At 47.0% G+C, this 71,325-nt stretch overlaps 4 protein-coding genes across 4 annotated transcripts in view; 2 read left to right on the plus strand and 2 right to left on the minus strand.

The window, feature by feature from the left end:
* Positions 1-9,176: 9,176 nt before the first annotated feature.
* Positions 9,177-9,543, minus strand: LOC128729139 (uncharacterized). Its single transcript, XM_053822791.1, has 2 exons — positions 9,528-9,543; positions 9,177-9,458 (listed from the first exon to the last, which is right to left on the minus strand). Exons 1-2 carry the CDS (start codon positions 9,541-9,543, stop codon positions 9,259-9,261), a joined length of 216 nt encoding a protein of 71 aa, XP_053678766.1. The 3' UTR covers positions 9,177-9,258.
* An 11,951-nt stretch (positions 9,544-21,494) lies between these two features.
* Positions 21,495-32,718, plus strand: LOC128728602 (cadherin-86C). Its single transcript, XM_053822230.1, has 13 exons — positions 21,495-21,756; positions 21,830-22,074; positions 23,234-23,317; positions 23,395-23,520; positions 23,597-23,746; positions 23,814-23,928; positions 24,009-24,201; positions 24,272-25,646; positions 25,719-25,849; positions 27,044-27,134; positions 28,979-29,247; positions 29,947-30,250; positions 30,343-32,718. The coding sequence occupies exons 1-13, from the start codon at positions 21,495-21,497 to the stop codon at positions 32,716-32,718; spliced, it is 5,721 nt and encodes a 1,906-aa protein (XP_053678205.1).
* Positions 32,719-34,754: 2,036 nt separating this feature from the next.
* Positions 34,755-35,531, minus strand: LOC128729193 (uncharacterized). The gene is made up of 2 exons (XM_053822849.1): positions 35,234-35,531; positions 34,755-35,145 (listed from the first exon to the last, which is right to left on the minus strand). The coding sequence occupies exons 1-2, from the start codon at positions 35,501-35,503 to the stop codon at positions 34,951-34,953; spliced, it is 465 nt and encodes a 154-aa protein (XP_053678824.1). The 5' UTR covers positions 35,504-35,531; the 3' UTR covers positions 34,755-34,950.
* Positions 35,532-70,951: 35,420 nt separating this feature from the next.
* Positions 70,952-71,325, plus strand: part of LOC128728604 (uncharacterized) — a 7,915-nt gene continuing 7,541 nt past the window's right edge. Inside the window, exon 1 of the mRNA XM_053822231.1 lies at positions 70,952-71,209. Coding sequence (XP_053678206.1) covers positions 70,952-71,209 — 258 coding nt within the window. The remainder of the gene's footprint in view (positions 71,210-71,325) is intronic.

Below are 71,325 nucleotides of genomic sequence, written 5' to 3' on the forward strand. Positions count from 1 at the left end.
CGTGACGAAACGGGTTGATATCTTTTTCACGACACGATAATGCAACGCCGAAATGGTGGCACGACAAAAAAAAAACCATGACACACACAAACCACATACACGAGGCAAGCAAAAAAAAAAAGAATGCTATCCGTTTCTGTTCTGGCGCATAAATCTGCGCCCGAGCGAAATATGAAGAAACCCGCGCGCGAACAAACAAAAGTTAAAATGGAAAATACCACCCCGCGTGCAGAAAGGGAACGCGGCAAAATTCGAAAAACCCCGCGCTTAATGCGGTCGTGTGCCGAGGCGTTATTTTAATTTATGATAATCGCTCACAATTCCTCCCAACGCGCGCGTATTTATGGGGATTATCGCCGCGGACGGTCGCGTCCTGATGTAAACTGATCAAGGTCGTCTCCGGCCGCTGGTTGTGTTGTCGCGCGTGGGTGCCTGAAACGGGTTTTTCCCTCTCTCTCTCTCGAGCTGTCGAGCTCTTCGAATCAAGCCCAAAATAAAAAGCCTTAAAAAATCAAAATTTAAAAAACGAAACGAAAAAAAAAACAACCCACCCGGCAAAGGTGTGAAGATGTTACCGTTTCGGGAGGGTTTTTCTTATTCCATCTGCTGTCGTCGCAGCGTCGGAAGGCTACTTGAACGCTTGCTTGTGGTTCTTTTTTTCTTGCGTGCATTTTTTTTTCACTTTCAACCCTGCCCTGAAGGGGGTGAAGTTGATTTGAATAAATTAACGTCACGATCGATCGGCGCTTGGGAGCCAACAGGGCGGGTCAAACCACTCCGCTCGGCAATCCATCTGTCGGTGTTGGGTATTTTATTTATTTCGCAGATACACTGCCGCCGAACATCTGCAGCGGATGAGAAAAATAAAAAAACTCTAGCTCTTTAGCGCAGAGGTTTTATTCAACGACCGTTTCTATGATGAATTTGAATTTTTTATAGTTTTAGCGTCAATGTTTTTGACAGATAAAAAAATTTAAATCTTTATTTTATTTACATTTTTGCATGCAAGCAACCAATTTAACCTTTATCTGGTTTATATTATTCCTTTACAAAAAAAAAACATCTAATGTTACCGACACTAAAAACCGGCATCAGTTTGCATTCCAGAAAATAGGCGTGCCACAAATAAATTAATGATGAATATGTCATCTGAGCGTTAAAACATTCAAATAAACCACCCCACCAAGCGAGGGCGCGGCGTTTGCATGAATATGAAAATCAAATCATCTGTTTGGCGGTGATATTTGTTTCTCTAAGCTTCATTCTGCTTCCGAGCCGTCCGCGAACGCCCCAAGCCTCGGGATGAAAAAAAAAACCGCATGTTTGTGTGATTAATAAAAGCTAGAAAACTAGATCACACCCAAAACTCGCGGCACTCGCTGGGAGGCAAATTTCTTAGCGGACGCCACGCTTCAAATGGGGCGCTTTCGTAACCCAGTGCCCGGGGAGGGCCATTTTTCGGGGGACATTTAAGCACACGGGATTCGCTTTTAGACCGTTGCACCCAGACGGTGGTTATCGGTGGCCTGGAATCGCGATTTCGCAACGTCCGAAACCGAGGCAATTCGCAAACGTACGCGAAAGCGAGAGAGGTTTGAAAAAAATAAAACGAACGATCGAAGCGATTGGGGGAAACCTTCGAGGAATAAGGATAACACAACACGTCCGTTCGCTAAAAGGGACTGCCACAACCCACCCAGCAATAGGGAGAAAGGATTTATGATGCTGCAGCTTGTGTGTTGGGGGTTGTTTTTTTTTGCCTCCAACTCTTGCCCATTTTTTACAACACCCAAATTATACACCCTTACGGCGCATCCGCTCGCGCGTATTTGATCGGTGAATCGTGCCGGTTAGCCTGCGGTTTCTCCGTAGCCAACGCGAAAGGTACACGGTATGCAATTTATTACACCCTTGCTAAAGCGAACACCAATTCCAATGCCCGCTTGCCAAAGGGGGGTTCGTCGCTTACGCGCGCGCGAATAAGGTAGCGCACAAGTCTTTCGTGTCGGTTTGGCACCGATTTTATTTTTATTTATTTTTTTTTTGCTCTTTTCGTTGCTGCTATATTCCCCGAAAGCGCCACCGAGGCTTCGTGCTGGGTTTTGTGGGGTTGTGCGGTTTGTGCGGTACACGCGAGATAGGCGAATTTTTCGCAATCGCAACCCGGTCCCGGGGCGAATCGTTCGGGCTGATGATGACTGTTCGTTATTGAATCCGTTTTTTTGACATTTATTGCATAACCCGGAGCCGAGGGGGCCTAAACCCGGGACTGTTGGGCGGTGGTTCTCGCCCGGACTGCCCGGGATCTCCATCCCTTATTCGCTCGTGGAAAGCTTATTTTGGGGGCCACCAAAAAGATCGCCAGCGTTTGCGAGCCATGCATAAGGGAAAAAAAAGCAGCAAAACAACCCCCAAAATCATATAGGTGCGGGTTTCTGCAGCTGGGTAGAGCAATTAATTCTGTCTAATTCGACATTTCCTCCCGCAAACCGAGCGTGCCCTTGGGGGATATGCGTGTATGTGTGTGTGTTTGTCCTCCTTTCAACGGGCGTTTCGCTGAAGCTTTCCAACCGAAGCTTATTCCAAAACCCCTCCCCATTGGGTTTAAAATTTTGTGTTTTCGATCCGCATCATTTCGAACCCAACCCCGTCGTAAAGGTGTACGTACACGGGTCGGTTCTGCTGGCCGATTCGATACCATTTCTTCCTTCTCGTGGGCACAATTTTACAACCGAAATTTCACAGCGCTTCCCCATCGCCGGTGCAGCGAAGCACACAATAAATGGTGGGCCATAAAAATCGCCACCGCCTGCTCGGTGGCCTCGTAAAACGGCTCCTAATTCGTCTGCTGCTGGATGCTGCCACTCGTAGCGGGGTTGAAATTAAAGCACACGAAGTAAAACAGAAAACCTCCGAACAAACACACAAAAAAAGCGAGCCATAATCGAGCTCGTTACGTGTCACGTTCGGTTACGCGGCGTCCAGCATTTGGCTACATTTCTCGCTCGTCCTACGTACGTGCGGTACCCCAGCTGGTTGGGGAATGGAAATACGAGAGCAGCTTTTAAAAGGGTGGTCCTTTTTTTCTTCTTTTGTTTCATTTTGAAGAGGATGTGTTTCACGTTCCGTCCGGATCGTTTAACGCCAAATTAAAGCAACTCCGATAAGCAGCACGAATAAAAAGGGTTCGCCGCGGTTTTGTTTCCACCGCTTGAGGTCGGTTTTCGTTTGTGTCAAGCCATCTCGAAAGCTTCGTGATACGCCTGAAAGATAGGGGAGGCATTAATGCGCTTGTTCTTGCGGCTGATAACGGCTTGTAATGGGTAGCTGAGGCGCGCTTATTTGTGTGATAATCAAACGCGCTCAGCTCGATCGATCGCGATGTTTCCTGCGATCGTTTTACTGAGCGGAGGAGTGTTCGAAAAATTTGCTTAAAATGTATCTGTCCCTTGTTTTCGATCGTTCGTTTCAACTTTTAACGGTTTTTTCATCAAAAATCCTCCTACCAAATCGCTTCAAAAAACCCAAATTCGGTTGTGTGTTAAAATACGAGCGGAAAGATCTCTAAATTCAGAAAATAAAGCCGAGCCCCCTTCTCTAAAGTGGTCGGCTTTTACGGAACAATTTACATCCTACAAGCCTCTCTTCTCCCCCCCCCCCCATACCCCCTCCTGCCCACCACCCTCTATTTTCCCGCTCCACCCCAAAAAAGGACCGCAGCAGGCGCATTTCGGTGGTCTTGTGTAACGCTTCCCAACAGTGTTCGCGACCTTGCCCGAAATAGATGCAACCTTCGGGTGATTGGGCAGCCCTCACATCCTGCCCTCCCTTCCCTTCCCTCTTCTCTGCCCTTCCATCCCACTCCCCATCGAACGTGATTAACGATGCGAAGCAAAACCCTACCAATACCCTACCCCAAAAAGCATCCGCTTCATCACTCATGCGCGGATTAGGAAGCGCCCGCCAGCCGGTGAAAAAGGAAAGAAAAACCCAACCCCCCCCTCCCTTCACTGCGGGATGCAACCCCCAAGGCCTGGCAGGCGGCAGAAAAGGTCGCATCTTCGCTTATGCGCCGGTCCGTTTGCCCGGAACGGAACGATCACCATATGCATGCATCCTAATGAAGCGCCCCAAAACCCGGTGGTTCGCCTTATGTGCGTCGACAGCCCTTTTAACGCCTCCGGCTGGGCACAAGCGCTGGGTGGGGCGACGCACGCGAGTCGGCGTAATTCGCTCGAAATGGAAACGAAAACCGATTATTTTATTGCCAGCCCGGCCCTTACTCTCGTGGTAGCGCTTGTAGCTGTCTAGTTTCTGGTTTAATTTAAAGCGACACCACACACACACACACACGGGGAGGGGCTGCTGGGTCTCATGCTAATTCCGAAGGGCGCCTTTTTACACCTCCCGGGTTCGGTGACGCCTCGCACGCTGGGTCTTTAATTGGAAAGCGGTCAATCGGAATGGGCTGGTCGTGTGATAGCTGATCGCTTTATCAGCTGCTACGGGAGAAGGGTATCCCGCGGAGGGGTGGAGAGAGTCGAAGGGGGGGGGGTGAGGGAAATGGGAGACAAATTTCGAGACGGCCCTTTTTGTAAAGGTAAACATTCGTTTATTTTGAGCGACGGCGTGCGGTTGGATGGGATTTGAATATTCATTCGGGGGTTGAGTTTGTTGCGCATTTGCTTCGTGGCTTGGGCGCGATGGGAGGCTGTTTTGACTATTTTATGAAAATATTATCATTGGCTTCTATTTTTTTTCTCTTCAACAAACCGATTAGGTTGGGCGTGAAATGGTCGGTATGAGAAGTTCAACAACAAACTCAATCAAAGAGCGCCAATAATAAAATAACATATTTTGCATCATATCACTGATTTGAAGCATCAGGTTGTAGCATATATGTATAATATGTATTTGTATGTATGCTGCCGAATATTTACATTCTATACATATGGTATTTACAAGCCCAGGATATTACTGTTGAACGAAATATTTTTTAAAGGTACAATTTATGTTTTATCTAGGGTGAATTATAACTATTGGAAAATATTCTGTATATGAAAATAAAACCAGAAAAACCCTGATATAATAAAAATAAGAAAATAAGCTGATAATAATAAAGTTAAGAGGAATAATAAAATATATTTCAACTTAAGTGAAAACATATTTACATAATTCTAAAAAACAAACATTCATAAAACCCTAAAACAAGGGTCAATGTCTTACATATCAGTGATTTAATAAATATTTTTTCTCGTTTAAATTTTGAAAATGTTTTGTTTCAAGTTGTTTTGACTATATCAACTATTTCTGTTTGTTTAATAATGGATTCATTCTCATTGTTTTGAAAATATACAGTTTTTAATCATTACTTAATAACTCTTGTTTTCAATCATTACTTTATATACTATATTGGATCTTTTTTTCTAAATTAAATTTAAATATCCTTTACCATATATTTAAACATAAAATACTCTGAAAATCAACACTAATAATACTTTTTTGTGTGCAAAATGCGCAAAATCATTAGATTGACGGATCGATCGATCTTTGGAGCTCCAGCTGCTCAACAATCCGTTACATTGCTAAACATCATTGAAAACGTTATGCAAAATTCCCCCCAAGTCGTCAAACGAAGTCCACGAAGTCTTCTTTTCGCTCACCACCGCATTATTTTTCGCGCATGCACACTCCAAAGCGAAAACAAGCTGCATGTGAGCGTCTCGCGGCACAACCATCGATCATAAACTCTAAGCAGCCCCCGATCGAAGGCTTTAAAAAAACCCTCAGCTCCCGTGGGGTGGAGCAATAAATTTCAACCCCCATTCCGAGGGTGCGACTCCTCCCGGTGTGAGCAACTGCAATTGTACCGCATGCGAGCGTGAGCTTGCAACAAATCGGCAAACGGCGTTGATAACGACTTGGTGTTGCGAAAGCTCAATCGTTTGCATCATCTCACACGCGCATTAATCATGCCATTTCGAGGCGGCTTTTAATTAAGAAGTGTCAGAGCACGCGCTACCCATCAAGGACGCTACTTTTTGTGTCCTTTTTCTTTTTTTTTGGCTGCGATCCCTCCGCATTCGACTCGCTCGAGAGGGAAGCCGTCAAAGTGACGTTTTGTGGGCAACTTTTTTTTAGGGTTGATCAATTAAAGGCCAATATTATTCTACCCCTTCCGGAAGGTCCTTCCGCCCTATCGGGAGGCTATATCTCGGATCAGCGGATTAACGCAAACGCACTGCTCGAATTCACGCAACGCTTGCGCAACGCTTGACATTTGTGGTCGACCGTTCGGGGGCACTTTTTGAGCCCAAAACGAAGGCATCTCACACCCTCGGGCGATTTCAAACCAAAACCACCCCGCGAACGCTTTCCCTTTCGCGGCCACATAAAACCATCATCTCTTATGTGGGCCTGCTGACGTCACCGGTGACATTGCTTTACATTGCGAGTCTCCGGCTCTCGTTAGGGCACATTGTTAACCCCCCACGGGTTCGGTTTAGGGGTTGGATTTTTTTTTTATTTTGAAATACTGTTTGCACCCTTCATACGCCACCGTGTGTGTGGGTTTTTGCTTCCGCTAGCGATCATTTATCATTCCGCAGCCTTCGTTAATTACCGAGCCGGCATTGAAGGGTGCGATCGCTTATTCACAATCGGTGTTGCTTGGTGGTTTATAAAAAGAAAAAAGTCCGAGGCGTAAAGAAAAGGATGCTCCCGAGCATTACTTCATCACCCAATTATCCGCGTTCCGCCGTTCGAAGCGAGACCAACCCACGGGAGCGAACTTATTCAGGCCGGGCATTAGCCTCCCCGAAAGCGGGTGTGTTACGGTTCTCGGCACCTTCACACCGTACTAAACCTTTCGCACCTTTCACCGCGCCCTTACGTAACGTTTCTCTGTCTGTGGAAAACGGGAGAACTGTGGAGGGCGTTATCGGGGTTGGGAAAAAAATGAGGTCTAGGAGCGTTTGTGAATTTGTTGCTGCGATCGCAGGATGTTGTGCCAATGTCTGTGCTTTTGTTTCGCTGTGAGGAATTGGTGAGCTGAATATAGGGTCGGAATTGTGGCAAAGCTGAGAAGGAACTATACATTATTCGATCAGTCTAATCAATCATTTAACAGTTCGATAGAATGGTTGTTTGTTACGCAGAGAGGTTTAATAGATTGAGAAATCCATTTTTTAACTGTTAGATTAATTAAAAACAGCATTTTCTACACATTTATGAACCAACAATTTGTTACCGGTTGCTTTTAAATTCTTCATTACGCATCAGCTCCGTTGCAATAAAAATAAAATAAAAATCCGTTCGTTCACCTTTTTCGATAGGTATTGAAAAAGACCGAGAAAGGGAGAGAATAAATCGGATTTGCGAATAACGTTGAATTGCCGTTTAGCAGTGTTTAAATTCCACAGCCCTTCGCAATAGCGCATTAAGATAACTTTCCATAATCACAACAATTACGGGCAGCAGGTTCGGCGTGAGTAACATAAATTTGTGAAAGAAACAAAAAGAAAAAGCACCAATCGCGCCCCATTCCGCGAGAACCTTTTATTCGAGCCGCTCGGGGAGCAAAAGAAGCAACATGAGAAGAACCCAAGCCAACCGCCACAGGGATTCCGGAACGCCTGCAAAATGATAAGACAGCACGAGCCCTCGAGATGAGGCATGGTAAATTCGTAATTCGAAATTATCACCCCCAGCGGCCTCGAGAGCGGGCGGGGTTTTGTGCTTCTCGCGGTGTTCGTGGATTTAGTGCTGCGGCCTCAACCGTTATTAGGAGCAATTTTCGTTTTCTTTTCATGTTTTTTGTTTGCCTCATTTTCTGCCCACAGGCCCACCGAAAGGGCTTTGGCGATATGCCGACCAAATCTCGCGCCGCGCTATCGTATGCATTGATTAGAAAATTATCCTCACTTGGGTGCCTGAATGTGTGTGTGTGATTGAGGTTTTTTTTTCTCTCTCTATTGCAAATCCCACACACCTCACAGGGTGATTTTGTGGATTTCCCGTGTGGTGAAACAAAACCGTGATTAGACGATCAGGAGCATCGTGCAGCGCTCCTGGGGAGTAGATTTTGCCCCTGTAGCAACCGCAGGAGCCTAAACCAAACGATCAAAGGGTTTAAAGACGCTCGAACGATCACGCGAAGCTGAAACCCGGCCCAATAAAGGCTTATTAAAATCGAGCTACCCGTTTGAAAGGCACAGCGGCGCACGAGAAGGCTCGCGAACGCACGAACGGGAAGACAATTATACGCCGGCATGTGGGCACCGCTTTTTCCCAACCCCCGCAAAAGCTCAACAGCTCGCGCGTGGCTTATCGCGTTCGATCAACTGCAACCGGAACCGGGGCGGTATGTAAATGATGAATTATGGATGGCATTCCGGCGAAGGCCGGCGGAGGATTTTCCCGCGGTGGCGCAAGGGGTAATTATGTGACTGATAATTTTTTCCCGTCCCATCAAGGACACGCGCACGATGGTGAAGGACCCACCGATCCATCGGGCCATCGTCCTGCGCGCGATCGGTTTCGCTTATGAATATGGAAGTGGCCGTTTGCAGATGCGAATCGCGCATCGTCACCACAACGCGCCACATTGTTGCTTTACGGGCAGGGGGTGGGAGAGGAGGGGCAGGAGGGTGGAAGGAGGATGGGCAAGGTTGGTGGCGGGGCGTATCAATCGATCAATTTGGCAAACAAGCCGCGATGGCGTGGAGAAAAATGGCAAATCGCAAAATTAATGCAACCCCTTCACAGAGCTAAGAGCCCTGGGGTGCTGCAGCGAAAAAGGCGGGTGAAGCGTTGAGGGGGGGAAGGCGAAGGAGAATGGCAAGCGAAAAGGACATTCGCCCATTCAATGCAGATGAGCCGCGTGCAATTGTTTCGCCCCGATATCGGTGCCCATCGATCGAAGGGCGCAAGGGCTCGAGCAGCATAATGCAGCATTATTATCATAACAAACGGGTGGATCTTTGGGGGTGAGATAGGGGTGGTTGGGGGGAGGGGGTGTTTTACCAGGAGTCCATGTAAAGGGTGGTTTTCTTTCTTTATCCTCTTCCTGTGTCCTTTAGCCTCCCTTTGCTGACAAATTGGGCTTGTGAGAGCTAGGGTGGGTTTTTCCTCATTTTTCTTATCTGAGCTGATTTATTTCATCCTGTCGTGGGTTCTGCTGGAGAGAGAGGGGGGGGCTTAAGAGGATGTTCCTCTCACCCCCTCCCACTCCCCTCGAGCCATCTACTGTCTTCTCCTTTACTTGCCGGACGACAGCACGCCACCGAGTACGCCCGCGCCAATCAACCCCGTGCGAGCTCCGGTTCCGAGGGAATGCCTTGGAGCTTCCGCCTTCTTCGATGAGGATTTAACCGTGTTGTAGCGATTCTTGTTTGGTAAAGCGAGTGTCAGCAAGGAACTGCATACTAGTAGCAGCATTACCACCATACACCCGTGAGCTGGTTTGGAGAGGACATGTTTGAGAAGCGATAAGAACGGAAGGTCACTGGAAGGTCACACACGCTCACCTGTGAGGAGTCGCATTGTTGCTGAAGGGTTGTTGTCGCCTGGGAGGGCCAATGGGAAGGGTTTTTATACTTCAGTTCGGCTACCCTTGTTTGGCCAGTTGAAGTTCGTTAATGTTGGAAAGGGTTGGTTTTAATGTTTGCCCTGCTGTCAGTTTGTTTTGTTTGCACATGACTAATGACGATCGCTTGCTGGAAAGTGTATTGAATGAGAGCTGATCAATCAAGTTCAATGTTGCTAATAAAACAAACGGTCTTAATTGATATTACTACGTATTTCTTGTACTCTGGTTTCCTTAGACCATATATCTCATTGATTTGAGTTTCGGAAATTTGCAAATAAATTGTTCTATATTTGGGAGTCGATGGGTAATTTATATACTAGTGACAAGATCTATTCATGATCTAATATTATCAATCGTCAGAGTGTATCTCTCTTCCCTTTTGGCTACAAAACTCTATATATATTAATATTATGCAAGGTATGATATATGATAATCTAATCTAATTGTTTGGTTTTACTACATTTTATATAAATCGTTTTATAGAATTTAAATCACCGTTCAAGTTTGCTACAATCGAAACTGAACATGAAAAAGTATTTTTTCCTTAATACAGTAGTAGGACAACTACAGCAGTAGTTAAATAGCCATTTTATTTCAGAATATTTTACTAAATTTGATTTTTAAATTTGAATGTAAATTATTTTTAAACAACAACGTTATGGTTGATGCTTTCAGAGTTATAAAAAAAGTTGATTTTATTTAAATGTGCTCTGCCTTTACCATTATGCATATTAATAAAACCGCATGAGCATTGTATTCATTTCACAGCACTTTTCGATGGGCGTGACTTGTCCACCCACATAGTTTTTTTTTTCAAAATCCCTTCACAGCTTTCTCGTGACGCAGTTGAACATTCCGTAGCAAATTACTCAATCCAAGCGTCACGACACCCTAGAGAGGAGCGAAATTCGAGCGGTAGTGATGAATTTATCACTTTCACTAATCGCCCTAGCCCTTCACGATGGTGCACCCCATCTGCAGTCGGCTTTTCCCATGTCGGGTGCTTATTTTACGCACCCCCCAAAAAAAAAAAACACGACCACACCTCACGAACCGTTCCCGTGCCAGCAACATGAAGTGTCATAATTATCACATTTTGGGCAGGGCGACTTATTTTTCTTTGTCCTTTCTATGTGGTCCTCACGGTTCAACCTTGGGTTCTCGCTTGTATTGCACGCGAGTTTGGTGTTTGTGTGGGCGCCAAAGCCTTCACCTACCCCATCGAAAACCAACCCTCAAGCCTCGCAATCCCTTAAGCCCGAACGGGCAAAACGGGCGTTTGGAGTTTCAATTTCCAGGGCACTTTTTAAAGTGTTTGCTGGTTCTAACAGAGAGAGTAAAGAGACGAACCATCGAGTAATTGATCTACAAACACACACACACATACTCAGGGGGTGCAAAATTGCACCCCCTTCGCAAAGCCACCCCTACGCGATCCCGTTTTTCCCACCCAACGGGTGGGATGTGTTCGATTTCGTGGCGCCATCGCGTGAAAACCCACCGGCGCAAAACCTTCAGACGGGATTATGGCGCTCAGAAAAAACCAATCGTTGATATTATTAATTCAATCGGTGCGATCGCAAGATGACAAGCCACAAAGACACGATCGAGCTTAAAAAGGGACCCTGAACGTGCAGAAAAACCTGCGCCGCGTGAGTGGGTGGAAAAGCGCCTCGTATTGCGTCACGCAGAAGCCATTTTTAATGGGGTTTTTTTTTCGTATGTTCGCTCTTTTTTTTTATTTCCCATTCTTTCGGTGTTCTCTCCCCGCTGGTGTCCACCTACCTCTCTTCCCACCCCAGAAGGAGTGGCTTTTTTTTGGCTCCATTTTTTTCTTTCACCTTCGATCGGAACATCGATCAAATCCCGTGGTCACAGCCGGAAATTGGCTTGTGTGGCCCGCCGCGAAAGGGATTCGAGTCGCCCTCGGTCGAGTGGGGATTTTGTTTACTTAATGTGTGGTGTGCGTGCGATTTTCTTTTCCACCTCTCTCCCTCTCTCTCTCTCTCGCTTTCGATCGATCGATTCCGGGGGTTTTAATTCACCAAAGTCGATGTCCTCGAGCCGGGATTCGTGCGGCCTCGACAGTTGAACGGCCTTCCCTTGCGATGTGAGGCCGGTTTCGTTGCTATTTTGCTTTGATTTCGTTTTAGCCTAGCGCTCAGTGAAGCCAAGTAACGACGACAAGAAGAAAAAAAGCCCCCCCAACCACCAGCTGTAGTAAAAATCGCCGCGCGCAACTCCCCCCAGGGCGATTGAAAATCCTCCGTGGCGAATTGGACGTCGGCGAATTCGCGCCGTCGCTACCGGGGGAGGGCAAATAAAGCCACCTTAGGAAGGGATCATGAAGTGCGGCTAAATTGTGGAAGAATGGCGATAGAACAAAAAATCAGCCTCCCTCTCTTCCTAAGCGCGCCTAATCTGGAACCCCTCCCGGGAGGCGAGACTTGTTTGATAGAACACGGTGCGGGCAGGTTGTAAAAATGCCAAACCTGCGACCGCTCAAACAGGTTCTGGGTACGGGTACTTTCTAATTAAAAAAAAAAAAGTGAAATAAAAAACGACCACGAGCAAGAATGCCGACACGATGGAGCTAAAACGGAAGGTGAACGCTGCCCTGAAGAAGGGTTGGCGTCGCGGTGAGCGTGACTTACGTGCGCGGGCGTTGAGCTCATAATTTGTCATTCAACCCCCGGTTCAAGTGGCCGCTGTTTGGACGCTTTTATTGCAGCGAGAAAATAAAACCGGCAGAATACAAACAAAACGACAAGAAGCATAAGAACAGCTCGCTGCGGAATCGATCGCCGCGGCGTAGAATGGTGGGTTTGGCGTGGCTGAACTTAGATAAGGACGATAAACCAGCTGGAATGCTGTCAACGGTGGTCAACTGCTGGAAGAAAAGAGAAACAAGAAGCAAACAAACAGCAAACGAAACCTGCGCCACTCTCCAGACTCGAGGTAGAGCCGTGTGTTTTTTCTCAACATTTAAGGAGGGCTTGGGCGTATTTTACGAATTTAAACGAATCTGACCGGGGACACATTTTACCGGGATTAAATCCGCTTTGCAGGGTGCGAAGGGAGTGGCAAAAGTGGCAAAATGATGCCGTCCAAAACCTTCCATTCGAACCCTGCAACGGCACGCTGGCGTTTGTCACAACTCGCCGAAACGAAAGACTTCAACACGCAAGCGACGAACCTGCCCCCGGGGGTTGACAAATAAGGTCGGTGTTTTGTTTCGGCTGGTGGAATTGTTCCTATCTGGCCCTTCGAATCTTACACGAGCGTTTGGGTAGCCCCATTGGCAGCACATCGGCATTCGGTTGGCACAACGATGAGCTTTACTGCGCGTCTGCATTTATTCACCGCACGTGCATTTCGCCGAACACGAGCCGTTTGTTTTCTCCCATGCAGGAGGACGTTGTTTGATGTTCCAAATTCCTTGTGCTGCGGATTGCGTGATCTACACTCGCATGGGATGGAACGTTTCAAACCGATAATCTACCGTCGGTGAGGATTGAATTTAAAGAGATGTTGCATCATCGTTATGCCGTTAGTTGGAGTTGTGTTGCTGCCTAAAGCCATCAAGTGTAACAATGCACCAATGAAGCACATATGTGGTACAATGTACATTTTTGTAACAAGTAAATAATCTTGTGCTCTTGAAAAATTTCCATCTAGAAAGCATTGAATGTTGCTCAACCAAAATGATCCATATTTTATAAGCCACAAAACATGATAAATCGTACAGGTTTATTAAGCTTTAATCATTGGAAATTGAACACATTTACATGTGCCATGTGTAACCGCATCAAATAAGTTCTAATAAGTAGGTTTTATACACCAGTGCAAAAATAGAAAATATCAGTTTCATTTTCCAGACAAATTCATTCAAAAAGTACCTAAAAATAGTGGTACTTTATTTGTACTTTTATAATAAATATTTCAACCTAAGCTGTCTTTTGTAACTTCAAAATAAACAGGATGAACAGGGCTATTTCAAGCTGCATTCCAATTGCAATTCAATTTGTTTCACTCTCAAAGCACGCGATTGAAACAAACTTAAATCTGAAACCAAACAAACCGCGCTTCGTTTTCGCTTCCAAACGCAACAATTCCATCGACCCCACGCATCAATAAATCAACGCCAGCAACCTCACAGCATCCCCCCTTTTTAGCCAGCAGGACATCCCGGCAGCTCGTTCCGCTACCGTTTTCCGAGCTTTGCGTTTGCGTTTTCCCAGTGCAGCCACGGGAGCTTTTCCGGGCGCACAACCAGAACGAGGCTCGACCATAGCGCACGGTCGCGTTCCCAGCGTCCAGACCACCAAATCAAAGCCCCCGGAGGTGGGCAGCTATGCAAATGGGCGAATGGGGCAGCAAAACAAATCGGCAGAAAATAAAAACACCAAACTCAAGGCCCCCAACCACTCAATGGCCGGCGACTGGAGCGAAGATGGTCTTCCAATTAATTTAATGAACCACTGGATCGATCGGTTTCGTCCGCTCGCTGGGTGGGTGAAATGAAGGGAAGAAGGGAAGAAGGGAAGAAGGGGTGAAGAAAGGGTATGGCGTGTGGAAAGGGGGTTGTTGGCTACCGAATAACGGGAAACGCTAATTCCTTGCGCGGCCTAGCATCGGTTTCGGAGACAATCGCCGTTGCTGGTGGGGTGCGCGCAAAACATAAATAAAATGCCACCCCACCACCAGAGGGGGTGGAAGAAGGGTGTGCAGAGAGAAAGGGGAGAGAGAGAGAGCAGCAGTTGAGCAGGAAAAAGGCACGAAAATGATAGACGATGAAGGCCCGGTCCACGGTCGCGGCAGGATGGTTTTCCTTTCCGGCTAACCGAGCTGAGTAAATAGTGCGGCTACCGGGTGGGGGAGAGAGAGAGAGAAGGTGGAGGTTGTATGGGGCTTATGGGGGGGGGGGGGAAAGGAAACATATGATTAATTAAATTCCATCACGTTTCCGTGGGTCTCTTCGCGAATGCTGAGTTCACGGAGATGCGGCCGTGCTGATTTGCGATTCTAATCGCAATTTCCCGACCTCTGTCTCTAGCGTTCCTCGTGTCCTTCGTGCCCACTGCCCTCTGTGGGGGGGGGGGGGGGAGAGGAGGAGAGGAGGAGCAGGGCTGGAGTTTTCCCGAGCTACCCCAACCGGATTATGATGACCCCGGGGAGATAATTCGGCGGGATAATGCGCCAAGCCGCGAGGGCCCAAACGAATGGGGTGGAGGTTTTTCTTAAGATATGGTTTGGGGTTGGAGGCGGGTGGGGGTATGGAGGGTAAATTGGCACCCCCCTTGCTGCTGCACGCACTTCCGCAGGCCTTTTCGCGGATAATTATGGTCCTGTAGGACTGCGGTGGTGCTGAAAGTAGAAGCGATAGCGAGTTCACTATCACGGCTGAGAGGACCTTCGAGGGACACGCGTGGTGACGTTGGGAGGATGACCACCGGAGGGGGAAACAAGGACGAATGAGGTGGGGGGTTAGGGATAAATAATTGGAATCCGGTTTGGCAGTCAAGCGACGAACCTCGCGGAGAAGGTTGTTGCAATTTTGTGAGCCTTTTAGCGGCAAAGTGCGTGCGAAAAAATATTGCTTTTTTTGTGAACGATGAAGAAATGTTATTAAAATTGAGTCCTTTATAATTTAATCCAATTTTTAACGTATTTAACACACTGGTTAACATGCTACTTGGTAACATGTAACAAATTAACACATGTTAACATTTTAGTGACTTTAAACAAATTTAGCGTCAAGATCGAATTATCGATCGATCAAGATAGATATTTGTGAAAGTATAAAATTATGTTGTTTATTATATTTATAAAACACAAACAATCAGGAATTCAAAATATAGATTAGCCGTTCCGTTGTAGATACAAAAAATAAAGAATATGCATTAAATTGGATGTTTTTTGCTGTTTTATAATATTTTTGTGATGTTGTTTTTGATTTTTTTCAATAAAACTCCACACTTTGTTCGATTTATACTTCTTTATGCTGTGAATAATTTTCGACTAAAATTTTTTATTTGTACTGATATAAAATTAGGAAACATTTTATTAATTCGCTTGCGTAAGTCGTAAATTAAAGCAGCATTATTTAAAATTCGATCGCTTTAACAATGTCGCTTTTAAAACGATTTATAGTTTCGTTTATTCAGCGCTTTAAAGACAAATTTGAATGGCTACGCCTTGGAACCGAAATACTTACCCAAAGCAATGGTTTAAAATTTCCAAAATACCCCCGTACTTAATGTGCCCCCAAAAAACCCGCTACCAATACTCCCCATTACATGATGAAATGGCTCAATCACTCCCGAATCATTCCCGTGCCCATTCTAAACAAACAACTTAGCAGCAATGAGTGGAAAATTGCTCCCAAAAACTCACCAAAAACCCGGGGGCTGCTCGAGCGCTCGAACCTCCCAATCATCGACCGACCGATCGCGATCATGTCGTAGGGGTGTGCTTTTAAAGGGGTAGCAACCCACCCCCGAGGGGCAGAAAAGAACAATAGCTCGTTAGGGCGCCAGGCTCGGCTCAATCATTATTGCATCATAATTAAATTGTGCTATCTGCGGGCTTCTCCAGCCGAGCCGCTCCGGTGGCGTTGGGAGTCGATCCGATTTTTGCCCAACCAACCCCTCCAACCTACCCCCAGGCCGCACTCTGGGAGGGGGAGGGCGTAATAATGTACCGGCGGTGTGTTTTTTTTATTCTTTTTCCTTTTTTTTTGTGTACCAATGTGTGTGTGTGTGTGTGTGTGTGTGCTTTCACAATCACGTCGGGACGAAGCGCGAGCGTATTCTATCTGATTACCCACCACCACCACCACCACCACCACCCTCGGGAACCATTTTCATCCCCCTCAACAACCGTCGCTTTATCGCGAAGTTCCCCGCGATCCTGATTGACCACGATTAGAGCGCCGTTGAGGTCAAAAGAGGGGATGAGGGGAGGGGGGGATTACTGCCGTCACGGATAAATCGGTCAAGCTCGAATGGGAATACACTCCTCCCACCACCACCCCACCCCCCCACCCCGTCATCAGTTCAACTCCCCTTCGAAAGACCACGGGATGAGCAGAAATCGTGACGTGATTTTTGCCCTCAGGGTTGCCCCTTCGGGAGCTTTCATGGTTTTTTTTTTGTTCGTCTTTCAATTCCAAGAGCACCCCCTACCGAGGTCAATGGCCGGGGGTTGGGGTTGGTTAGCTCACCGCAAAGCGCGTTCCTCAAAACGAGCATGACAGCTGTTAAAGAAAAACCCAAAAAAACGCAACGACGAGTCACAACAAAATCACGTGACATATCGGGAAATCGACGTCTCAGAATCGAACGAATGATCCTCGAGTGTGTGGTGCGTTGGAGCTTTGGGTAGTTGTGCCTAAAATGCTCCATTAGCGATCAAAACCAACCCTATCGAAGGGAGAAAAAAGCCCTCAAGAAGTGTTTCTGCAGTTTCCCGAGAGTCTCCGGTCGTTGGATTGGCCACAGTTACTTAGCCCCAGCCGGCCGATATGTCAACCATCGGTGTACGTGTGAGTCACCCGGGGCCCTTTTCCCACAACCCTTGCATGGTTTCCAGTCACCCTGCCGACGTTCCAAACGTTCTCCCCATCACGTGCCCTTTTGCTCTCGAATGGCTCTAACGCGGCCTGAGAACAGAACAGGCACCACCCGGGACGTATTGACATTCCATCGGAGGTCAGTCAATTCCCAGCCCCCTCTCTCCACCCTTCTACCCTCTACCACCCCCCCCCTCGAGGGTCCAACAACGAAGGCCGATGCCTGATAAAAGGGGCCCCGAACGTTACCGGTTCGAAGAGCCACGGGTCCGATCCGCTCGGTCCGATAACGTCCATCCCGGGTGTGGGAGGGTGGAAAATGGGAGAAAGGAGTGAAGGGGGGTTGCTCCCACTAACGGTACTGTGGCCCAAGTGCACGACACTGTGGCTTGCGGGCTTTTTTTTAATGGTTTGATGGCAAAAAAAGGGCACCCCATCGTTCGGATCGGCTGCTGGAATGTATCGATTTTTGACGCACCGACTCGCGTTACGGTTGACGGAGGAAGTGATCGGTAAAGAGGGGGAGAGGGAGGGGTGGAAAAAAGGGTGGCGAGGGGTTGCTTCTTTTCTCCCCGTGCGCTACAGGTTGTGGAAAATGCGCACGGGGGGGTGTATTTACGATAGAACCATCGAAAGCCCCGAAAGATGGGCTTAAAACAAAGCGACACCAAAACAGCTGCGGTTCATTACGAAGCGAGCTGAATCGCCAAGCCTACCGGAAGCTAGAAACAGGACGTGAACCTCAAGGTTAATGGGTTAGCCGGTATGACCCGGGCACGGTTTGACCTCATTTCCTGTTGATCCTGAGCCGACCCTGCAGGTGTTTTGCGTGCAGCAGTTGGCGCGTTCGCATGCATCAAAAACCGCAACACGCGTGCATCCTGCCGTGGAAGGGTGAACGGCGCAAAAAGGCAACTCATTAAGATAATAATTTAGATTAGCTCGCTGTGGTGGAGTTGTTGCACGCTATGGCGCGGATAAAAATGGCACCTCGTTTTGCCTATTTAAAGGACGATCCGGGCAGGTGGTTGGCGCGAATCGATGGCACTGCTAAAATCGGGCTGAGTTTGTGGGGATTACGGCACGATTTGTTTTAACGACGCATTGCCAACATGAATGTATTTAATGAATAAAAATTGTTTATCTACAGAATGTGTTTTTTTTAGGTAAAATCTAATTTTTAATTTTATGTTCTCAATTGATACTTTTTCTGAACGTTTCTGAATGAGAAATGGCTTTACCTTTAAATCTCTCAAAAAATAACTGCTTCACGTTAACAAAATCATAGTTTAAATATTATTGAAGACTATAAATGCAACATCATGCTTCAAAAGCAAAAAACAATGTACTTTATTCTTGCTATGAAAGCGGTTGATAAGATTGTTTGATAATTTTACATTTTTATAGCATTTTGAATTTAATTTGAAAAAAAAGATAGTTTCAAATTTTAAAAGCTTTTTCAGCGCATTGTATTTTCAGTGAAATCGTAACCAAATAGTTTACGTTCCTTCTGCTGTATTTTCTCGCATATTTAGAAAATCTTAATGCTATTTTTTTGTTTGCAAATTATTTAAAAAAAATGTTGATTCGCTACAAGAGCTACTTTAGCTACCTAGAAATAAAACGAACACGTTGCATGCCAGCACGATTTGCCTCCCGGCAGGACAAAGCCACCCGTCCACCCTCCGCCCCCTCTCCACCATACCACACCCCCCCCGCTCCCTCCCCCGCACCCCTTGCATCGTTAGAACCCCGGAAAGCCACCGACCGTGAAGGCGTTCGCTCATTAGCGAGCGCCAGCGGCTTAAGCCTTTTGACACTATTAGCAGCAGGCCACCGCAGGCATCCCGGGGACTCATATTCGCGGCCCTTTTTTTGCAGCCCTGTGTGCAGCCCGGCACGCCACGAACGGGAGCGCGAAAAACTGGTTACACTCGCCCTGCGAAAACCGCGCCACCGAGCGAAGGCGATAATTCTAACACCTTCGTCGGCGCCACTCTAGCGGGCGGAAGGGTGCTGAAGGCCGGGGGGAGCGGGTGGTGCAGGGTGGACACCGGTTTCTGGTGGCACAGCTGGCCAGCCCAGCTGCAACCGTGTCCCCCGGGTAAACCTCGCACGAACGAATCTCGGGATGTTGCTGTTTTGTGTTAACGTTGCAAATTGAGAAAAAAAATTGGAATCAACCCCCTGGGGTGGGTGGTAAGGGGGGGGGGGTGGAAGGCAGGACGAATGTGCACCCGAAAGGGAGCGGGCATGCTCTCGCCCTTTGCCCTCGCGCACTACCATTGCACGTTGCGATATTTCATTTGCCTTCATTTTCCCATGCACGGTAGGTGTTCGTGCGCGGCTCTGGAGCCTTCCGAAGCCTTCGAATACGCCCGGTTTTGGTTTGGTCTGGGTTGTGATTTTGCGCCAGATTAGATAAGCAAAAAAAAAATAAATAAAGCGACCCAGCGGGACAGGGTAGAGGGCGATTTTATTTATTTCCCTCCAGCCGTGGGCTGAACGAACGCAGGAATCAAGCCCCTTTGGCACTCGCTATTTGCTCTTTGTTGGGATTTATTAGCCCTTTTCAGTGGTAGATCTGGTCCTCGAATCAAGCCTTTAGGAAGCCAGCATGCTTTAAGAAAGCAAGTCACTGCAATGCATTAAATAGGGGGCATTTTTAAGTGTGCGTTTTTCTGCTAAATTTCTATTTAAAAACCCACCTCAATCCAATCGAAACCCAGTCCCGTGACTTGCTTTGGCCACCTCAATTTTCCTGATCCCTGTCCCCAACTCGCAGCACGCACACACGACGTAGGAAGTGCGCAAAAATAATGACACAAAGCAGCGAATAAAAACCGCAGCAAAATAAAGCACTCCGCACTGGGGGGTTTTTTCCCAGGAACCTCGCGCCGGTAATTGATAGGAAATCGAACCTGCCGCGCGAGCAGATGCGGCAGATTCTCTCCGGGCAAGAAGAAGGCAAAACGAGGGACCGTAAAATATAGAAAATAATATGCTAATGAGCGGGTCTCGGTCTCGGCAAAAAAGGTGTCACACTTTGTCGGGACGGCCCGAGGTTCCATCGATTTGCATTAGCCATTTATCTCGGAGCGTTACATTTAATTGACAGTTTGGCAGACGTTTGCGCGTGCTTGCGTACCGTGAGGGGTGGAGAAGGGGGAGAAGGGGTGGGGGAGGATATGGGAGGGGTGGCTTCAGTCGATTAATTCAAAATATTCAGCGCCCTGCAACGGTGGAGGTCCTGTCGCGAGAAAAGGAAATAAAATAAACACCACCCTTCGCGCCACACACACACATGTAGCCCGTGGAACCGGTTGCAGCAGAGGAGGGGAAAGGGGGGTAAGGGTGGAAAAAGGGCGCAACAAAACAAGCCCCACAGCGCGCACTGTAACTTGCATCATTACTCACATGTGGCGCCTCGCCGAGCAAGCGCCCTGAGAACCCCTGGCGCAATTATTCGCGACCGCTCGATTTGGCCGTCAACGATTATTGATCGGTATTTAATTTACCACCCACCCCTTCCATGGCTCACCCCCGCTGGTTGCAGATGCCGCCGATGCCGTGCCGGAGAAGGTTTTTTTTTTAAAGCCGCCCGGGAAGCTGTCTGTCGGGTCGTTTTAGTGTCGGTTTCCGCGCAAGGACACGCGTGACGCTATGCTAGAGGGTTGAAGGAAAGGAAGAGAGAAGGGGGGAGGGGAAGGAGAGAGGGAGAAGTCGATGTGTGCGGTCAGTCACTAAGCGTGCCAGAGAGAGAGAAAGAGCTGAGGTAGGGCACCAAAGTTCACCTTTCCACCCACGCAAGAGTACCGCAAGCGTAAAAACCGCAACAAAGCGATCGCAAAGGGATCTGGGGTGGGGTGACGGTGGGAGTGAGAGGTGGGAGGAAAGCGGAGGAATTATTTCCAGCTGTCACCGGTTGTGCATTCAACCACTGGCAACGGACACCTTCATGCGAGCCGAGAGCATCTAAAATGCACGCCTCATTAACTCCGGTGGAGAGAGCGATTTTTTTTTATTTAAGGACATGAAAATGGGTGTTTTGGGAGGTGTTAGAACGAGTTTCCTTCCCTTGAGTAGTGCCGGTGACTACAGACAGACTACTTCCTTATCGCTCCACCCGATGAAAGCTCACAAATAACGTCCGGCTGGGGTTAGAGACAAGAATGCGACAATGTCGGAAAAGCACCGTTATTTTTGCGCACCCATCAATCACCTGCGAGCGTACCATATCTCTATCTCGAGAGCAAGACTCGGTGTTGACTGTAAAGCGAGTGATAAAGCTAATCTCACCCATCTCATGTTCTCCCTTTCAGCCATAGTACTATGTCCTGCCACGGAGCGCGGGTCGACGACCCATCCAACAGCTGCCACAGAAGCAGGCGAACGAGCGCAATATCGCTGACCCTAGCCTTCCTAGCGCTCGTGTCCTGGTGGCCCCAGGCTGCTGGGCTCGATCCGAAGTTCGATCCCTCCACGAGAATGCGGCTCGTGCTGGTACCTGCGGACGCCACAGTTGGTTCCGTCATCTACCGGTTGCGGGCCTCGGATGAGGAGTTCGAGTATCCGCTGCAGTTCGAGCTCGTCGGTAAGTAGCGAACACCTGCAAGATGGCCGGCTTGCGGTGCTGAGAGCATCCGTTTGCATCTCCTCTGTTGCAGGTGAGGCGTCCTCTTCGACGGTTCAGATCGAGACACTGCCCTGCACCAAGTTCAACTCTATCTGTCAGGCGAACGTGATACTGACACGGCGGCTCGAACCGGGCCGGTACTACGACTTCCAGGTGTCGGTGAAGGACACCAAGGGTGGCATGTCCTTGCAGAGCTGCTCGATCACTGCCACCAACGTCACCACACCGCACGACGTCATCTTTCCGCACAAAGCCGGTATCATAATGGTACCTGAGGTAGGTTTTAGGGTGTTCTTTCGCGAGTGGGCGACCAAAATGGCGACCTAAAGCTGGGTCACCTCCCGAACTCGATGCTATAAACGTGCGTTTAAGGGTTATACTTTGAGGTGCAGAAGTTGAAGGTAGAACAACACGCGCTAGTCCTCGCGTAACCACACTTTATTCCGGTCAACCCCCAAACAAGGCATCCAGTGTGGGACTTTGCCGTGCCGAGAGATGCATCGGATGCGCCCGTAAATACACGCTGGCCTCCATTTTTCCTACGGGACAGTTTGCTGCCCCTGCTGGCTGAGGGAAAACCGCAAAACGAGCACCACAAAAGCCACGAGAGCAAGCACTCATCGGGCACGCCCTGACCCGGTTTTGCGGTTGCCTGCAAGCTCCATTCACCCGCGAACGCGAAACAATGTGCCCGTGTATTATTCATTTATCATCCCGCGGGCGCTTCCCGAACGAAACTGGCGCGCTTTTCCGGCCGCTTGCCGCATGGGACCGGTTTTTTTTCTCCCCTTTGGCGGATGATGCCCGAAACCGGCATGCCCGGCGGATGTTTCTTGGTTCCAATTATGGAGTAAGAGCGCTATATAAAGCGCGCATCGTGTGCCTGCGAGTGAAAAATCGTCCCATTTTCCCTCCATCGGCCCGACTCATACGCGACGTTGGCGATGGACGACATAAAAGTGAATCACGAACTTTTGCACCGTTTCTGTGTAGGGGAATAGGAGGCACATTATGCAATCGGTGGGCAAACGCAACACGAAAGAATCTAGTTAACCTACATCAGCAGTTGTGTTGCCCATCCTGACTTAACTGTCAGGTACCGAGAACCTCATTCTGTAGCATTCGAAAGGAGTTGTTTAGCTGTTCTGTTTTTCCCGTTTTTATACACGCTTTTTGACGCGCGAATTTAATGCTCCTGTGTTAACAACATCTTGACTGAAATTGTAGCTATTATTGACCATCTTTTACGAAGATGTATCGCAGATGAGGTCCCAACATTTTGCTACTATACGCCAATATGTAAGAGGTGAAATAGGCATTCCTTCAATTAACTATTGAATAGTATTGTAGCATTTTTAGAGAAATGTTAAACACCGATTTCATCCCAACGAAGCAGAGCAACTAAAACCTGCAACTGTGTACTTTCCCATTTCAGGACGCCAAAAAGGGAACGGAGCTCGACTACGTCCTGGCGAATAAAAATCCTTTATTTCAGAAACCTGTCTATCTCGAGCTATGGGTAAGAAAAGGCCATTAAACTTTGACAACATGAATGCGCAAACGTGCGACTTTTAATACTCCTTCTCAAAAAAACAGGGCTCACCGCTGTTCGGCATCCGGCAGAAGTTCATTTCGCCCGAAACCGCCGAAGGCACCATCTTCCTACTCGGTCAATTGGACTTCGAAAAGCAAGCCATGTACCACCTGACGGTGCTGGCGAATGTAAGTCTGCGTGATGTTGTCGAAACAGTGTCCGATGGATGATGGATTTTCTCTCTCTCGTTCTTCTGCTCCACAGGATGCGTACGCGGAACCAGGTCAGGATACGCGTAACATCGCCGGTCTAGAAGTGGTCGTCATCGTCGAGGACGTACAAGATGTACCGCCTGTGTTCACAGTGGCACCACCGGTGACTCGTCTTCCGGCCGGACTAATACCCGGCGATAAGGTATTCTATCCAGGTTGCGTGGCCAGCTCGCAGGACACCGTTATAATCGTTTCCGTTCGTCCCACAGGTCCTTCAGGTGCACGCCGAGGACGGAGATAAAGGTGTTCCTCGCGAAATTCGCTACGGGCTGGTGTCGGAAGGAAACCCTTTCACGTCGTTCTTCGACATCAACGAAACAAGCGGTAAGGCTGTTGGAAATGGAGCAGACAGATTGAGGATGCTGTTGTTATGTGCTAACGTGCTGTTGTGTGTGGATTTTTAGGTGAAATATCGTTGCTTCGGCCGCTGGACGACATCTTAGCGTTGACACATGCTGGAGATCCTGTCCTGCTGACTGTGATAGCGGAAGAAGTGAAAGTGAGCCGAGACGAACCACCAGCTATGGCCACGACGGTGCAGTTGGCGTTCTTCTTGCCCGAGCGCAGCAACTCACCACCGTACTTCGAAAACGACCAGTAAGTGCTGTATCTCATCCCAACATGCTGCTAGATCCTAACACTTATGTTCTTGTCCTTTTCACCTCAGCTACGTAGCACGATTGGACGAAAATGCGGCCCCGGGTACTGTGCTGGCGTTTACGGATCCATATACGCCTCGCGTCATGGACGACGATGCTGGCAAGAATGGTGTGTTCTCACTGACGCTGCTTGGCAACAATGGCACGTTTGAGATCTCACCGAACGTCGCCGAAGGGCACGCGAACTTTGTTGTGCGCGTGCGAGACAACACCCGGCTCGACTACGAGACGGCCACGTACGTCAACTTCCAGATTCTTGCTCAGGAACTCGGTCCGGCCACCAACCTCTCGACGCTTGTCAACGTGACTGTATACCTAGCCGACGTGAACGATAATGCACCGGTGTTCGAACAGCCTGATTACATCGTCGATCTGCCGGAGAACATGACAGCCGGGACGCGCGTCGTTCAAGTCCACGCGACTGACGTAGACACCGCCGGGTTAGGTGGTCGTGTCCGTTATACTCAGATCCTGGGTCCACACAACACCTCGCTTAATTTGGATCCGGCTTCCGGTGTGGTGTCGGTGGCCCTCAACAATCACGGTTTCGATCGTGAGGCCATGCCTGAGTACCATCTATACGTGGAAGCTCGCGATGACGATGGCATTGGGAACCGTGCTCAGGTACCGCTCGTTATCCGGCTGATCGACGTCAACGATGAGACGCCCGTGTTCGAGCGGTCTTTGTACGAGTTCATCCTGGCAGCGGATCTGCGCAACTTTACCGTACCAGCGTACATCCGTGCGACTGACGCAGATGCGGAAGCACCCAACAACGAGGTGCGCTATGAGCTGATCTACGGCAACTATGAGAGCAAGTTCTTCCTTCACCCGATTACGGGCGAGCTGCGGCTAAATGGGCCGCTTGTACCCCGAACCACAAGCCCTTCTACGGTGGGTGGATTGCGACGTCGCCGTCGTCAGGCCTTAGCCCCCGGCACCACTAGTCAGCAACAGCAACAGCAGCAGAAGGAGGCAGATGTGTTCGTCCTGACAGCACGCGCCTTCGATCTGGGTGTGCCGGTGCGCTATTCCACCACCACGATCCGGGTCTATCCACCGGAAAGTCGAACGCGAACAGTTACGTTTATCGTGCCAGGTCGAGATCCGGACCGGAAGAAGGTTCAGGACACGCTCGCGGACATAACGGGTGGTCGCGTCATCATCCAAGAGGTGCGCCCGTACCGATCCGGTGACGGTGGCATCCCGACGGATCTGATCGGTGAGGGAACTGGTACAGGTGGACCGGCCACAGAGCGTTCGGTCGTGATCGCGACAATCCTGTACGATGCCGATTCCGTCGTCGATATTGCCAAGATCCAACAACGCCTCTCGATCAATGGTACCGTCACGAACATCATCAGCCAGGAGGAACGCAGTGCCGTAAGTAACTGACAGCTTTAGCCGTCTGCGGAAGGACGCTCACGTTAGGACATCCCTTTTTTTCTGTTTTAGATCCTCTACAAAGCGGAGAATCGCGTCCTGTTTTGGCTGCTTATCTTCCTCGCGATACTGCTGGCGCTCGGCATCCTGACGTTGCTGTTGTGCTGCATCTGCCCACGGTGTCCGCTGAATGCCACCAACCGGTAAGTGACCATTTGCTGCCGAATTTGGTCCTTTTGCAAAAATCTGCAGAACCCACACATTCGCTCCTTCCTCACGTGCGCTCCTTCACGTCGCTCGTTGGCGTCTGTTATCAACACTAGCTCCCGGGGTAGCTTTCCATCCAACACCGATACATCGGTAGACTGTTAGCGCCGGGTTGTGACTGCGGTGTGGGTGAGGGATCTAGCTTCCATTATGCTTTTTTTATGGTTTACTACGCTTTTCAGTTGTTTCTTCGTCTGTTTAACACTGTTTTTGTTTGATGTTCTTGTGTGCTGATCGTGGTTGTTGCTTACATTACATTATCTATACTATCTGCTTCTCGTTGAAGCATTATATTGCGTTTATTTTATTTTACTTCAATTGTGCGTTCAACTTTTCTCGTTTATTTTAACATATTAAATGCTATGTTGTTTCCTTAGATATGAGTTACTTATATGTTCCATATAGTATAACGAATGGTTGATTTGTACTTTTTAAGTGGTTGTAAGTTATTTGTAGTTAGTTTGTTTCTTAACATCGATTCTTATGGTGCTACTAGACTACTTCTAGACTGCTGTTGCTATCGTTACTTTTAACCAACCGTTAATACTTCTCGCTACTAGCATTTACGCAGATAAAAACACGGATTTGCGACCATTAACATTGTACCATTCCGCCCCGACCCAAGAACCCGGCCACAAACAGCAGGCGCACCTCAATCCGATGGTGAGAGGGTTGGGAAGGGGGCAGGGAGAGGGGGTTCAAACACCGACAAAACCATCCTCCGCTACCATTTTCACCTTCAACGCCCTTTTTCGCCGCTCAAGACTCGCTGTTGGTGGAACGTTGGGCGATCACGTCTCGGCGGAAAATGAAAAGCTCACCATTTCCCAGCAGCATCATCACTGACTAAAACAATAATATGTTATATTTTTCGCATTCTCTCTTTCTCTCTCTCTCTCTTCTTCTCTATTTCTCTTCTATTTACATCTCTCACTCACTTTATCATGTGTGTTTCTCGTTCAACGTTCTTTAACGACAATGTGTGTCTCTCGAACTGTTCTACTTTTTGTACATCTCTCACTCTCTCTCTCTCCTTCTCTCTCTATTTACTCCACTTCCCTCATCCCTCCCCTTCTCTTCCTTTGTCTCTCTGCTCTCTCATTCTGTCTCTCTTCATTTGTTTTTCTTAGAAAAAGAATCCTTCGCGTGAATAATATCGAAGATGATGTACATCTTGTTCATAGAAAGCAAGGACTTGGAAAACAATCCAAATCTGTGCAGGTAGATTTCGTGTTTCCATAGCATAGCGAAGAGTCATGCGATCGTATTCCTAACCCTCCTGTCCGATCCCTCGCACTAAGCTGCCTTCCAAATCCTAAACCCCTCCCCGATGTCTAGTCTCCATCATCCTGACACATGTCAAGTGCACAAGCAGAGACCGCATTTGCTTCTCGCGCCGTTTTATCGCGAATGTCGAGTTCTCGGCTTCAGCTTTCATATTGTGCAAGTCCGCGTCGTATGGCGCCTTAACCCGTAAGGACAGACACACACCCAGTGAACAACAAATAAACCCACGAACGGGAAGAGGAGCTCGAAATCGGTCACGATATAACTGGCATTAATTTCGGCTGAAGGGACGTTTGGAGCACATACGCAGGTGTAACAGCACTAGCACGGTTTCTTCGCTAGGGAGCCATAAAACGCACGCTAATCAGAAAGAAAAGGCACCAAGCACTGCAGATATGCATAACCGGACGCACTCATGAACATGAAGCACACTAGACACGGGCCAGGTTCGTTAACATTGGAGGTCTACTGGTTAAACCTAAATTTAAACCCTCCAATACGCGGTGTCTCATCATCGCTCTTCGTCTACCATTCTGAGGTATATATTCCCGGGCGAATATACATTAAGTGATAGTGCGAAAGTTTCGTCACATTTGCACGACCAAAGTCCATGTTTTTGTAGTTTTCACGTAGAATTTGCCTGCTTTGCTCGTAAATGCGTCGCCTTCTAGAGCTCTAGTGCTGACTTCCGGTACTCCCTTCTCACAATGGATCGTTGCTAGCGATGCGCAATGAAGTTTTGGGATGTTTAAATGTGATACCCCGTAGCGCTATCCCTGCATCGGAATGTGTCCACACATGAGTGTAGTAGAGCCCCAACAGGTTTAGGGTCGTCTAAAATAGTTGAGCTACGTTGCAACACCCAACGGACACGTCGCGGTCAACATTGCTATCCCTATCCCGATCAGCTTATGGTAGAATCGGCAGAAGAGAAAGAGAGCGCGAAGCGGCCTCTAACCAGCGGTAGCTTGAGATGTGTCGTCACCCAGCATGCAACAGCTGTATGCGGGGTTTTGCTTGTGTGTGTGCGTTTATACACTCCCTCACTCCCTTTATTCCCTTGTCATTCATGTATCTAGCTGACCTCTGCCTACCTGTATCCTTTCCATTGCCTTCCTAATAAAACCGTGTGTGCGAACTCGAAACGAGATTTACTCATCGCTTTCTATTTGTTTTTGTTTTGTTTTCTTTTTCTTTTTGTTATTTTCTTCCCTTATCATTTCCATTTGTTTTCCTCTTTCTTTCCATCTATCATTCTCTACTTTTCTATCAATTTGTTTCTTTTCTTTTTTCCTTTCCTTCCATGTTTTTTTTTCTTTTGCCTTTTTACGAATCGTTTGACATGCAATGTCTTTCGCTCGAAATGGCGTTTGTTCGCCATGTTGCGAACCTTTAATCCTTTCTCACTGTCCTTTCCCTGTCCTTTCAAATCGTGGTTCGACAATTTCGCGACAACCAAATCGAAACGGTGCCAAATTGAACATAAAACTGAAACTTTCTCAAACTACAAATCTGTCACACTCACCCTCCCGTCATCCCTCGCCACCTACAACAACAACAACAACAATCACAAAAAAAACGATATCTCGAATCTCCGCCATTTTCTCCCGCCCGCCCACGAACGAACAACAAAATTAAACAACGACCAAACAACACAACAACCATCGGCCCTTCATTCATTGTCGTCACCATCTGCCTCACCCTCCGCATCATCACACCTCACACCTTCGCACCACGCCCCGGACAAAAAAACAAAAAAAAAACGCGCGTACCCGCAGGTCGCCGAGTGGATGGGACGAAGAGAAGCCTGGTCAGCAGCGAATCGATCGACCGATTCCCGCACCAAGCCGACGCACTGGGAATACCGAGGACGGCGGGACATTGGCAAAGGCGCACTAGCGGCGGCCCCGGGCGACGGGGGGGACGACGAGCGGGACGTGGAGGGCGGCCCGGACAACCACGAGGACGACAGCGGCGGCAACGACGGCAATGGGCGGAAGCGGGCGAACGATGGCGGGAAGCTGGAGAAGCATTCGGTTAAAATTAGGTCAGTAGCCTGCTGCGCAATCTTCGAGAGCATCCTTCCAAAAAGGATTCCACTCTCGGAAGGCTCCATGTGTATGTGTGTCAGGAGTGATGGGAAGAGTGCTAGAGTAGAATGAGGGCGAGTGTAGGTAGGCAAGATAAGAAGAGATCGTCGCTAGGTGCAGGCGAACATGGACAGAACTTACATATGTGTCTAGGTACGCACTCTGGAAAGTCTTGGGATATAATTTTGGGATTCGTTAAGGATCTTCCCAAAAGCCTTTCCTGAATATCCGTAGCTTCTAGTGGCTTGGAAACTCGTATGGTAGCAAAGATGAAACAGCTTAGGCGTGAACCCCCTCTTATCTGTCCCGTAGTTGCCCTGAACACCTGCCCTGTAGGAGCAAACCCGCTTGCAGACGTAAGATACCTATTCCCATATCTCACGCTTACCTGTACCACAGTATATCAGCCGTTGGTTGGCTATCCCGGTAGGTAGTGGTTCCGTAGTGGTTCCGTAGTGTAGAAGGCGTGGTTGTAGTTGAGAGATCTTTGGTGATAGATGGATTTGCGCGTGGTCAACGCAAAGCGCAGGTTCCCAGGGTGTGGAAGATGAAGAACACGCTCTTTGGGAGGGGAGAGAGTTCATCCGACTTACAAAACATTCCGATGATTGATTTGACCCGGAACCATCTGCACGTTTCGTTCTTTTTCTTCGCAGAAGTGACATCAAGAGCAAGTCAACGAAGGACGACGCACATATGCACCGGTCGCGCACGAACCTGCTGAATGCGGACCGGGACATGTACGTGGAGGACGTGGACGAGCATGATCCGGAGTACCAGTCGTTGAAGCGCATCCATCATCATCATCACCATCACCACGGAGGTGCCGGAAATGGTGGAAAACCGACCACGGACGAACCGCTTCCGATCGATGATGATTCGATGCGGCGCCACGAAATGGATCGTGGTAGTGACCTCAACTATGAGCGGCGTGGCAGCTTCAAACGGCAAGGACATGCGGTAAGACGCTCGATATCGATGCAAGACCTGCTCGACCTTTGTCTTGAACGTGAGTTTGCTAACGAGTGAGGTGGTGCTTTTTTTTTCTATAGGTTCCCGGTCCGCTGGTGGGACATGGTGATGAACACATCGAACCGCGTGATCAGTACTACATTAAGGACGGTAACGCCGAGATCCTGCGGCTGATAACGCGTGGTCGCAATGAGGAGGAAAACATCTACGTCAACATCCCGCAGCAGCAACAGCAACAGCGCGGTGGTGCACCTAATCAGCCGCAGTATATCATGGTGGACAACGGTGGCAAAGAGATCCTGATGCGGCGTTACATTGAGGAGCAAGCGAATGGGAAGCAGATCATCCGAGAGCACTACCAACTGCTGCCGGGTACTACCTTCATCCAGACCATCCCGAATGAGGTGCCTGCCCGGGGTGGCCGAGGTGAGCACGTGACGGAGGTGAAGATCAATGCGGCCGGAGGTGGCCGAGCTCGACCTGGAGATCAACCGGATGGGTTAAAACCGGCCGTGTCAACTCACTCGCTGATGCATCAGGAACTGGAGCACTCGCTCAAGCAGCAGAACGCACTGTTGCGGCAGATCCTGCTCGAGAAGGAGAAGCTCGAAGAGCGGTACAACCAGTACGAGCAGGCTCTCGAGACCCAGAGTCTACCGTGTCAGTCGATGGCGGTGGTGGTTGCGGCCACTCAGACGGATTGTGACACTGGCACCCAGACAGATCCGATGCGTGGCCCGGGTGGTGGTCCAGGTGGAGGACGTCGACGTACAAAGAGCGAGAACGACGACTCACTGTCGGAGGATGAGTACGAGTACGTCCGGTATAGCCCTCCAGACAGTCCGGATGGTGTGTATCTGATCAAACGTCGGCGTCACCGTAAGAAGACGAAACACCGACCGAGTGCGGGAGGGCTGGACGGAAGTGGCGGAGAGTCAACCGGCGAGCGGAAGTCGAACCGCCGGATCATTGTGGTGGAATCTGTGAAGCGCAAAATTCGCACCCCAATCCAGGAGGAGGATGATGAACCACTGCACCGAGCGCACCACCGTGGACGAGAGCAAGGCGCTACGGGTGGGAATCATCGGCGCGGGGGACAGGAAACCCGCACCAGCATCCTACGCCGGAAGCGCAGCGAAGAGCTAGCACGTGGTGGCACCGGAAATGGTACCGGTGCGACCGGAAACGGCAAGGATGGGAACCGATTGAAGCGGGATGTGCTGCTGGAGATCGCAGATTCCCTGCAAGCCCCGACGGGTAAGCGTGGCATGGGTGGTGGTGGAGGTGGCGGGGGCCCGGATGGACGGCGGAAGAAGGTGTACCGGAAGAACGTGAAGTATTACGAGGACTCGGACGGCTCGGAGAAGGAGGTGGTAGTGCAGAAGAACTACTTCTCGGCGGATAGTTTGGATGAGATCACGTCGGATGTGGAGGACTACCGGTACTCGGTGACAAAGACGTCCAAATCAGTGACAGTCTCCCCGAAAGCGACCCCTGGTGGTGACCAGCGAGTATCGCGGCGTGACGACAAAACGGAAACGACAACGACGCGCATCCGGTTGACAACGTCGGAGTCACCGAGCCGACGTCAGGTGGCACCTGCACCACCGAAAGGACCTGCCCCAAAGCCACCACGCCTGAGCAAGTCGATTTCGAAGGAAGAAGGCCTCAACGACACGCCCACCGATCAACATCCGGTCAATCCGAAGTACATGGATTGGTACTACAACCGTGGTAAGGATTCGGACTCGCTCGAAAAGCGCGAAGGACGCAAACGCGGAGATCCTCCAGCAGGTGGTGCAGCTGTACACACGACCACGACCACCTCGACGAGCTCTACGACCACCATCACGACCGGTGGCAGTCGAAAGGCACGCCAGGAATCGGATCCAAGCAAGATCAAACCGGAACCAGCCCCACGCACAAGCCCACCCGCGGCCAAGGAAGCGCGTCTGTTGCGCGAGGACATTCAACACGCCCGCAAGGTCACACAATCGCAGCAACAGCAGCAAGGTGGCTCAGAAGCCGGCAACAGTCATCCACTGCTGCAGCACTCCGAACACCGGTTCGAGGCGGAGTATGGCGCTAGCCCACAAGTTCCGGCTCCACCGGACAAGCTGCCGCACTACCTCTACCCTGAGACGCCCCCGATCGTGAGCCGCGACAACAAGGTGCAGATTAAGATCGTCGACTCATCTGCAGGACCTCCGGCACCACCACCGGCGGCAGCGAAACCCGCCCCAACCAAAGCACCACCAGCAGGTGCGAACGCAAAAACCCTCAACGTGTCCACGCTCGAGGACGACCACGATTCGGGCATCGCGATGAACTCGCTGCTCCACACCAAGGGCAAGCGGAACAAGATCGCGGACAAGAAGAGCATCTTCACCATCGCGTACGATGACGTGCGCATCCGGCAGATCCGCTCCGAGAGTGATACACCACCGTTTTCCTAACAGCGGGCCGCACCCCGCCGCAACCGGGGATCGGGGGAGTGAGGAGTGACACAGAGGACGGGGGGGGAAGGGGGGGGGGAGGGAATCACGTCCGGTACCAGTACAAACACGCGGCTCCGGGAAGGTTCCGGTCAGCAGATGAAGTTCCCCACGATTTTTCCTCGTTTGCAACTGCCATACAGTGGTGTTCGAGAGTTTAGCGGGCTGGCGGCGTATCGCAAGGTAGCGTGTAGCGTGAATAGCACCGGTTAGAGGACGTCCCTTTAGGTACTTTAGGTAGCGATAAGTCTTCGTTCGTTAGTTCGCGTGCCCGTTTACGGTTTACGTTTTTACGTCCACTACGCTCGTCTAGTGCGCTAAGTGTACTTCCCTAAGCCTATGTATAGTACGTTTTTAAAACTTCGCAGCAACACATATGGTGCCGCCCGTTGGACAGCAGGCTCCTTCTCTCTCCGGTTAGACTGCAGAGTTCACTTCTCCACTGGCTACTGGGCCGATACTGGGATACTTCTCGATTTGAGCCTGTTGAGCCTCGAGCTTTGAGTGGTTTTTGGGGTAGGTTTTGGGTTTTAAACCTGCCTTCGATCGTCCTTCCAACATCCAGCTTTCCCAAGTGTAAATATGCAGTATGGGCTGTGGTTGTTTTTGTATGCATGCGCGTGCTTGGCAGTGTGCAGTTAGGGCACTATAGCGAGATAATTTTAGTATGCTTTGTTAAATAAAGGAAACAGAATGTAAACGTGAGTGCAAAGAACACTGAGCAATTCTTGATTGTAAGCAGCAGCAGTAGCAGTTAGTAGTTTAGGGTGGGTGCTTTCGATTAAGCGAACAAACTAGAAGCATTTATCGAAGGTGAGAAAAGCAGGCCGACATTTCGATACGGTTTCTTCCACGGACGTGCGCAAACAGATGCAAGCGATGTTGCACGGTTGCCCTAGGGGCCTTTTGGGGCAAAAGCGATAGTTTTAAGAAACAACAGCTGAACCGTAGACATTTTAAATAGACTACCACATCCTCAAATGTTCAATAAAATACAAATCCAGACTTTCGAGAAATGAAAGAGAGTTCCGTTTTTTTATTGTTCTTCGGTTTTATCTTTATTCTTTTACAAATATCACTTGTGTGTGACAGTGCTCCCAAAAAAATGTTTCAGTTCGTTTTCAAACAAAAAATAATTGCTAGCATCTATTATTGCTCACAACACAATACTGTAATATTTTTTGTAATTGAAATACTATTGCTAGGATGCTTAATTATAATATGTTTACCATCGATTGCAACTACAGCATGTAGAAAATTCAATTTTGAATTAAAATATTCTGCAATATAATTGATAAATGATTATTAATGACTTTCATAAACCAACTATAATACAATATGTCGAATGTTCAAATTTAATTATTGGTAGAGGTTATTTACTTTCACAACCAGTGTTTTTTTTTAAATAATATGAAATACGTATGGTCATTCGTAAACAATTTTTGATATAAGCATAAATTATTCCTTGAAGCAAATCTTCTAAAAGAGCATTTGCTTGCTCCTATCATCGAATTAGCCCCGGTTGCATCCAAAACCGCCTCGACAAATTTAAGCAATTAATTTTAGAGTATAGTAAATCGTAACAAAACTTAAATAGCTTGACATTGATGCCTTCATGCTTGCAATTGCATTTCTCATAATTGTTATCACCAGATGAGAATGAGAGAAGAGAGGATTCCAATTCCGATCGCCCCTACAATGATCGTGCTACGTCACTGATTGTCCGCATGGATGGCCGGATCTGCTCACCGAACAGCACGTGGTTGACCATTACGCCGGACACCAGATGGACAAATTCGGCCGGTACACAAACACCTGCATGGAGGCGTTATCTTTGTCGAACAACTGCCCATGACCGTCAGTGGAAAGGTAATGCGTGGTGCCGCGAAACAACTAGCGACCGAACAGGTTAGCCTTAGGAACAGTTAAACGATTAGGACGGACATGGTTTGATTCCTTCTTACATAATACAATAAGGTTTAACACTGATTTGCGATAGATCTGGCCGTCTGAGCGGTTATTTAATTAATGAACATTCTTACTTCTCTCGTTTCACGCAAAGCTAGTAGACTTCGCAATCCGTTATAATACAAATTTTATATTACATGATTTTTACTTCTAATGATGGCCATTCACTCCCTTTTCAGCACAACCGGAGCAAATCGTGATCATCTCAATGCTGATATTGTTGTATTACATTTCACGACGTTTCTTCTTCATCAATGGGGCGCCGTGTTCGTGCTCTTTTTTGTTGTGTATGTCGTACAGAGCAGCCCGGAGGAACCGCTTTACGGCTGCCTTGTTGAGACAAGGTCGCAAATTTTTATCTTGTATAATTTTGAATCGCTTCATGATATTCTGAACCTGAGTTAGATCATGCCTTATGGCCTACAATAAAATGAGAATCAGGCTTAAACAAACGGCAAACAAAACTGTTGTGCATATTCAGTTACAAGAGGAAGGACGAAAGTCTTACCATCATCGTTTCCGGAGGCGATCTTTTGGATTTCTCGTGCATCCAGAACATCGAATTGACGGCGTACAGCGACAAAATATCGAGCTGTACTTGTTGCTTCAAAGAAAGGACTGGGTACAGGTCATACTGTTCGTAGATACGCTGGCACAAATGCTCAATTTTTTGAAAGGCTTTCATGAGAGATTCGTTCTTATGAATGAATGGAAAATCATGCTGCAAGGAACCATATTTGGTAACATCTACGCCATTTGGAGTCAAATTTACGCTCATGGTGATGAGCGTATGTAATTCTGTACGTAGATATACCAAACGGTGCGTGCGTTTGTTATTTCAATGTATAAAATGAAACTAGCTGAAATGGTTAAAACAAGAGAATTGGTGAATTAACTAATCGTAATTGCATATCAATCACACTCGTAGAAAAAAGGAGGATTAACTCATGTTATTAAAATTCAAGATTACCTGGTAGCAAACTATAACCAAAGCAATGTTGCAGTTTGTTTCAATGTAAATTGAACCTATGGATTGGTGACATGTATAACCACACAGGTTAGCTCAAAGGTGTCTTGTTTACTTTTATTCAACTAGTAAATAAAATCATATGACTTGCAGAAACAAATAGTTAAAAATCAATAGTTAAATTGATTAGAGTAATAAAGTTTCTACGTTTTTATTTTAACCAGACGTAGTTTCGAAGATGCCTATCAGTATTCAAACGTGTATGGAATGGATAAATCTCGGCACTTCAAGATTACCGGAACCCACGTGGTCTATGAACTGTGTAAAACTCCGTCTTAAGACAATGAATAGTCCATGATGAAAAGGGCAGTTCTTTGTAGTATAAACCGTACCGTTGGGGAATAATTATATAAACGATGAAATTTGTTCGACAGTATTTAACTGTACTATGTAAACAAGACACTTTTGAGCTAACCGATTTGTTTATACATGTAACCATGGGTGACGTTTACATGACAGCACTCCTATTTTCATAGTCCTTTCAAAAAATGTTAAATGGCTGTTGAAGGGCGGGGGGAAGAGTATATATTTAGTTTTTACCATTTAATTAAAAGAATTTAGCAAGATAACGATGCACATTTAATTTGATCAATGGTTTGATCCGGCAATACAAAGCGGCACTCAAAAGCACTCTTTGGTACAAAAGCAAGCTTTGGACTTCAGGTTTAAAAAAATGAGTTCCGATTGAATAGAGTAGGTACTCATTTATACGATGCTATAAAACCGTGTATAACACCACTGTAATATTCTAATAAATTTCCTTCTGTGATTTGTGCGTAGGTTTTGGTCAAATGATTAACTAATTATGTTTTATTTATGGGTTATATATTATCGGCATTATCGACTCGGTAATCTATCTGTTCGCAAATTTCCTCTGTAAGCTTGCGAAATGAGAAATGTTGGAAGCGAATTTACACTTTCTGGCAGCTTGCCACTTTTATTTTAGATCTTGATAGCTCCCAAAAATAGTGTCTTTCCGAAACCTCTTTTATTTTGCGACTGATCCTTAACCCGATCGTCTGTTTACCCGTTTACTGATCGTCTTTAATTATCGGACCAACTACCTCCGACTCCATGCACCTTGGGCGACCCGAGCTCCAGCTTTCCTACTCTAGCGCCATCTATTTTTTTAATTTTCTTACCACTATCGAACTAGATAACTTATCTAGTTCTATACCATTGTTCGACCGTGGCAACACTATCGGAAGCTAGAGGCGAATGACGCCACGCTGGCTCAAAGTATCTTATAAAAATAATTTAAAAAAAAACGATCGGAAGCGTTGTATGTTTCAAATTGAAATAATCTTGCAGTGGTGAGAACTCTGCAGGCTCTATTTACACAACAGCTACTTTGCAATAGTTCATGTCCTAAACTTTTGGATTGAAATTCAAAAACGGTCATAAATAATGTTTCCGAAAGGAACAGAATCAATAATGCTATTTCGAAACAAAAGTAAATGATCCATTCTTTCTTTGGATAAAAAAAAACAAGTCCTTTCTTGTCGAGTTCTAGATCGACTCTGATTTATTCTTCTCAGAATTCTGCCTTCTATACTAATATTATATAATGGTATGGGTTTTTTACCGTACTGTAAATTAGTAGCCGTGATAGTAAATACAGTAGTACGGGTTAGTACCGTATTGGAGATTAGTATTCGTAGCCGTGATAGTAATGTGGATCCTTCGTGTTGGTCGATGTATTTTTTTCGCAACGATATGATAACACGTGGTGTTTACGATTGTCTTGGGCAACCCTAAAGCATCGCATGTTGGCATTTTGCCTTCAATTTGTCCTTAAATACATTATAATGTCAATAGACTCCCGCTGAAGGAGATGGATGTTAGGAAGAGAAAAAAAAGGCATTCACGGATCGTCATAGAATGCAAGAAGCAGTTCATTCACTCCGGAAAAGCTCCCTTACGCAGCTCCACCACCCCAAGCATGGCTGCGGTTTCCATCAGCAGGTCCTTTCGTGTGGCCAAAGAGGGTATAAATCACCAAGCTACGGCCCACCGCCCGGTGTCGGCAGGTGCAGTACGCCCATTTTCCTCGAGTGTATTGGATGGAGTTTTACTGTCCGCACCAGAAACGGTCCGGATCTTCCATCACGGGCACGCACCCGGTTGCTCCACCCTTTTGGCGTTACCACGGAAAAAGGGCCCAGCCCGATTGACACAATGTACGGCCGGTGGTGTGCTTTTGACAGCCGAGCGTCGGAAAGACTGCCATAAATATTCGAATTAAATTAACATTATCCCCGTGAGGCGCAGTCTACCGGGTGCATTCGTTGCAGTTGCAAAAGTGCAACTGACTGGTGCAATGAGTAACGGTCACAGTGTGTTTTTTTTGTCTGCACTCCTGTAACATTAGCAACTTACCTCAAACAGGGTTGTTACATCAATTGATAGCACATTAAAACATTAAACTAATGTTGGCCCATGTATCCTTTGATGCTCTGAAAAGTATTCGTTTATCAGACAGAACTTTCGTTGAGAATGACTGTGTACTATGTCTCACATGCAAAACTTCTCTGTACTATATCTCACGTTCAAACAAACCTTCGAAGCGAGCACTTAGAGCACTTGTGTGTGCAAATCATACCTTTTGCTATTATGAAAGTTACACCGGCTAATAGAAGCCATTTTCTTTGACATTTTTTTCTTCATATGAGTGTTAATGCAGCTTGCATTAGCTATCGAGGTGAAAAGTTTTGCTTTGGATGCGCAAAGTTATAGTAGCGGGGTAGTCAGTGAACGAAAAGCAAAGGAAAAGCGACATTCCCTATCTGGACGTAGGACGTCTTCAAGTGACCTCAAACTACTAGAGCTTCGGGTTCGTGTGCTAGCTTCTCCCAGCCAGCCAAGTGTGTCCTTTTAGAGACAGTTTTAGGACATCCACAAGATTTACCTCTTCGCAAGGAAAGGACGAAACAAAGAAAAAAAAAACCCGACCCTTTGCTAATAGAGCGACGCGAATGGAAACTTGATCACATGTGCGAAAGCGTACTTCCACGTCGGGTGGAAAAGATGCAACTCCATAAGCTCGCTCTCATCAGGCGGCTTACGTCGGAAGCATCTCCCCGAGACAACAGACAACCGGCACGGAAAAAGGACACACCAGGGAGGCCCGGTGGATCAGGATAAAGTTTTTTAACAAACGCGAAACTTTTACCGAGAGCTGTGCAGTAAACCTCGGAGATTCGTGGAGGTGTACGGGCGAGAAAAATAAAATATAAAGAGCAACAGAAGAGATACGGAACAGTGACCTGCAGCTGGGTTCGACTTTTTTTCCCTCTCTTTTTTCGCTTCTCTTTCTATCGCTTTCACTCGCAACAGAAACTGGCTTATCAGATAGCGTAACACGTACACGCGAGCGCGCGCGCCGCCAGCGGACGTGTTGGCAGCTGTCCGAGAGCCGGAAATCAAGTTGTACCAATCAAAAGTTCAGCCCAAGTCAATAGGGAGTTTAATTCGACGAAATAGTTTTCCCGCCGGGAGCGCGCTCGCAAACGGACGCGCCAACTTTCGGCCGGCTTTCACTGACAGCTGATCCTGGTGCCGTAAATCATTCGGCGTGGAGAATCTCCTTTGGGGCTTTTCTTTTTTTCCACGAGGGCCCGGGAAATGGCGATGCGAGGTGCAGTTTCCATGGTGGGAGTTCAGGGATACGAAATCGATTGGCTATTATTATTCAAATGTGTTGGTTTATTATTTATGGAGCGAAATCATTTCGTTCTGTGGTTTTGGCAGATTTTTTGACGATTTTTCACACTGTTCTCAAGAATATTTGGAATAAAATCAACCAATAACATTTAGTCTTTGAACCTCAATGATAAATCGAACGTCTTCGGAAACAAAGAAACAAACGAATTCAATACAGAACCAAGAATTGCTCACCCCTGATAAATTCGTCTGTAATAGGATGTGCGAATAAAAAGTTAACCGAAAGTTTAGGTTACAAAAAGCTCTGATTGGTTGCCGTTGTTACTTACTTTTTTGCCGGTAGTACAAAAAGTTATAGGCATGAATTTAACTCACCATCCCAATGATTGCTTTTCCTTACATGGGTTTTTAATACTATTACCAAACTCTCAAAATCCTACTTGAATAAAGCAGTGGAACGAAAAGCTCACAAAAGCTAGCCCATGCCTTTCGATAAAATTTTCCATTCGATGAGCGGAATTTCCCTAACATTTGCATCTCAATAAATGGAACGGGTATTAGATGGTGAAAAAAGGTTGAAAAAAAAAAGGTTTTTTTACAGCACCACGACCCATTTCGCATCTCTTCCAGCATCTATAGCGTTTCTTTCTGCTGCTCGGCGGATAGACGGGTGGGAAATTTAGCTGTATGGCTTTGTCAATTGTACTCCCGGAGTATGAGCGTTAGCACGCCGTTATCTTAATTTGGGAGCTTAGAGTTCTCGCACCCCCTGCCGATTGGGCCGTCGCGAGAACACGAGCAGTTGAATCAGCGTTACAGTGTGTACAGCAACAGATGAATGTAGCACATTTGATCTGGGAAGATGAGTTTAGTTTGTATTTACGTTCACTGATTTTAAGCACGAGGAAGTACTAAGTATAATCACAAATTCCGGATCGATTTTTGCCCTTTAAATAATGCTTATAAATCGGTTTTGTTGGTAAGTGCCGCCCTTCGGTTGCTTTTCTAGCACACACTGTAGCGACCACAATCGACCTAGACGCTCGCTGGACGTATTGTTGCGAGTCACGGTTGCCCCGATTGTGTGTATGTATGTGGGGCTGAGGTCGAGATTTTCCGCACGACAAGACCCGCCGTGGCGTGTAAGGCGTCTTAGCTCAGGAACCGCCTCGAACCGGTAGACCCTGCCCTAGCACATCAGCATCCGCTGGCATGGCCCTTTCGATCGGGAAACGGCGCAACCCGGCGCGCGGCTGGAATTAATACCGCCACGGGGTCCCGGTGGCGGCGTTGAGTGATTTCACGGAGCATGGCTAATGAAAGCTTATCCGGCTTAATTGAAGAGGAACCGAGCAAATTGAGCGCACCGCCCGGGTGCAAGGAATAGAAAATAGAACTCTATAATTTTCGAGTGCTAATTAAAATGTATTATAGCACCCGGGCGTTAAGTAGCGGGATGATGACGCTCGGAAAATCAAGCACCAGCCCGCCGTTGGTGTTGCCAGAGTGACTGGGCGGCAGGCGTAAATAAATAACCCCATCGAAGGTGGAGAGAAAAGAAGCCGGCAGTCCGGCGTGTGGACGTAACGGTGTTGGGCGCTCTACTGCAGGTGAGCCTCGGCACCAGGCCAAGCGAGCTACACGTGATCTTCAGGTCGGCACCTCGGTGTCTTAGGAGACAGTTGGCCGGACCGTGAGCTGCGAGATTGCTCCGAGAAGCCGAATCGGGGAATTATGCCCACCACGTGAAGTTTAGTTTGGTTTGCCTGAGCGCCCTAAATACAAGGGACTGACTGGGGAACTCCGGAAACCTAGCCAGCGAACCGTGCCACTAGCAATTAGCATTATCGGTACACACCTTCGGGGGTGCTAGATTCGACGATAGCACGCCTTGCACGTAAAGGGTGTTAAGTAGTAGGGGCTTTCGAGCGCGAATCGAACAGCTGCTGGGCGGTCGCGTGTTGATACGGACCAACGCGAGTGTGCTTTTCCGGTTTAGGTGGTCTTTTAGGGTGAAGAACTGACGTCTATCGTGAGCAGGAAGGGATGTTGAAGTATAAAGCTGTTTAAGGACTATGTTTGGAATAGACAAGAAAGAAAAGCGTGATATTCTAGATGAAGTCTTCGATGGATAGGTTTGTGGAGTTCATGACATTGAAATGCCCTCTGTACTACTGATAAGGTGATGTGTACTTATCGTTAGCTCGAGCAACAGTTGAACTTTTTCCAAGCAGCTAGATGTATTCTTCATGCTTTTAAAAATCGAACAACTCGCGAAGCAAGTACCAAACAGATCCCCTAAAATGGCAATCTAAAGTATTCTTAGAAAATGCCCATTTCTTCGTCACTAAATTGTACCTTTTACTGCGAACGTCCCTATTTCGATAAGTCCCTTAGAGCTTGCCTCCTGCACGAATATCCCTTTCCAAAGCATCAGCAGCGTTTTGTATGCGTATCAGATGGCGTGAAATTGACCGTTACATCTGTTCACACTACCGGTTCCTCGAAATTCGAACCCTCTCAACGCGTTGCCGGACGATCCACAGACCCCACAACAGCGTTTGATCTGCTGCAAAGCTCACCAGAGCTCCGTCTGGCTTTCATCTCTCGCGCGAACCCAAAGCTCCCGGTAGCTTACCCATCTCGAACAGGTGTCGAACAGGTCGACACCATGCCGCTCTCGTTCGGCACGTATTGGCAGGTGCATTAGCATATCGGTGTGCCAGGACCCCGAAAAAGTGACAGCGTCTTTAGTGCAGGGATGCGACAAGCAGAAGCTTTCCGGCTTTCCGTGAGTGTGTGTCCATTTTTTTTCTTGTTTCCTTTTTTACCTTCCAACAAACTGAACGAGCTCAAACGTCTGCCCAAGCAGAGGACACTACGCTGCCTGTGTATCAGCATATATATTGACTACTGATAAATATTTCAACCTCCCCTTCTCTGGTGAGCCCTTCATTTCGGGTGCCGTCTAAATGCGTCTTTTTTTGCCCCGTCGCAGGGATGAGAAGGTTTATGATTTTGGGGGCTCTGCCCGGTTTGTTTCGGGTGGTTTGATCTTCGCTCTCGATATTCGCATTAAATATTGCCGCCCGTGTGACGGCGACATGTTGGCAGGTTCAGAGCAGCCTGCACCTTCTGATGATAGAGGACGACGAGGTTCGGGACTCTTCCAGGTTGTGAACGTCCAGGAACTGGGTTGAGGGTGGACTGCGAACCGGGAACAGCTCGGGTGGAAAGAATATATAAAATACTATAAATATATAAATGTCCATACATATATATCTTTATATTTGTATCTATATAAATACACCTATACATATGCACGCCCGTCAGCCCACTCGACATTGATGACAGGGTACATTAAAAATCAATTTGTGCCGTTTCAAAATATGTGTATAGGGAAATATTCGGCCCGGTGGGGTTCGCCGACTAAAGCGGCGGGGGTGGAGCATGAAATGCTGCACCGTGGCCTGGGCGAAGGAGCGGGAAGTGCGGCGACCTGAAGCTTTTCTCTGTTTTATTTTGCTACGGCTTCCTACCGCGGTTATTAATGAGGTTATGCCGCGTGATGGAGCGTGATACGGCTGCTCGAGGGCGGATTGGTTGAGCTTTGAGGCGGCACCAGGACCGAACGTCTTAACGGGATCCCCGGGGAGGCTTTCTCCCCCCCCCCCCCCCCCGTGGGGGTGGGTGGGCTGAAGTAGGGTGTTTGGTGGGGGTGGATGAGGTCGTATCTACGATGGCATCGCATCATTGTACGTTTTGCGGGCCAGAAACGATCGAAGCTTAGAAGTGACTTCTTTTTCTGCTTTATCCTCTACTTTTTCTTCACCTTCCAGGATGGCATGATCGCGGTTTGAAGGGGTTTCGACTTCTCCACCATTTCGTCGTTCTGGTGCTGGAGAAATCTGGAACGCAAGGCGGAAGGAATTTTTAGAGGAGCCAAAGAAGCGCTTCCAAACATCTACGCCAGAGGGCTACGAGTTTGATTGTCCGTAGGCTAATTTATATGCTTCCAGAAGTGCTTTTACATCTAATAAATTACCCTTAGTTTCCAGAGTCATTCACTTGTTCATTCCCCCGGTAGAGCCTACTTCGAGAGATTTCCACGTGATACAAAACTCTGCTAACTCCACGGATTACTTCACATCGTTTATATCTCAGTGTTATGTGCTTGTTATCTTAATCCTCGTAATGTTGTTTGCAAAACGAGGCTGTATCTGGAGTCTCCAATCTTCTTCCCCAGCAGCGTTAGCGCCATGAGAATGCTTTCTCTAGTGCCATGTACTGTCGTAATGGTGCTCTTCATTGTACTTTTAATTCATTCACTTCGCTCCTTAGACCAATCCACCCTCGCTGTATCAGTCGTATCTACACAGGATTCAATTTAATCGCCCCATAATGTGCGCCAGGCCGAGAAGCTGGAGCGGTCTTGCTAAACGAAGCCGCTCTATCGTTCGTGCCAGACAGGCAGACGAGAATAAAATTTACACACACAAAAAAAAACGTCCTTAGAACATCTACGGTTCCCTTTTCTTTTCATATTTTAAACCCACCTGCAGCTATCTGGCGCGTCGATTGTCACCCGTACTGTCCCCGTGTCACGTCTCAGTGGCTGCCAGCTCGTACGGTTGCGTGGAATACATAATTTAGATAACAGAAATTGGATTACCAAGCTCAGCTCGCAGCTTGCTAGGAGCAGTTCTGCTGCCCGGTAGATTCGCACCAGCGGCGAAAGGTCAGCGCCGATTGGGAGTTTTTCTTGGACCTTTTTTTTACCCTCTCCATTGATTTCGGGTCAGGCCTTGGCTAGACGTGGCGCAGTTTGGAGACTGCTTTGCAATTTAAAGCTTGCTAACAGGAGTATTCGTGTAGAAATGCTCTTATTTGTTGACTCTTGGGTTAAGCAGATGGGTGGACTTAGTTTATTTGATGGTTATTGGATGATTCTTGGATCAAGTCGATGGGGTTGACGATTATTTAGGCTATTTAGAAGCGAATCAGCAAGTTGATTAGGTTTTGTGAAAGAAAAACAATCCAGCGATTGAATCTTCATTTTGACAATAATTTTTTTCTTAGATCTTAGCTAGAAAATAAATGATGACGATTCGTTATTGTTGAAAGTAAGCGCTGCGAAATAGAAAGCTCCAAAAAAAAACCGACAAAGTAGTTCACTGCTCCTGAAACGTCTTAAGTCCTGACAAACCCATAAAACGCAAGCATGGTGGAAGAAGTTAGATAACAGACTATGTCACATGTCGATCTGCAACGCCTCCAGAATTGCGCCTTGTCTAGTCACGGCCTAACGCCGTCAAGAAACCGAGCTAAGCAGTTTTTGTACGTTGACTTCGAGTCCCTCTCCCATTCTCGGGCTCGTGTCTACAGCGCTCCCAAATTCCACATGCTACACGTACGTTTGCAAGGTGGGCGAGACCGAAGGGACACACTTTGCATTCCAATCTTCGGAAGCGTCATGGGATGTGCCAAATGGAAAGCAGAATAAAAGAGAAAAAAGCGAAGGCAAGTCCCAAAAATTGAGAAAACCTTTTCGCAGACACCAAGCGGAGCAGCTGTCACAAGTTCTGCCCACGTCCGGGCTGCCGATCGACGGTTTCACCGCATTTCCTGCCGTTCGCAGCCCACGGGCAGCCATTTTCCACCCGTGCGGATGAGCTTTCCCACCCGCCCGATAAGCTGAATTATAATTCATGAAAATTCAATGATGCGAAAAATTTGAAGGAGATAAACTTATTCCTGCGCGACCGGGAAAAGCGCTGGCGGGTGTTCGCGTTTTCTTCTCGATTTTCCCGCATTTTTCCCTCTATCTTTTGTCCGTGGGTTTTTTTTCTTATACGCTCTTCCGATGCCGCACAAGAATTGCTGCTAGTGCAAGACAGAGCTAAAGAAAGGTCCTTTTATATTGCTTTGTTCGGGTGGGAGCGAATTTTGGGAGTCTCCGAAACAGGACCAGGATCTGGAAACGGGCATTTTATTGCGTTCCTTATCGCGCGACGGTACGGTACCGGTAGCGCGATTGAATACGAACCGGTAAGCCGGCGACCCATCTAATCGCGAGGAAAAATGTGGCATCTGGAAGGGCTGCAGCTTTGCAATTTTTTTTCGCTTCTTGCTTAGCTCTCTCCCGCGTTGGGCCTTGGATTCATGCGTGGGAAAAGTCTCGCGAGGTTAACAATCCGGTCGCGTACGGACGCTTGCGTGCGTGTGGTGAATTTCGACTCGCAGAATAATGCAAGGACTTTATTTCTACCAGCAGGTGCTACGGTGCGCATGGACTTTGAGCTACTCGTGAATGCTGGGAGGTAAAATGTTGGACGAGCGAAAAATAATACTCTTGCAAACCGGTCGGATCCCGCGTGGATAATTCCATGATCTTTGATTATTCTATGATGTAATTTTACGCTATATTTTTTTGCCTGTAGGATTGTAGGATGTTACAAGCGAAATTAACAATCGGGAGGTCTATCAGGTGTAGCAGATCGCAGAGAAAACAGCTGCCTAATCGTGCCCGAAATACTAGAAGAGAGATAGGACATAATTTTGTAAAATTTCTAAATAAGCAGTTTTTCTATACCACAGTTATTCAACGCCTTAATAGTTTCTCATGTGCTGTGGTGAAATAAAAAAAGCGCTCAAATAATCTCTGGTTGAAGTAACAAGAGAATGAGCATCAGTGGGCGACCCTAACAAGTTTAACAAAATTTTATAGACTTAAAAGAACGAACCACTTACAGCTACAAAAAAGTTTCGTAATCGAAAAATATTACTGTGAGGTAGGAGCATGCTACTAGATAATGTAAGTGTTTAAAGAACTGTGCAAAGAGACTACTCATTTCGATATAGTTTACAATCAAATAACATTAATTATTTCACTAAAATAATTTATATTTTCATTCGAACATTGTATCTAATAAATAAAAATGAATGTTTGTACGTATATATATGGAAGGATGGAATAACATGCTAATTTTCCTCATTACTATGCAAATTACTTGATATGCCGGATCCAAGAACAATGATAGTGTTAAAAAAGGATTTTCGAAGGAGTTAAAGCGGAAAACACTAAGCATAAATAATAGGTTTTACTTATTTCATAACGTGAAAGATGCAAAAGATTAGGTAGAATGTTTTTGGTAAGAACGGTTTGATCATACGAAGCAAAGATTATGGAGAGAAATGGCAGTTGTGAAACAACAATAGAAAAAAGGAGTTGATGTAAAATCCTTTCCTTGATAGCTAAAATGGTTACAAGGATAAATTTGTTAAAAAAGGAGTGCAGAAAAGTTTGAAAAAGCAAGGTATAGCCAATTGGATAAAATATGTCAAGAGCAACAGAGAAAGATTAATTAAATGAAATAGAAAACCTTGAAAGACGAAGCTAGCAATCACATAAAAAGAATGAATACAACTAAATGAGAAAAATAATATACACACCAAAAATTAAATTACTCCAGTATACGTAAAAATGCCTCTTTTTGTTTCCTTAAACTACGTCAACCCGAATGAAATCGGCTTTATCAGCTAATCCGAAATAAAAAAGATTATTATGCTTGAATTTTTGAAATTTTCATACCGTTTCATATCATATTATATATTTATAATATCATAATATATTATATCATTTTTTAACAACCCCAATTAACAGTTCAAGACAAGGAAATAAGAGTGGAAATTGAGAATCGAGCAATTCCAGAGACAAAAGGTTATTTGAGAATATATGAAGCTCAGAGCTACAACAAATTACTAGTAGACCACACATTGTAATGTTTATTTTACCTCCATCAGCTTAAAAAGTGCATCCTATGATAGATTCGATTGTCAAAAGTGATAAAGAAGAAAGTCGCCACCCCACGACGCGATGTTGTTATCGACGGTTTTTTCTTACCCCCCCCAAGCCCCTGTATCGTAACAACTTTATTAATTCTGAGTTCGCGTGATACAACCACAGCTTAACCTTTCCTTCTCGCAGGCCAAACCGAAGCGATGCCCCCAGAAACGTGCCGGCCCGGGGAAAGAAAGTCGCCCCAATCGCCCCAGTCGCCCAAGAAGCGAACCCACCGCGGAAAAGGGAATCGACGATTGCATTTTCACACTTGACCGACGCGCGGCCGTGCAGCGAACGAAGCGTGCAGGCTCGAAGGGCACAATGGAAGGGCCAACAACGGTGCAGACGACCGCAAACGCAAGCGGGCGGTTTGATGTCGGAGACCTACAGCAGAGCACGGTGAGGCCACACGGTTTTTGCATCCTTGCGAAACGTTCGCCCGAGTGTTTCCCGCTCCCTAAGGGTTGCACGGACAGGGGAGAGGGGGAGGGGGAAGGGGGGAGAGGGGTTCCGCCCGCAGGGGGTTGAAGGGCGGCCAGTGAAATGGGTATCAATTAGGCTCGAAGACGCTGTGCCTATCATTTTGCTCACAAAAACCCACTGTATGTTGTCGGGGCCCGTTTATACCCGCACGTTGGTGGTTAGACACGGTTTCTGCCGAAGGGGATGTTTACGGTGCGGTAAAAAAAAAAAACGCGCAAACGGAAGAAGGCTCGCGCTTAGGTGGGCTTAGGCGGCGCTCCATATAGGTGGGACGTTCCTTCATCCGTTAACAACTTGTTGTGCCTGCAATTGTGCTGAAAAACTAACATCAAATAAAGCAAGCAGCACTCGCTCGCTGCGAAATCCCGCAAAGTGTGCTGCAAATAAAACGGGCGTTTATGGTAACACACCCTCGGCGGTTGCTAATTCGCATTGCATTGTGATTCGGACGCTCAAACCCATTAGCACCTTCGTGGCTTCGGTACATCACCTTACCCAAGAGCGCTTAACACGTTAACTAACACGTTTTATGATTTGTTGCTGATGCATTTTAATTGTCAATTATTACTGTTTGAATAAGCTTTCTCGTCAGTTCAGGGTGGGCTGCCACAGTATGCTTGCAAAAAAAAAATCCTCCCAGCACGAAGGAGTCAATGGAATTTCAATGTAAAATCGAAACCCTTTGCAGAAGAGTTACATTTTCCAGTTACAAATGCTTCCTTTTTCGCTTTCAAAAAACGAACGGCAATCTTGCACAGACCACCGGCTAAGCTCGACCGGAAACAGAAGGAGCTCGGGCGAGTCCTGCCGAAAGCACGACCACACCACAGGTACCACACAGAACAAAAAACAAAAAACAAAAGAAAAGAAAAGCAACGAAAGAAATTCATTAACAGCCACACGAACGGAACGAAATGATGATGTTCATTTGTGGTCCCGAATCAACATCTGCCAATCCCGGGCCAGTGGAAAGGGTTATCTTTGCTGGATTTGATTCCACTCCCTACCCACCCACCCGCTCCCTACCCCTACCCCAACCCCTCCATCCACCGAAACCAAAGCTGACTGCGTGTGGGCAACCGCTGCAGGGCAACGTTTCTCATCGCTAAAGTGAGTAATTATCTTGTTAAGATCGAGGTTCGCCTTTCGCGTCGCTGCTCGTGGGCTGAAAGGGCGGGGAGAGGGAGGGGGGGGAGGGTGTGTTTGGGAGGCCGTTTCTTTGTTTTTTGGTGCACCGTTGCACATGCACCACCACCGGTGCATCGTCCCACCGCACGCGACGTTTCCGAGCACGACGTTTGGGTTTCACGATTATTTTTTTAGGTCTTGGGGAGGCAGAGGTGGGTGGGTGAGAGAGAGAGAGAGAGAGAGAGATGGTCATCCCTCACCTGACCGAGAGGGAGTGGAAAAAGGGGAGTCCTTTGGGTAACGGTTTCAGGCCAAAATGTGCGTTTTCTTGGCATTGCAAGGGCCGATTTGGAAGGTTCGCGTTCTGAGGAGCTGACCAGTGGAAAGTCGTCCTCGTTGGATGCTTTTTCTCACTCACTCACTCTCTCCGTGGAGTTTATTATCTTGTCTCTCTCTCCTTCACTCAGTTAATCATGACCTTTCGCGGTTGGCAGGGGATTACCTTCCCGAGTGCGTTGAGTTGAAGCTTCGCAAAAGGGACGCCTGGAATGGGTTTATTTTTAAGCCCTAGCCCAGCTCACCGAGTTACTCACGATAGCGGAGCAAAAAAAAGAATCGCATCCTCACGATGCAACCACGCTGCACCGCTGCAGCTTGCAGTGGCCGCTCATAATTCGCCCTTTTCGGCGGCGCACTAGCTTCCGGCGTGGAAAACGCGCGGCCCACCGAAGAAGCAGAGCGCATTGGTTCGATCAAAAGCCCGCCCGTTCGAAATTGAACGCGGGAAAAAAAAATGCGGGCAAAAAACCGGCACGACCGGCGCGGGATGGAAGACGGGGAGGGGGGGCTGGACAAAAGGGCAATAATTTGGAGAATCCTCGCGACCACCCAGTCGCGAACGGAATGGCCAATCGCACCGGCAAACCCTGCCACGATGATGATGGGCGAATCCGAAAGGGTACGCAATTAGTGTGGGGCCTATTTTCGTTAATTTTCGGCGAAATTGTTTTATAAACTTGATTACCCTGACGTACGGGGCGTTTTGCTGTTTGTTGTGGCTTTTTTTAATGCTTCGGGGGGTTTTTTTTTAAGCGGGAACTGTTCCCTAGTTGACAGGCTGCAGGCTGAGCTAAGGAAGCTTCATGGAGGACTTGCGCCTGCGAGTCATCCCAAGGTTTGAGGAAATTTTGGAGCAACGCGATTTCTCTGGTGCAGCGAAACTTTTGCAGAAATTCCGAGCAACATCCATGACCCGCGAATGGTTGCGTTTCGTTGGTGCTCCACAAGAAATTCTCCGTTCTGGAGATCAACCCCTAAGAACAACATCGGCAGATTGTTTTCACTGGCCGGGCGCGAACGTTGGCCGCATGGAGTTTGTTTTCCGTGGACTTCCGCGTGCCTGGACCTGGCAAACACTGGGGTTTCGGTCGTGCAACTTGATTCGTCCGGCTTTTCCGGCTTTTCCAAGCCCACCCCCGGGGGGGCGCAGAGCAAACTTTGGCGGTCGCAATCCGAGCGCTCGGGCGAAAGTCAACCGGGTGTGTTATTATCTCGCGAGCTTGTCCCTCCCCAAAATGTACACGGCTGTGGCGTGGAAACTCGCGTTCTGGAGGTGAAAGGTAGGAGTACTGGATGGTGCGAGCGTGGGACGAAGCTGAAGGCTTATCGAAACAGTTGGCTTGCCGAGGTTCGTCCCCCTTCGGTACGCTTCGATGGATTTTCCGAGGAAAATGGGATTGTTTTGGGGCTGTTAGATCCTGTTGCAGTTTTCGTGCGTACTCTCGGGTCTGGAACGCTGCAAATTTGCTCCAAAATGCACGGTGAAATGTGGGTGCCATGTTGGGTGGACAAAGTCTAGTTTATACGTCTTATTTCGAAGATCGGAATGCAATGCTTGTTTAACTTTTTTGCTTTGTTGCGTAAAGCAACGTTTAGATAAGATAATATCTGGTTTTTAAGGATGTCAGTACTATGCTCTTGTAGGGTTAGAATTCATAGAACGCAACTGTTGGTTCTAGAAAGAGGATGGAATGACATTTGAACAGTTGTTTTGCGGTTGAGCAGCTATCGCTCTTTGGTATAATAATTTTACGCCCCAAATAAGGTACAATAAATGTCCAAAACCGGAAGGAAACTCCATTTCCTAGACAACCGGTATCAACTTCGCCAATTCCACCGTGCTATCGAGCAACGGCACGGATACGTATCGCATCAGCTCAGTTGAGCGGTTCTGCAAGCGCCCGAGAGCCGTCGGACATGCTTTGACGTTCTCCGTCCTTAAATCAAGTACGCAACACCGAATTGCACTGCCAGCGGGCAGCGAGCCACCGGCAGCCTGATGGACCCGATTTTAGGGTTGCAAACGCGCTGCTTTGCCAAGAACCTCCTTTAATATAGCAGCTCCACACGAGCTCTCTAAGTGAGCTGAAGCAATCTTCATTTGGAAGCTTGTGGAAACTTTCCGGCTAACGTCATGGAATCGATTTCTTTTGGAAGAGCTGCACCTTGAGCTACGATCCGTGAAGAAGTTGGTGTATGTTTTTTTTATGTTAGCTAAACTTTTCGTGCACCCACCCGGTGGTTGTAAAATTTATTCGACAACTCAGCGTCTTCTTGTGTGGTTTTTTTACCCGCACCGTAACTTTGAGGGATTTACGGACGTCCCGCCGAGCGGATGACTTCCGAAGACTTCCATCCCTATTATCACCTTCCACTGGCCGTGGCTCGAAATCGTCAAAAGTTTTGTGCCCCCACATCGACATCCATCAATATTGCATTAAAATGGAAATGTCCGGATGCCGGTTCTGTCCCGATTCAGATTATAGCACGCGACATTCGTGCAGTCAGGCATCGGGGTTCTACCTGACGTTAATCGCCAATGCAGGAGTCAATGTTCAGCTCGCAAGGACTACGGGCAGCACGTAGGGATCGCGCTCTGTGGAGTCAATTAGACCGTTTGTCGTCCGTCAAAATGGTCCCGGTGCAGCCAGGCATTCGATCCGAGCGGAACGAGCAGAGCAAACGAGAAAATAAAACGCAAACCGGCTTCAGTCTACTTTGCGCTTCGGTTTCGTGAAAGGTATTTGTTTTTTTTTTGGGAACGCGAACTCGTGGTTTGGTAGGATCTGTTTGAGAATCTGGAACGCGAGAATCGGAACCTGGGAGCACATCCATTGGGTTGGGAGTTTGGGTTTGTTCGAAGGTCGAAAAGGCTCTCGAGTGTGAACCTCCAAATGCTGGACGGTTTTCTGTGTTTGAGGTTCGTGCGGGTTTGGAGCTTAGTTTCGGGTGGCTCGGTTAGGTTACGACCCTGTGGTTTGACAAGGCCACCCTGGGTGTTTCGTTGGGAAGAATTCCCACTTGCGGAAGGTTGTTTCCGTTCTCTTCTTTTCGTCTGGTTGCAAATTAATCCACCTTAAGTATGCTTTGCAATGCGATGTTTTTGGTCAATAAATGTTACTTTTGCTTTATTTGAACCTAACAATTTTAGAGTAGCAAATCTTAAATAATACAAGCAGAATAATTTAATTATCATGTGAATAAAATTATTGTATTCGAAAAATGGATTTGCTGATTTAAAAAGAGTTAATGTTCAATAGAGTTTATAATTTCAAAATCAAACCAACCAAAAAATCAAAATAAGGTTTGATTTGGTAAACAAAAGATTTTTTTTCTTCAGTTTCACAAGCTTTGTATTTTTAACTATTACAATAACTAAAAATAATTTATGGCACTGCTAGATCTTGTACATGATGATTGTAGAATATCTTTGATCTTGCCTACACGTATTTTTGAATAAATATTACTGTAAATAATAGAAACTATAACGAGATAACATACTTAACTCTTCTAATAAAGCTCAAAAACATCGCATGAATGTTTCATACAATTTCCAGACATTCTTGGACATACTCGGCACTGATTGTTGAATCAGTATGACGTCCAATGTCTCGCCTGACATGCCGTATGAAAATCCAAGCACCTTTTTCATCCCATCCAGTCTTGTCGGTGGCGGATTTGTTCGTCCGTTGTCGGCTTCGAATTGGCTTCTTTTTCACATCGCATCGGTTGCATCCCGTTTCGAAAGGTTGGGATTCCGGCCCGAAATGCCCGCCGTCGTAACATGCCAAAACAAAAAGGCCCTTCAGGCGTGACCGCGCGACGGAATGCAGCAGCTTGCACCGTTGCAGGCCACCTTCCGGGCGCATCGTTCGCACCCAATTCATAATCATTAAAATAATCCTCGTCCTGTGCCTCCGGATTCGCGCCGCGGTTCTGCAACTGAAGGACTTTGGGGAGGCCACGTCGTCTGCCGAAGGGCGCACATCGATGCGTGCTGGGCAATGGATGGTAATTAGTAGCTCGGCTCATGGAGGCCCTTGGGTCGTTGGTTGGTGCGATTGCGATTGAGCAAGTGTGTCCAACCAGTCGATAAAGGATTCGATTTTAAGCCTGCTGTCGGTGGTAAAGTGAGCTAAATTTCATTGCATTTGTAATTGATTAAGCTCACGGGCTAATTGCTCCTGTAATTATAAATCCCCGTTTCTGTAATAGATAGGTAAAGTTTCCCTATACATGTCTTGAAATTGACAAAAAAACGTGTTTTTTTATTACAAAATCTTCCTTAATTGCATCTTAAAATATAATCTCAAATGGCACTTAACCCCGGTATAACGGTAGAAATAGTAGGAATAACCAACATGTTTGTAAAGTTGGATGAGAGGGATAAACAATATGGCCATCATCCATCTTTCGAAAATAAAAGTATGATTTTTTTTGTTGCTTGAATGTTGATCCTTAATACAATTAGGAAAGAATCAATAATACAGATATAGGTGTCAAATAAGCTCAAAGGCCACTAATGCTTTATATCCTCTGAGTTTTTTTGAAATAGAATATAAAACATTTGACTATTATGATTAATTAATTCGTGTGAATCAGTTAGCTTATTTGCTACAACTTTTGTTTAGTGTTTCCCATATGTTTTGTACAAGTAATGAATTTTAAGGAGAATTCTCCAACGCTCCAAAAGGTATTAGCTTTTCCTAAACTGATTCTAAAACCGAAGAAGTAGTACAAAATAAGATTATACTTTTTAAATGAAAGTTGAAAGCATTTAAATTAAAGCTGATAAGCATACATTTATAAGAATTAAACAGGTTTAAAACTTTCTTCGATTGTAGTCGGTCAGGTGTATAAAAAACAATTATGATATTGCTCCAGATCCTTAAAAATGCATCGCTCAAATTTAACCTATAATTAGAAGCACAAAATCGCGGTTCGACACCCTCGGCTCAACTCGGCCCAACCGGCAATCCCAGCCTCTGGAAATAGGGGTCGATAATGGATCCTGGCCCGCGCACGGTGGTGTCCGATCTGTCGAAGATTACGATCACTTTAGGCGTCAATCAGTTTGATGGTTTACTTTTAGCCGCCGAGTAGGCCGTCCCCGAGGGAAGCATTAACCTCGAACGCAAGCCCAAAGCCCATACGAACCGTGTGGGGGCATTTTGTTGCCCCCCCGTCTTTTTTTTCGCGTTTGCTGCAATTTTAACAAGCCTCGCGGTTTGGGAGAATCCCTTGACGCTGGACGCCTAAATGGCAGGACCGAATCAAATGCACTTGATGCACGGATGCATCGTCGAATGGGGTGCGAAATTTCGGTCAAGCTTTCAAAGCCGGACGCCATTTTTGGCGTTGTCCGCGATGATGAACGTTGCGGCGGTTTAGGGGTGATGGTGATGGTGAAAGCGCCCAAATGGTGGTGGAGTCGTCCTGCCGAGCCAAGCGATCGAAACGATTCGTACCGCCGCCGATGACAACCGCTAATGGAATATTAATAAGGTTCGATAAAAACGGAAACATGTTACATGCGCGGCTGCCGGTCGTGGCTGAAAAGAGGCCCAATCCACCGTCAGTTGGATGGAAAATAAATCAATCGAACGAGGTCCCCGCTTTCGGAATCCCTTCGGCTGGGAATCAGTAAATTAGGCAATCTGATCGTTGATTCAGTTTTCTAATTAATTCAATTTTATGGTCGTTGATGGCTTGGGCTGCTGCGTTCGCGTCCACGTATTTATTCCGTTAATGTCCCATTGGGGCGAGACTTTCGCTTCGGTAGTGGGCTTCCAGAACCGGGCCCATGAATTGGGAGATAGAACCCGTAGATAGGCTTCGGGCGGCTTCTTCATGCGTGGCCGCGTGGCAGGTTTTGAGGAGGGGTTTTCGTTTTACAATCGAGTGGTTGGGCAGCTTTTTGGGCGAGTTTTGGGCGTATAGATTGGGGCAGAATAGCGCAGTGGGATTGATTTGCTTTATTTTACGTGTGAGCTGCTTCAAAAGATAATTTAAGAACAAAAATATGTCATGAAACTATATTCAATCACAAATAGAAAAGCCAATAAAGAGTTGGTCTCCTTTTGGTAAAGGTTTTTAAAGATTTACGTGCTTGACGACAAACTTTTTGGGTAAATACGTTTGAACCAAAGTACTCAAACTTTAAGATTCTTATTTCACTTGAGTTAAGAAATAAATTTTCAAGAATATTTCCTACCTGAAGTCAGTCAGTTTTCTAAATATCCTGGGTTTGTATTCATTGATTTATTGATCTAAGCTTCTTAAATATTATATTCTTTGAATTTGATCTTTACTTTGTTTGACCTGATTGCTTGATCTGCGCGGTTTAAAGTACTCAAACTCAAAATAGGCTTTTTTGCAGGAGAGACTCATTTTAGTCATTACTAAATTCCAATTCACTTGTTTACCTACATTAATGTAAAAATCTTGAAAGTCGAGTGAGGTTTGAATAATAAAAAATCATACTTTGGATACACGGCAGCAAATATGTTTGGTTAAAAGCACGCAAAATTTCCCATCGATTCGTTTGCAGAAGTGTCTCCGAGGCGTTGCTAATGGAAATGCCGATAAGAAATATAATTTCACTATCTCACTACAGATTATTAATACCTTTCATTCCATCCTCCCATCAACACGCGCTCACCGATGGACTTCCGATTCCGACCGTTCCAAAGCATGTACCGGCCGTGCTTAAGTGAAGCCGATTGACGTCGACGACCGGAGGAATCATGTTGAACAAGCTACCTATCAACGGGTGGAAATCCCTCCCAATCCCGCTTTTCCGAAGGCTGCATGCAGGGCTCTGGCACAAACCACCCCACTCGCTGCCTGTTTGCCAAACAACCGTACGCACGCCAAAGCTCCAACTTGTCCCTTCCCCTAGACACGCCGAAGGAAGCTTACGAATCGCCAGGTTTATGCCATTAGGGAAGGAGGCAGCATTATAATTCAGGTCACCGAGCCGTTGCCGGCTTTGGTGAGATCAATATTGCAGCTGGTTGCCGCTCGGTCGCCCCAAAAGGCTCCCTGCGTTAGTTGCTGTTGCGGAATTCTTGTGCACCACTGTAGACGGTGCACCTGAGGTGTACTACCCATCGGAATGGGCCGGAAAGGTGGCCCTTTTTGCTGGGCTGACAGGCTGCGTGTGTGTACGCTGTGGCTTGAAGGCACCGGGCCGGGAACACAAGGTGCACTAGAAGGGCACTTGCCAGCGCTGGGAACCGGCAAAATATGTCGATTGAAGTTCGATGCAAACAATGCACATCAAGGCGGCCTTACTCGGTGGGGACGGCCTGCGGCGACGTTTTATGCTGTGGAGATAATGGACGAGACGTTTCAGTAACATCGTCAATTTAAAATGAATAGATAATGGTGGCACGTGTTTTCCATACCATCAGCTTGCTTCTTGTGTTGCGAGTTGTTGGGCAAGAATCAGTGTTTCGTTTTTAGTGTTGTTGAGCACACATTAGCTTAGATTTTCTTTTTCTCTTCTGTCATCAGCAGAACACTGTGTTGGAGTAAAAGCCCTGAGAAATCGACGGCACGCTAGAATACCAGTGGAATACGCTCGGAAGCATGCAATTTTCCTCGGAAAAGCCAACCATACGGCACAGATATGTGCCTTCCGGTTCTTTCCAGATGCAAATGCTAACGGATCAAATTTGATGCAATCTGGCATTGACCGAGGGTCGTAGGTCGTTTTTTTACAGCAGTTTTAGCCAGCTTTTCGAGCTTTCCGGGATGGTTTTTCTCCATCACTGCTGAGGGATTCATTCATGGTTGTTTCGAATGAAGGATTGCTAGCGAGTGGCTTGCAACAGAAAAGTTAAAAAGCACTCGTTGGAAAACTTCTCAACGCATCCCGCTGCGATGCACAATGGGCAGCGTTGGGAAGGCGTTGGAAAATAAATACCTCCCAAAATACCAAGAGAGAAAAAAAAAAGCAGACACAAATGCTACGCTGCAAGAAATACTTTGTAATTAACCACCCCAAACGGCACGGGGTTGAAGCAGTTGCCGCCCTTTCGTTTGAGTCGAGTGGGTTTTTGTTTTCACCAAAGAGAAGAGACCAGTGCACGGTTGCAACACATTTGCCATTACTGCCGCCAATGCACGGTGCAGCAGAATTGTGGAAGCAAACCGTGAAATGTAGCAAAGAAAAAAAAAACGGTAAATGCAACGAAATCGGAGCGGTGCTGTGACATCGGGGGAAAGAAAATCTGGTCGGGTTTAAAAGGAGCTTGGTCTGAAGGGTACGTGGCTGCGTGGCTGGGAGGTGGAAAAGTAAGGAATGTTTTACAATAAGTAGCGTTGCATATCCACCCAAACATTACTGGGAACAGGCGTGTCAAAGTGTGATCAGATGTGACAGAAAGTATGCTGAAAATAGGAATTTAATGAATGATAACAAATGAATGCAATGCAAGAAATGATAATAAATGTTATATTATGTTTTGTAATTTTATTATTATTACTATTATTATTGTTTTGTTATTGTTAAAATACAATTTTAAAACCATTAGTGTAAATGAAAACCATATTGGATGAAGCAAATTTTGGTAAATTAATATTCAAAGCTGACAAAAATTAATTGTTTACAACGTCTTGAATAGCTTTATTTATAGAAAATACTGGGCTAACTTTCGCAATTAAAACAAATTTAATATATTCCTAATATAGAATCAAATAATAGCCAAATATATTCCTTGCATTAGTAAATTTGTAAAAATTAGTAAATTTTAATAAAATGATGACGTTTTGCTGCTTATTGTTGATTAACCCCAATACATTAGATTGTAAATATTTAAACGTGATTCACCCTTACTGCATCCTTTCGACGACCCTGGTTGCTCTCCTCCCTCTCGATCACCCCTGCAGCTTGCTGGCACGTGGAAGGGTGCATAAAAACACGTTACATTACGCTCAGCCGACACTCCAGGGGCGCCCGGACCAGCTCCCGGCAATATTTCAATCAAAAAGTTGTCAAGCTGGAAAATTGCACTGTATCTGTATCTCAACACTTTGTTCTTTCCCCTTTTTCCGGGGGAGGGGAGGGGGGTGGAATGGCTGGCTGGATGGGCTGAAGGGACACGCTTCGCCGCCCTCCGGGTGAATGTGTTCAAATTAAAAATGTTTTACCAACCGCTTCCTACCACCGGCCGGCTACGGTGGGCTAACGAGTTATTGTCACCAGCGTGGCCCGGGACTTGGGGAGGAGGTTCGTTTTCCACACCCGTGGAAATGCGCGCGTACACGGTTGCCAAACTTTCGCCAGCGATGCGCGAAAGCCCACTTGCCTTTTTCCCACCCGTGGCCGATTGCCAGCGAGGCGGTTTTTCGCGCATCCCTTTTTGGCCTGCCCTCCGAAATGCATCCTTGGCAACAAACGAAAGGAGGAAAAGAAAAGAAGAAAAAAACACAGGAGAGTGGAATGAAAAAGCGAAGTGAAATAAAGCACTCGCTCGCCTCGCTAATGGGCGGAAGCGTTTGGGTGGGAGCTTTTCTTGTTTAGCCAGCGCCAAAGTTTTCCCGCTCCGTTCGCGGAAACGGAGACGAAAACTGAAATTAAACTCTTCGGTGGGTGTGTTTTCCCGGTCGCCTGCTCGTGCCACCCGGGGTTCGGGGTGTGGAAAAAACTTGGTCAAAAAGAAAAGAAAAGAAAAGCGAAAGAAGGAAAGCAAAAAATAATAATAAAAACGACACCGCGTTGTTACTTTGTAACCACGCCGCCATGGGTTCTCGAGGGCTTTCCATCCCGCAGTCGCAGCTCGGGAAAATCCACAACCACCCGCTTTTAATCGCAAATTAACATGTTAATGTTGCCTGCCGCGCGCGAGCCCATCTATTCATAAATGCCTAGCCCGGGGGTCGTGTTTTATGTTGTGCCTTTCGCACGATCGATGGGCGGGATAATCGGTCCAGGATAATCGGCCGGCCCTTCACCGAAGGGTGCCGCCACATCGAGCGCCAATCGAACATTGTAAGCGATGCTGGCGCGATGTTTGTTCTTGCGCCCGGTTATGTTCGGGTTGAGACAAAAAGGCCGAGACGCTCCCTCTTAAGAGACTGTTATTTCCGTTCTGTGTGCGAGTTGTCTCTTCGGCCCGATGCTTGTGGCACTTGGCGCGAGTTTCGCGATCAAGACGTTTCCACGCGTGTGTGGAAAAAAACACGGTGCCTCTGCCGCGAGTACAGCACTTTGGCAACATTGTAACCGCGCCTGGGTGTTCCACCGTGTGCTGCGCTGATTTATGAGCTGTGTCGAGCGCTGGGGGGGTTCCGAGATACGAGGAAAAGCGCATTAGGATACCGGCGCGCAATCGAAGATAAATCGTGATTCTGGAATTGGTGGAAAATAAATTTTAAAAGTAGAATCGAAAAGGAGGAAAATAGGGGCACAAAGCTCACATTCTCACATCAGTAAACGGGCGAGTGGAAAAAAGGAGCCGACATAAACCACGATGTGGTGCGGTATTGGCCGTGTAGAATGTTAAGCTGCTGCTGCTGCTGCTCCTGCTCGAGGGCTTTCCGTTCGATCGTGGAAAATTCAACTGCCCTTTGGCCTCCGCCCTTCGGGGGCTGGTGTATGAGAGGGCAAGGAATGTGTTACATTGTACGGATAGACATGGAGACGCTGTGAAGGAGCTAGGTGCGGAAAATATGCAAGGGAATAGTACGACAACAGGGCTGTTACTGATCGATTGTGCATTTTCCGCCGGTTGGAGTTCGATTTGGTAGTGATTTACTTGAAACGGACTTCCAGAGGTACTGGAGGTGTATCAGATATAGAAGCAATGTATAAGAAGCAGTGATTTTGAAAAGCTATTAAGAAGTTCAGCAAGACGCTTTAAATATGAAATACCCAAAAATTGAACTAAAGTGTCCTCAAAATTTCTCCCACAAAAGCTCCATAAAGCTTCTTTACTGAGATTTGCCCCAAAGTACCAAAGTTCTCCAGTTACTGAGATCGTAGGATTTAAGATGTACAGTAGATTTCTGATAACTAGTAAGCTTAATATATTCGCTTCCATTGAAATACCTTCCGTTGTATTTTTATTTAGATCTCTTCCCAAATCACCTTTCTGTCACTGTTGGAATGTTTGCCTGGTCATATTTTAGCTGTTTGGAGTTGCATTCTAAGACATTAGGTTGATGTCCATTGCCAACGGGTTGCCCGATTAATGTTGAGCTTAATTCTTATTAATTTACTACCCCATACAATAAAGAACCAAATGACACCGTCGAACCCGAGACCTGCGACTGAAACGTTCCAGACGCAGCAACGGAACCCGGCCCTACGTTAGGTACCGGGAGCATGAAAGTAAAACCGCAACCGCAACGAGAAGGCAACTTCACGAGTGCTTAAAGCCCCATACCATGTCACCGATGTTTATCGTGCCGAAAAGATTATTGAGCCACGAAGCGATCTGGCGCGGGTGTGCTCCCATTTGCCGAGAGTCGGACGCGCCCTGCCAGGGAGTTGAGAACAGCTTCCCTTCAACCTCCCCAAAAAACAAAAAAAATAAAGTAAAGCAACCCCCCAGTGAGAGCGAGAGCAAGCGATCAAGCGAGCGAAAGAGCGGAAAAGAAAAACCCAACCGGCACGACTTTCTCATCACATTCGGGTGGTCTCGTTTGTGTAATCGTTTCATTGCCGCCGTTTCTCATCCCTTGCGCCATGGTGTTGGGTGTCCGCCAGGCTTCCACGAGCAGAAGGTGAGAGAGCCCTTCCCATCGGGGGAAACCCTTCCACCCTTCGGGAAGATAATGAAATAATTCAATACCCGCGGCGAGCCGGTCGTGCGCGGGCTCAACCGAGGGCATCGGCCACCATCTCTCCGGTGGCGCTGCAACAAAGATGAGGTCCAGGGCGAAGTCGAAGAATATGATCCGCACCACGAGCTGCGGTTCCGCCACCGCGTAGAACGGGGTATTGTTCCGGAGTCACCCAAGATGGCGGGGTTTGGGTTGGTTCAAGTAATTCAATCTGCTAATCACGCGCACGGGAAAACGTCGTGTGCTGACCGGCGCTCGTCCGGTCGTGTGTTCTTTTTTTTTTTTATTTGATCCGGGACTTACCGTCGACGGCTGGGTGACTTCAACTCCGGGTGATCTCTCCGGCGGTTTGGGTGAGATTAAAAAAGGTGAGCTTTATTTTAGGCTTGCTCCCGGCATCAATCTTGGATGGACAAGAAAAATGGGAAAAAATGTCAAGTTCTCGTCTACGGGCGCAAGTGTCTCACAAACTTGTTGAAAGATTGCCAAAATTAGCAACGAATGTCGTCTCAAATTTACATCACAGGTCTTGGAAATAAAAAACTGTCATGAGATCATGCACGTTTGAGTTTTCGTGGAGTAGGTTGATGTTCAGCAACCTCTGACGATAACAAGAATATAAAGTTATACACTAATTCTAGTTGAGGTTATGTCAGATTTAACTGATCCATTTGTACTCTTTTGTATTAGAGTGACTCATATATACTCATAATTTTTCACCTTAATCCTTAACCTAGATGCAAAGATCCCCGATCTCATATATACTACTAATTTTTCATCCTAATCCTTATCCTAGTTGCAAAGATCCCCAAAATATCCTTCAAGCAAAAGTAATTTTGATGTCCTGTCAGAATTACTAGTTAACTTCAATAGACATTGATTGATTTCTGTTCTTTCTCATAATGCCTTGAGGTTTTCAATTGTTTTGAGGGCTTCTTCGTCGATGCAAAATTTTGATGAGCCTTTCTTGATAAAACTAATTATTATCAACAACGTTTCAGTGGTTAAAAAAAAACCCTTTGTACTGCCGTCCACAAACGACACCTTCATTGGGGCTGGATAGATCATTTTTCCATTTTCCGTTTTCGATCACCAGCTTACCGTTAAGTGGCAATTACGCAAACGAAAGTCACATTTCACCAAGCTTGTCAGGCTCGATTTGCTCACCCGGGGGGAGCCCATTTGTAATCACCCCTAGTAGCTTCAACCACTCAACAAATCGGCTTTACGCCTTTACGCGAACATTACACCGCGGCACAAATAGCACGCAACAAAAAAAAAGAGCAGCACCCTCGGGATCGCCATCCCGGAACGGAGTGTTTGTCGTTTGTGGTGTGCGCGTGTGTGTGTGTGTGTGTGTGTGTATGTTTTCCCGCCTTTTTGCCACCCGCCCAGTTAAGGTCGAATGTAATCTTATCCATCGTTTCGAACGGCGAACGAAAAGTAAAAAAAAACAGCGCCAACGTGCGACGTGAATTATGAGCCCGGTTATGTGACTCATCGACCCAGCCAAATCCCCCCCCCCCCTTCCTCCTTCCCCTCGCTCCCAGTGCGCCACTTTCACCCCCTTTTCGTCCTTAAAAAAAGTGTTCGCCAAACTCCATTCTGCGGGCCGCGAGTGCAGCGTGTATGGTAGCCCTTCACAAATGCAATTGCATCAATCAGGCGCCGCGCGGGAAGGTGTGCAATAGGTCCGGGAAGGGCCACTTTGAAATGGGCTATAGGGAGAGGGGGCCGAAGCACGCATGCAGAAGGGAAAAGGGATTTCTCTGTTGGGAAAAGATTAGGCGGAATAAAGTTAGCTTCCTCGCGCAGGTAACCAACCGGCCCGGGGACCGTGGTTGGATGGTTCGGTGGAACCAAACGAGCCAATTTGTCATGCACCTGCCCTTTCCCTTCATTTCCCTCCCCCCCCCCACCCCACCCTTATTCTCCTCTCCCTCGACGGTCTTCGATTTATGCTCGGTGCATATCGAATGCAGCGATGCAACTAACGATGCGCGCTCGCCGATGCGATGGCTTTTGTCATTTTACCGCCGCATATGCAATTCAATACATCCCCCCTCCCCCCGTTATGCTCACCTTCTCTTCCTCCACGCTCCTCCTTGCTCCTTGATATTTCCAGCCCTCACCGCAAGCTTTTCCGACCCCCTGAATTCGACGCACGACGCCCCGTGCGATGCTGCATGTCATTTGCGTATCATTACCCAGCGAACGGGCGGATGATGAGCATTGTGTTGCCTCCCCCTTACCATCCTCCCTTCTCCCCCCCACCCCCCAGCCCCCTCCCCACCCTCACAGAAGGGTGCAGAAATCGTTGCCGTCACCGTGATCCGTCACGCCCGGAAGATGTGGCCAACCGTGCGGCGACCGATTTGTCATTGCGCTCGGTTTCTCGTGGTGGTCTTTATTTTATTTCCTTTCTTTTTTTTGCCCCTCTCTCTCGTGGCAGGGTGATGGCAGATAAATCTGTGGTGCGGAGAATGTTTATTGTTTTTACGAGCCACAATTCTTTTTTTTTTTGTCTGTTGCTCGGGTTGTTTTTTGTTTGGTGGCTTCATTTCGCTTTGTTTTTTTTGCGATATATATTTTTTTTTGGCTTTCACACAACATGCACCCCACGAGCACGTGTGGAGGGTTGGTTTTTGTTGTTGTGTATAAGAAAAAATAAGCAACCGAAGAGTTGATGCGGTTGCAGGTTCTCGATTAGGATCTTTTTTTTCCCGAGTGTGGTTCAGCACGGTCCGGAAGCTTTTCCCAGGATCCGTATGTTTCCCGTGGAAGCTCTTCCGACGATCGGATGCAAGCTGTGCTATTTTTGGTGCCCAAGACGAAGATACCGTTTTGGGCACCGGAAGCCGGCAAATGGAGCTGAAGCGGAAGATGTTTACGAGCTTTCGTGCTGTTGGTTCTGTTTTGTAAGCGGATACCGCAATCAAAAGTGGCTGATTTGAGCTACGGGTGCATTTCCGAGAATGCTAATTCGAATGCGGTTTTATGCTGAGGGAATAATATGGCGCACCAGGTGCTTTGGATCAGGATCAGGATGTACAATAATAGGCGTGCAGGCAAACATATCATAGTAAGCACAACATAGTTTGGTAACACATAAATATATTGTAAGTTAAAATCTTCTAATTATTAAAGGTGCAAATTGATAATAATAATATATTATTTAAACATTTCAAATAGGGTAAATTTAATCTTCTAGTTTTAAATTTTTCATAATATTTAGGCACCTTTTTTATTCCTGCTGATAGAAGTAACATCTTTTGCCATTAATCGAAAGATTCATTTAATAAATTTTTGCTATTCCATGAATTTTTATCACATTTTTCGTTTATATTTATATTCATATTAAATAGTTTTCTAAGGGTTGAATGGTAAAATGAGTTAAACAGTTAGATTTCTGAAGTATTTAGTTTTCTTTAATTCAAAAAATTAAACAGGCGTTCGAATATGTGGAATAATTTCTATATAATTAATAACTTACCGCAGCCAAGCAGGAGAAAAAGCTCAGCAAGCTTTACAAAAAAAATCAACACTTCTTCATGCAGGCGGAACGAAGAAGAGCATATAATTGTCCACAACGAACGCAAACATAAAGTTAAAAACAAATAAATGAGCGTATTGCACCACGGGGGTGGAAATAAATCTAAACAGCAGCTGCCCCTTCACTTAAACCTGCCCCCAGAGAGCCTCACGGAAGGGAAAGAAGCGAAGAAGCACCCAACCCGAAGGGTGAGAATTTCACCCTCACATCCACCACCCTGTGCCGCCCGATCCCACAACACCACACACCGAGACGTGATGTCCATTTCGCCGCATCAACCCTGTGTCTGTGAGCACCGGAAGCTAGTGGCCCGGTGCAGATTGCACTCCTGCCCTCGAAGGGTTGGGCGCGAGCAGCAGCGCACCATAAATTGGCCGCGGCCACAAAACGGCCCTGGAAGCCATCCATCAGCGGGCGGTGGACGATAAATCCATCAAGCGGCTCCCGGAAAATGGCCGCCCCGGAACAATGGCACGCTCGGCTCCTGGGTCCTGGGGTTTTTGCCCTCTAATCCAACCCGACCGGTCTAGGGGCGGCTTCTAATGCGCTTTCGGTGTGGCGGTCCGGTTTTATTTCCGCAACCAAAGGGCCGAGCTCTGGAGCGGTGGGTTGGTGGAGCTGAAGGGCGCTTAAGATTGTGTGCCGTAAGTGCGTGTTTTATTGTTTTTTGTTTCTGTTTTTCCGCTTCTTTGCGCGGTGGGCTTTATTTTTTTTTTCGGCGGCTTTTCAGCTGTTTTGGGTTGCTTCGGACGCATGGCCCACTTATTTTTGTGGGATGTGGCCACTCAACTAGCGGCACTTATGTCGGCACCGCGTGGAGGCTTTATCCCTTTGAGAGGCGGGTGCGAAGGTGTATTTGTTGGTGGGATATTTCTTGTTTGTCTATTACAACGAAAGAGACGCCAGTGTATTGTTTCTGAAGTTTAATTTTTAAGGAGGATATGATTTAAATAAAATCGGAGAATGGGTTGGTTTTTGCCTTCTATATGATTTAGACTAAGTTCATTTTTACGTGTAAAAATCCGCTGTAAAACAATGTTAATAAAATAAATGAATTTTTATACCCCCCAAGCATCTTGGTGTTAAAAGTGTACGAAGTCATTTACATATTTATCGACAACAAATGGCGACATACGCTGGATAAGAAAAATAGCTAACTAAAAATAAAAGCCCCAACGAAACCCCCTACTGATAGTGTGATATTGGATGAAGGAAATTTTCGAATAATCATAATCACCTGCAGGCCTAACGGAGAAACCGGGCGTAAACACGAGCGAATGGCAATATCGAGACGATATAGAATCGATTTTTACAGTCCATAAACCGTTTGGACTGAAAAAAGTACACCTTCATTCTTTGAAACAAACGAAACAAAACAGAAAAAAAAATACACTGGAACATAAAATCCCCAACAGTCCGTCGGAAAGGGAGAGTTCTGAAAAAACGAAAAATGAAACAAACAAAAGTGCAAAAGGAACGGACGCAAACGAAACGAAAAACAGGACAGACATGCATAAATGCATGTTTCCGCGAACGAGTACGACTTGTGTGAGAGAGAGAGAAAGCAAGAAAAAGAGAGAGAAAGAGAGAGCCGCGCAATCGTTAAAGCATACAATTTAAAATTCAACCGCACGGTCGCAGCATCATCGGCAAAAGCAATAAACAAAAAAGGTAAATAAAGCAAGAAAAACCGATAAACAAAAGGAGCAAAAAAGAGTGCAGAAATGAAGTTGAGCAAAAAAGCAAAACAAAAAAAAACAAACGTAAAAAAAAACAACGCACACACAGCCTAAAAAGAATCAAAAACAAACGCACCGCAAACGGATACGGCAAGAGAAGGAAGCAACGAAGCGAAGAAAGTGCGAGAAGGGAGGGCATTTTGCGAAGGAACACACACGCGCACGGGGCCAAGATGATGCGACCAGAAACCAGGCACCAGAAGAAGAACAGAAGGAGCAGAAAACGTAATGGAATAAAATAAATGATCGCTAAAATCAACAAGCGGGAATGGTTGCGCGGATCAGCAAAGACAAAAGCGAGCCCCGCGCACGCGGTTGTGTGTGTGTGTCTGAGAGGGTGTATGGGAAGGGTGGGTGGGTGGGTGGGGGATGCAGAAGGAACGGTCGGAACGATGAGAAACATTCGATCGCGATCGCACCGAAGCTGCACCACCGGCGGAGAGGATGAGCTTCTTGGCGACGATGCGAAGTGATTAAACGAGGGATGGTGTGAAGGGGGGTGGGGGGTTGAGGGTGGTTTTGTGAAGAGGAAGGGGGGAGGTGGTGAACGAGGGATTGGGAGGGACAGGGACGAAAGCCGACGGGCCGTTTATTGCTCGATAAATAAGAAATAAAGATAGCCGAGACCGATGAATATGTTTATGTGCGCAATAAAGGTAGTAAAGCTGTTGTGTGCGCGATCAAGATTGTCGAACGCCGCCCGATCGTCCTGCCCCTCCCCCCCCCTCCCCCCATTGGCAGCCCTCTCTGCCCCTTACTCTCACCTTTTGCAGCACCCACCCACCGTGGAGGGAAAACCGCGAGCTCCCAATTTCCGAGCGGAGGCTTTTCTTCTAGGGCCCTTGCATGGGGGATCGCGCGAGCCCTTTTTGTTTTGTTTTATTTCTTGCGCGGGCGGATCGCGCGATTGTTCGGACGGGTTCGCCAATCGCGGGTGCGTAAGAGGCCGCTCTCAATACGGTGATTGTTTATTATATGCAATCGTACATTTTAAATGACACCTCGCGCCGGCAACGCTGGGTGCGTACGAACATCGGTGTAGGAATGTGAAATTGGAATCGCACGCGTGAAGGGTTGATGGTTGGCGTATGGTTGCGGCTGCCGGTGGTGGAAAATTCAATTTTAATTTTAAATTACAAATGAAATGCCTTCTAACTGGTCGGAGGTTATGCGATGCTTGGTGTTGTATTTTAAGCTTGATTCGGTTTTTTTTAAATTGATCAGTAAAAATAGTTTAAGCAACAATCGGAAATGTTTGATTTCACTTTTAGATACTTCATTGCGTTCGTGGAAAGCGTTTTTGACTTTGGAAGGGGAATTGAAATTTCAGAAATTAAATTATCTGCTTATATGCTTCATAGTTCCTAGATCAAATAGTACATTTGGATTTATCATAAGATCAAGCAAAACGATTAAAGATTTGACATATCATAAATTGTTGTAATATTGTCTAGTTCGTCCGAGGTTACATCAGCTGTTTGAACACCTACTCAGGTTTAAGATAGTCAGAGTAGAAAGATTGCGAACTCTTATGGAGAAATAATTCTATTCTACCTTGTTATGGCGGATGATGCTTGATACCAGTTATTACATTTGATTGAATATTAAATTAATTAGTATTAATTATAATTCAACATTGAATTTTAATAGAATCGTTTTTATCGTTAAAATTCTATATACCGAAAAATCCTTATGACCAAAACAATTATCAAAGTTTGACCAAAGGTTTGAAGTAAATGATGGCTAAAGGTTTTTATTCATGTTATCCTGGTGTTGATTGGAGCTCATGTTTGTTTTATTGTGCGTGTGTATTATGGTTAATAACATTTCAATCGCTTTACCGTTTTTCTTCAAGAAGTCCTTTGATTGATGTATATATATATGAGTTGAAGAGCTGTATAAAGGTCATGAAGGCCAATAAATAATAATGATGAGATGGTTTTACTATGAGCCATTCTATTCCTTGAAATCTATATCATGTTTAAGAATACTACTTTCTCCATTTGAAATGCATCTTTCATTTGCTTTAACCATTTTTTTGTATTCTCTCTTAAAGCACAAAGAAATATGAGCCCTTCTAAGGGTACCGATAGTTGTTCAGAAAATAAAATACGCATTCAAAACCACGAGCTTCGATTTGTGACGATGTAGGAGCGCTCGCTTCCCATCAGCAGTTGTTCCTTTTATTGTAACACACCACATTTCATCCGCTCGTTTGCCGTTTGCTGCCTTCGCTCGTCAGTTACTTTCCTGCTCCGAAAAGAAGCTACTTTTCAGTCGAATCAACGCGCTTGCGATCCATCGTGACCGAACCCTGCGGAGAGTTCGAAAACACCCTCCCACCGGGTTGAATAGTGAAATCGTTCAGATCGTTCCTTTCCTTCGCAAACCAAGCGACCACGATGCAACTCGGCAGGATTGTCACCGTTTGTTCCGATCCCAGCAACATTGTAGTAGGTCAGCCAAGGAAGCCCTTGCCGTGTCGCGGAATGCCGTGGGGAAGAATGCAGTTCCTTACTACGCCAAACCCCCAACGGGTGGTGGTGAACATCTTTTCAAATGCCACTTACGCTTCGGTCTGCTCGCGAAAAACACGAATGCTCACTTTCTGCGGGCATTCAATCGGTACGCGCCCAGCCCAAACTGGAATGGGACACATTCGTCGCTGAGGGCCACGCGAAAGAAAAGAAGGATCTCTTAGCGGGTGGATCGAGAACGGCACACCAGAACCGTTCTAAAGCTCATGCCAACATGCCAACATGGGCAAAGTGGATGCAAAGTGCAACCATTGGGGTTTCGTGTTGGGGGCTCGCGTAATGCCAAATTCTTTTGCCCTTTTTCGGTGCCCACCGTTGGCCGCCCTTTTTTTCCGCTTTTACCCACTGCCCGGTGCTGCAATCTCGAGCCACCGATCGTGCAGCGACGTGACCAAACGAGCGGGTGAGAATTTAACCGGCTCTAAGAACCGGGCGTCCTTCCGTTACGGTGCGGGTGGCGATTTTATACACTCCCGGGTCGCTCATTACGTTTGGTTGGTTCACCGCACCAATTAGCTTTGCGCAGGAGCGGTGGCGATCAGGCGACACGCTAGCGCACAATTCGAAAGACTGCAACTGTCCGCAAGCGACGAACCCGCTGGCGTGATCTCGATCGGCTTTTCGTGCGGCTCACATTCGTGTCCACCTGCATTTGTGGTACGGCAAAGTTTTCACCAGCACCTCGCGCGACACCCGAAACCGGAAGTTGGTGGTAATAAAAATAATAATCAACCTTTTTTTTCCCGAGGACACCCATTGTGGGGGTGGAAAACAAAAAGGGAAGCAAACCCGCTTGCCTTCGCTTCCGAGCGGCCAGAAACGGGTCAGCGTGGCCGTTCTTGGTTGTTTTCGTGCCGTGCCGCGATCGTTAAAATGAAATCGAAAATAATACCACCCATAAAAAGCTGGACAATGCGCGTCCTAAGGTGGGTAAGGGCGGAAAAACGCGGGACGGAGGGATGCATTCAAAAGGAAAACGGCACCGACGGTTCGTAAGAGGGAAGTAGAAATGCACGTGAACGAAATTGTGAGCGAACCGGACGGGATTTTGAAGCCGCGTGGTTACATGCAAATTCTCCCTACGAGTGCGAACGAGACGGTTGTCGTTGGAAGGTGAATGGTGTCTCTTTCTTGCAGCCAGAGAGCAACGGTTATGGGACGGCAGTGTGCCATAAAACGGGTTCCTTAGCTCAATTCGAGCAGCGTTAGTGTGAGTGCAAGCGAGAGAGCCAACATGTAAGGTGAAATAGCGCATGTGAGTGACTGCTCGAATTAATCGCAGCGTCTCTCACGTTTAAAGTCCTTCTTTCAGTTCTCTCTCACATTTTCTTTTTCACTCCAGTGCCATGTAAAGCGGTTGAAAAGAGTGACAGTAATGTGCGAGCGAGTGAACAAGAGCGCGTAAGCAAGAGAGTGAGTGACTTTCGAGCCCCTGAGATGAGATTTCGAGGTGCAAACCAACCAATACGCTCATTGCACCGTCAGTCTTTTTCGAACAGTGACCCAAAGCAGTTGTGCCAGTGAAAAACAGTTTCCATCTCGTGTACGTCGTCGCTAAAAACAGCACACCCAAACGAGAGGTGACCAAAGTTGGTCACCGAACCGACGGTTTTATTTCCACGTGAGTGTTTAACAAACGGAGGGCCGATCTTCAATCAACTTCAACCGTGCGTGCCCGCGTGTTTATTTCGTGTTTGTGGCGTGTCTCGCGAAGAAAAAAAAGCCCTCCTGTGCGAGCTGTGCGAGCAAAACGTTGTGCTGTCGTGTTTTGGGCGAGCTACAGGGCTGGTATGACCTGCAGGAACCTGGATCCGGATGGCCGGAGAACGGTAGTGTGCCAGTGAGGCGGAAAACATTACGACAGGGATAACCCAAAACCGCGCGTCGACGAAACCCCAAAAAAGGTGCTGCAAAAAAAAAAAAAATTAAAAGCAATCGAATAAATCCGAGGTGAATCTCATAATCGGGACCGCGACGATTGGAAGCCCCGGAAGTGCGCCACCGCCCTTTCGAGCAGGTGAAGCGAACACACCCCGGTGGTTGGTGCGTCGTGTATGCCCGAGGGCAGAAGGTGTTCACGTAGAGAGGTTGTGTGCGATAGTTCCCCAGAAGTAGAGCGTTATGGCCGCGATCGTCACCCTGCGGGTGGGTGTGTTATTCGCGCTTGTCGGATTTCTGCTGGCGGTTCCACCGGAGATCTCGCCGGGTGGTGGAAATGTACCGGCGACACGTCGGTTTCATGCCAAGTTCGTTATTGACCGGATTGAACCACGGCGGCCTCCACCATCAACTGACGACCAATCAACGGCTGGTCCGCTACCGGTTCCAACCGGCCGGACTCGCTCGACCACGCGTTGCCGTGAAGGATGTCTTCAGAAGGTAAGTGGAGTGTGTTTTTGTTAAGTTCTTGTGGATGGATTTCTTTTGCGATTGAAAAAGCGTCGTGTAGGTGGAGAATTTCCAGCACCTAAAAAAGAAGACGTTCTGTGACATGT

The sequence above is a fragment of the Anopheles nili genome, chromosome X (assembly GCF_943737925.1).
Source record: "Anopheles nili chromosome X, idAnoNiliSN_F5_01, whole genome shotgun sequence".
NCBI classification, from domain to species: Eukaryota; Metazoa; Arthropoda; class Insecta; order Diptera; family Culicidae; genus Anopheles; species Anopheles nili.

What these genes read in the sequence shown, in the direction of transcription:
- LOC128728602 (XM_053822230.1), top strand. Translation starts at nt 21,495, where the DNA reads ATGTCCTGCCACGGAGCGCGGGTCGACGACCCATCCAACAGCTGCCAC. An exon ending in CCGTACTTCGAAAACGACCA is followed by an intron (nt 24,202 to 24,271) that starts GTAAGTGCTGTA and finishes TTTTCACCTCAG; the next exon opens with CTACGTAGCACGATTGGACG. An exon ending in AAGCATTCGGTTAAAATTAG is followed by an intron (nt 29,248 to 29,946) that starts GTCAGTAGCCTG and finishes TTTTCTTCGCAG; the next exon opens with AAGTGACATCAAGAGCAAGT.
- LOC128729193 (XM_053822849.1), bottom strand. Translation starts at nt 35,503, where the DNA reads ATGAGCGTAAATTTGACTCCAAATGGCGTAGATGTTACCAAATATGGT. An exon ending in CGCCTCCGGAAACGATGATG is followed by an intron (nt 35,146 to 35,233) that starts GTAAGACTTTCG and finishes ATTTTATTGTAG; the next exon opens with GCCATAAGGCATGATCTAAC.